The 70295-nt window shown below is 51.5% G+C and overlaps 1 protein-coding gene and 1 pseudogene across 3 annotated transcripts; one reads left to right on the forward strand and one right to left on the reverse strand.

The window, feature by feature from the left end:
• Positions 1–12621: 12621 nt before the first annotated feature.
• Positions 12622–53339, reverse strand: NEURL1B (neuralized E3 ubiquitin protein ligase 1B). 3 transcript variants are annotated; one of them, XR_012377211.1, is made up of 6 exons: positions 53174–53339; positions 34680–35225; positions 22058–22777; positions 19813–19938; positions 16628–19428; positions 12622–12808 (listed from the first exon to the last, which is right to left on the reverse strand). XR_012377211.1 is itself a non-coding variant. In XM_025867527.2 (5 exons), exons 1-5 carry the CDS (start codon positions 53202–53204, stop codon positions 19184–19186), a joined length of 1668 nt encoding a protein of 555 aa, XP_025723312.1. In that variant the 5' UTR covers positions 53205–53339; the 3' UTR covers positions 14364–19183. The 3 variants fall into 3 exon arrangements, 2 of the variants coding, with proteins under 2 accessions (XP_025723312.1, XP_073745979.1); XM_025867527.2 differs by lacking the exon at positions 12622–12808 and having other exon boundaries at positions 14364–19428; XM_073889878.1 differs by lacking the exons at positions 12622–12808; positions 19813–19938 and having other exon boundaries at positions 14364–19428.
• Positions 26824–27894, forward strand: LOC112819836 (cleavage and polyadenylation specificity factor subunit 5 pseudogene; annotated as a pseudogene).
• Positions 53340–70295: the final 16956 nt, after the last annotated feature.

Below are 70295 nucleotides of genomic sequence, written 5' to 3' on the forward strand. Positions count from 1 at the left end.
AGCTGCCTGGACCCAACCTGGGAGATGTGGGGGGCGGGGGGGCGGTGCTGGGAACCTGCATTGTCAGTGATCTCCCCCTACCCCTTCCCTGCCACGAGTTTGAGCACCTCTGCTTCCCAACACTCCGCAGCCACCAGAGCTGTCTGGTGGACTCCCAGTTGTTGTAGAAACTGTAAGACTTCATCCTGTGGGGCTTTTCCAGCCAGTGGGCCCTACCCACCCAGGGTTCTTATCAGCCAGAGCCCGCCTCCCAAGGAACGCCTGACTTCTCGCTCCCCTTCTCCCTCAGGGTCCTGCAGGGACTACTCCAGCTTCCCTCCCCTTTATCTCGCCTTCCCTAGGGGCAGCTACATTTCACAGACCTGAGGAAGGGCTTGACTATGCTCCGCATCCTTCGGAGGGCTCTAGACACAGAAGGCCAGCCCCTCCCGAATCTCTGATTTGGAGGTCCCAGGTGATGCTGCAGCTGCTTCAGGGCCACACTGTGAGAACCACAGGTGTAGAGGATGTGAGATGCATGGGGGGCCAGCCAGCAGGGTGGGGGTGGGGTCACCATTTGCTACCATGTACAGCTGTGCCTCAGTTTCCTCATCAACCAACATGGAGCACAAGAATACCTACTTCTCAGAGTTGTGCTGAGGTTTGAATGGTGCAGGAGAGTAAGGGACGAGTAATTTGCTTTTCTTTCCCACTCAGAAGTCCTTTTCCAGGCTGGTTCCTCCCACAAATGTTTCCGAGCCAATGCATGTTTCTCCCCTGAGCCTCCTGGGCTCCGGTTCCCACAGGGGCAGGGAGGATTTTTGCCATCACTCTGATTTCTGTGGGACTTAAAGCACTAGCTCTGTGGAGCAGGTGCTGGTGGTTCAATAACCCCATTTGACAGATAGGGATACTAGTGGTGGCTGAGCATCCTCTCTGCACAGCTGGGAAATGGCAGGGGAGGGAATCAAACTGGGTCTCAGTGTCTAGTAGCCCTCAGTGCTTCTCAGGAAGACCACCGCGCTCACGCGGAAGAAGGAGACCCCCGGCGCCTCGCTCCATCCTCTGCCTGGGGCTTGGGGTAGACAGGGTGAGCAGGGCGATTTTTCAGGTTATGGCGCCCTCTAGTGGTCAGCGTGCAAAGGCGAGGAAGGCCTAGAGATAAGAGGCTTGAATTCCAGTAACTAAGAGAAGGAGGTGGGTGGGGATGGAGGTGGGTATCTGTCGGAGTTTTAGGCAGCAGGCTCGGCAGGTGCAAAGGTCCTGAGGGCGGACGAAGCCTAGTGAGTGAGTTGGCAGGATCTGGGCTGAGTGGGGCAGGTGGGAGGGGGACAGTGATGGGAGAAAGGGAGTCAGACCCAACCTCACAGGGCCTTCAGAGCCTCCGTGGGAAGTTTGCTTGTCCCCTTGGTGCGCCAGGTTGGTGTCGTGGTCAAGGGGTGGGCTCTGGCCCTAGGCCATGTGGGTTTGAATCCTGTCTCTGTCTTATGCCAGCTGGGTGACCTCTGGCAAGTTGCTGAAGTTCTTTGCGTCTCAGTTTCTTCACTTGGGCCATTGGGATGTTAACAGAGCTCCCCTCATAGAGCCCCTGTGAGGAATGAGTCTGCACAAGTAACACTCCTGGAAGGGGGGGGGAAGCTTGGAAGCGCCCCGTGAGTGCTGGCAGGTGTTATTGTTGCTGTTCTAGTTATTGGAGGGTTCTGGGGCGGGGTGACAGGATCCAAATCCCGGTGGCAGAAGGACTCTGGCGTCTGAGGAGGGTGGCTTGAAAGGGCATGGAACCAGGGAGGGGCCGCTGCAGCCCACCTGAAGCGAGATGGTGGTCACGTGGACTGCAGTGCTGGTGGGGAGGAGACACAGTCCACATGTCATGAGGAGGTAAGATCAATGGGGCTTGGTTGATGGATTAGATATGGTGGGGTCCGGGCGTGAGGGAAGGAGCGGTCCGACATGACTCCCAAGACCCAGGACTGCACAACTGGGCAGAACACGAGCTGGGGACCAGGGGGTTATTGCTGGATGGATTGGTATCAAGTAACTGACGGGGGAGGCGGGTGCTGGCGTCTGCAGGAAGCCCAGGGCTAGTGCGCAGCTGCGGGGCGAGGCCTGGAGGAGGTGTCCGGAAGTGGACGGCTGGGAGGCCCAGTGCTCCAGGTGAGAGGGATTCTGGGTCACCTGCATCGAGGCCGCCACCGCGGAGAGGATGCGGACGTGAAGGAGGCGAGGCCTGGTTCTGAGCACCAAGGAGAGCCCACTGGCAATGGCTGGTTAGGGACAGGTGAGCTGGAAAAGACCCCTGGGGCTAGGGTTTCTGGACCTAGCAGCAGCACCTGGCCCAGGAAGGCGCATTTCTGTCTGCCGGGCCTGAGCCTTCTTCCTCAAACGTCTGTTCAGCTCCATTCACCATGTACATTCTTCTTGTTTCTTGTATTTTTGTTTTGTTTTGTTTTAAGATTTTATTTGTTTATTAGAGAGAGAGTGCAGAAGCAGGGGAAGAGGCAGAGGGAGAGGGAGAAGCAGACTCCCCGCTGAGCAGGGAGCCTGAGATGACTTGATGACTCGGCTTGATCCCAGGACTCTGTTATTTTAAAGATTCACCCTACGGGTGGGAGGAGGGGTTAGCCCCGTGATGGGTATTAAGGAGGCCACGTACTGCATGGAGCACTGGGTGTTATACAAAAACAATGATTCGTGGATCACTACATCAAAAACTAATGATGTATGGTGACTAACATAACACAATAAAATTAAATAAAAAAAAAAGATTCACCACAAAGGCAAAAAACAAGGAAAAGATTGATAGGCTTGGCTACCTGAATTATCATTTTTTCTCTCTACGTATAAAACATCTAAGCAACATTGAAAGTCAAATAAGAAACTAGGTGAAATACTTTCAACATATCTGGCCAACAAAGGATTATTGTTTTTACTAGCATTCTTACTCTTTGGGAATAACACGTAGCCAAAAAACCCGCAAAGGACAAGGAAAAGCAATTCACAATAAGATAGGCAATACTCAAACAATAAAATGCAGTAGTTGCCAATAATAATACACAGTGATTGCAACATCAAGGAGAGGCCATATACTTAAAGTATCTAATTGATTGAGGATGAAAAATAAATCATACCCAGAGTTTATGAGGTTATAGGGAAGTAGGTAGTCCCACGTTGCTGGGGAAGTTGTAAATTGTTTCAGGGTTTTTAGAGAGCGGTTTAGCAGCGGCGGTCTAATGTCTTAGATCTTTGCATATTTTTTGACCTAACACTTCCTCTTCAAGGAATTCCTCCTATAGAAATTCCTATAGAAAATATCCTATAGAAATTGTGAAATGAGCAAAAAGAGCTTCAAGGACCTGCACCATAGGGTTGTTAACAATTGGAAAATGTTGCATACAATTAAAATGTTTATTGGTAGGAGAACGATGAATACATTATGGATCACCCAATCAATGGAATACTGTGCAATTCTTAGGGGGACCTGGATGCTCACAGGAGTGGCCCATCCAGATGCTGAGCTTCATGCCCTCCCACCTCCAGTGACCTTCTCTTCCCCGGCCCCTCAGCACCCTGGCCCCACTGCCCGTCAGTGACCTGTCATCCTCAGAAACTACTATCCTGCAATCCCCCGGTGGCTCTCCAGGTTTCCTGTCCCACTCTGAGAACACAGCTTCCCTCTGGCTGTCTTTTCTCAAGCCCCCTAGTTCTGCCTTACTCACAGCTGATGATCTCAACTTATTCTTCATGGAGTAATAGAGGTCTCCAGGGGCAAAGCTCACATCCCCACCACCAAACCTACCACCTTCCCACATGGTGGACACCTCCTCTCTCCTGCCACACAGTGGATGTCCTTCTCCCCACCACAGCCACCTCGCCTTTTGGGCTCTGGGTCTCCTTGGGCTTTCTCAGGAGCCTTGCTGATTTGATTTTCCCTCCCTTCCACATCACTGATGTCTTCTTTTTTAGCTGATCTCCCTACAGCATCGTCCACAAACAATGACCCGTGGGCCACATCTGGCCTGCTAACCCCCTGAGTGCAGACCACCTCCATCTTTGTCCCGGACCACTGCGGTGGCCCAGCACGTCTGTCTGCTTGGCCTCTCCCAGCCCCCGGTCATTGTCCACAGCTTCTCCAGAGCTCGATTGGGCACCTACCTTGTGCCAGATGCTGGGGGTAAAAAGTGAGTAAGATAGACTTGTCTCTGCTTCCATCCAGCTTCTGATAGGGTGAGAGAGAAAGTAAACCGACAGAATGTGATAAATGCAATGAAGAAAGGACGCCTGGGTGGTTCGGTCAGTTAAGCAGCTGCCTTCGGCTCGGGTCATGATCCCAGGGTCCTGGGATAAAGCCTCACATCAGGCTCCCTGCTCAGTGGAGAGTCTGCTTCTCCCTCTCCCTCTGCCTGCCATTCTCCCTCCTTGTGCTCTCTCTCCCTGACAAATGGATAAATAAAATCTTTTTATTTTATTTTTTAAAAAGATTTTATTTATTTATTTGAGAGAGAGAATGAGATAGAGCACGAGAGGGGGGAGGGTCCGAGGGAGAAGCAGACTCCCTGCCGAGCAGGGAGCCCGATGCGGGACTCGATCCCGGGACTCCAGGATCCTGACCTGAGCCGAAGGCAGTCGCTTAACCAACTGAGCCACCCAGGTGCCCCGATAAATAAAATCTTTTTAAAAAATGCTATGAAGAAAATGGGGTGCGGGAACACACATCTGCATAGTGTGGTCAGGAAGGGTATTTCTGAGTACGTGACATTTCAGCTGAGACTTTAACATGGCAAGACCTTGCAGGCCCTAATGTGGAGCTTTGGGCTGGATGACATAATCTTTGAAGGATTTTAAGCAGAGGAATTATGTAATTTGGTTTACGTTTTGAGAAACTCTCTGCAGCTGCTTGTGTGGCCATCGGATAAGGTGGGGTGAGGTCAGGAGGAGGTGGGAAGCCTGGACCGGCCAGGCCATGTGCACAGCTCTCGGCCGGGGGAATGACACCAGCTGACAGCATCCACATGCATGGGAGCGGGGTGGGATTTGTCTCCTGGTGAAAATTGAGGTGCTGTTTCCCAAAGGAGGGGAATGAAGGCTGGGCAGGAAAAAATAGCTGTCCACGTCAGGGACCAGAATGGAAGGTATCAAAAGGAATATCATGGAGGTGAAGAGCATAAGGAAGGAAAGGGCCGTCTCTACCTGGGATGTGTGGAGGCTCAATGAAAGAAGAGCTAACATAAGTAGAAAATATGGAGGGCTGTGCACTCCGGGAGGAGAGATCTCTCTTCCCTGCTGCTGATTCGGGCAGAGATGGAAGAAGAGTTAGGGACGTTCTATGGTGGTTTCTCAAGGGTGTCCAAGCTTAAAAAGCTGTGGTCCACATTGTCCGGTCCGAGAGAGAAGCCAATTTCAGCAGCTATCAGAAATAACTCCCTCTTGGACACCTTCACCCGCTCCGTCTTCCTCACCTACCAGGTAGTCATTTGTTCAAGTGGAGAGCCATCTGGGGGTGCCTACTAAGAGGTGGGCACTGTTCTGAGCACCAGAGATCCAAAAGTGAACTAGATCTTATCCGTCCTCTTGAGGACAAAAGGTTTACTGAAGGAGACCGAAAAGTAAGCAAGTTAGTACAGATTAACCCAGCCCAGTGGTACAGGGGTGAAGGGTGGCATCTGCCAGGGAAGGCTTTCTGGAAGAGGTCATGTGGAAACTGTGAGGTCTGAATGGAGAGCAGGTGAGTAGGAGTGACCCTGGTAAAATGTGTGTGAGTGTATGCACTTGGAGTGGGGGCAGGGAGGGAAGCATGTGTTCAATTGGTATGAATCTCAATCCACAAACCCAGGCATGCATGAAATGAGCTTATTTTCCTCACAACTTCATTTCTACTTTGAGACCCCATTCCACTGCGTTTCCCTCCCTTTTCCCCAAGGTCATGGCCAAGTTCCAGGGGTTTGTATCAAGCCAAGATGTTAATGGGGAGTGGACGTAGAACTCAGGAGCTGATCCTCAATTCCATCCATACGGTGACCCAGACTGGTCCTAGAGCATCAATTACCTGCTGAGCCCTTGTGCCCTTTTTGCTTTCTGCCCTGTGGAGAAGAGAGATCCCAAGTAAGGGAGGGAAGTGCCAGGGGTCAAGGAGACTCAGTTAATATTTAAAAACTAAGAGCCTTACACTTTCATAAAATTGGCTTCCTCTGGCTAGGGCATAACAAAGTGCAGGGTCAGGGTGATGGGGTGTAGGAACCGTAGGGGAGCAAGAGAGGGCAAGAGTTGGAGTGGACCCCACCCACCCTTGCTCTTTTATCCGTGAAGGAGGGGGTGGCCTGAGCCTGACAGGGTCACTGTTCTCTCCATCAGCAATGGGTGGGCTCTTAAAGGCCATCTGGGGGTCTCACAATTTCACTCTTCCCAGATCCTGCAGTGAGAGGTCTTCTCGGTAGTTTGGGGCTACCACCTACCTCTTGTGTTACTATAGAAACCAAGGGTAACAAACAAGTGCCAATCACTTTGCTGGGGTCATGGAGCTGACAGAGCCTACTTCTCAGCCCCTACCCAGGGCACAACGCCGGTTTCCCTTGCAAAAAAGTGGGGAATGATAAACAGCCCCTGAACACTCATTGCCCTGATTTAATCTGATTTAACTGCTTAGCATTAGCTGGGCAATTTTGCAATTTATCAGGAAAACCACAGCTCTGGGGAGAGGCTTAAAAGGTGAACCAGGGCTTAAGTGTTTTCTATTTTATGTGAAGGAGGAAGGGAAAATAGCAAGGACTATTTACAAGAAATATTCAAAAGCGATCATCAAGGCACAGTATACATCCTCTCCAAATCATCTCCTTCTTATACTTTGGTTGTTGTAACTGGCCTGATAAATCACCCAGGCTGGAATGAAGCTGCCTTGGGACTTTTGCACCCACTGTTCCATCTACCTAAAAAACCCTTCTTCCTTTTCTCCACCTGGAGACCGTCTGCTCCCTCTTCAAGATGCTCCTCAGGAGGTGCCTCCTCCCAGAAGTCTCCCTTGACCCTCTCAGGGTAGATCAGGGCTCTGACATCCTCCTGGGTTTACCCTGGCCGCTCTGCTGTGACATCTGCATCCGTTTCTGTCCCGCCCCCTGGTGGCGAGTTTGGTGAGATCGAGGGCGTGCTGTTAGATTAACCTGCTCCCTGGGCTGGCCTCCCCTTGGCCAGCTCTCTAGACGGCAGCCTCGCTTTGTCAGATCTCTTTTCCCACTGTCCAGACCCTTCTTGCATTAAACAATGATAATGACATTTCCAGGATTCATATGCTGAAACCCTGATCCCTCAGTGTGACTGCCTTTGGAGATGGGACCTTTGGGGAGGTCAGGAGGTCGGAAGGGTGGGCTCGTCCAGTAGGACTGGGGTCCTCATAAGGAGAGGAAGAGACGCCAGAGCTCTCTTGCTGTACATACGCGCAGAGGAAAGGCCAGGCCGGGCCGTGATGACAGGAAGAGAGTCACCAACACACCACCCTGCCAGCACCCTAACCTTGGACTTCCAGCCTCCAGAACGTTTCTGTGGTTTAAACCACCCAGTCTGTGGTATTCTGTTATGGCAGCCCCGGCAAACTGGGACACGAGTGTAGGGGAGCCCCCTGCCCCACCACGGCCAGAGCAGCAGGTTTAGCAGCACTGCCATCCTTCATCTATATTTGAAGAATTCTTTTTCCTTCCAATTTTTTTTCTTTCCAAAATTGTGGTGGGGCGCCTGGGTGGCTAAGATGGTTAAGTGTCTGCCTTCTGCTCAGGTCATGATCTCAGGGGCCTGGGATCGAGTCCCACTGTGGGCTCCGTGCTCAGCAGGGAGTCTGCCGCTCCCTCTCCCTCTGCTTCTCCCCCTGCTTGTGCTCTCTCTCTGTCTCTCTGTCAAATAAAAAAAATAAAATAAAAGCTTAAAATAAATAAATAAATTGTGGTAAAATACCCATAGCATAAAATTTATCATCTTAACCATTTAAAAAATATTTTATTTATTTATTTGAGAGAGAGAGCAAGAGTGAGCAGGAGGGGGTGCAGGGGGAGAAGGGAGAGAGAGAATCTCAAGTAGACTGCACACTGAGCACAGAGCCCAACGTGGGGCTCGATCCCACAACCCTGAGATCATGACCTGAGCCAAAATCAAGTCAGCCGCTTAACTGACTGAGCCCCCCAGGCGCCCCCCATCTTAACCATTTGTAAGCATGCAGCTCAGTGACATTAAGTACATCTTTATTGTCCAGCCATCACTATCATCCATCTCCAGAACATTTTTCATCTTCCCAGACAGAAACTCTGTGCCAGTTAAATCCTAACTCCACAACCCCCCTTCCCCGGTCCATGGTAGCCTCTCTTCTGCCCTCTGTCTCTGTGAATCTGACTACTCTAGAGACTGCATGTAAATGGAATCATACAGTATTTGTCTCTTTGTGACTGGCGTATCTCACTCAGCATCATGTCTTGAAGTTTTCTTTTTATTGCATTTCCCCCTACTTGTTTAATTTTAGTGTTCCTGACACAGGGTTGTATGTGTGGGTTAGACTGAGCCAGTCAGATCAGTGGCCTGAGGTGGGGACCAGAGTTAGGGGCCAGGCAGCATCCTCCTAGTATTGCAGGGTCTGGGGAAGGGACCTGTCCTGGTCCGAGCCCCAGTCCTTCCCCAACAAAGCTGCAGCCCAACCCCAGACTCTGATGTAACCTCAGCCCGGCCCCAGTGTCACCCTAACTTGTCCTCCTTAAGCTTCCCTGGACCCACAAGGCCATTTACAGGAGCCAGGATTCCCAGGATTCCCAGGTCATCTGGTGACATCTCCAGGATCTGCTAGGGGTGGGGTGGGGGCAGTAGATTCGTCCAGCACCTGGACCTTGACTGCCTGTCCAGCAGTTTCTTTCTGCTCGAGTCTTTGCTCACTCTCTCAAGACCACGAGAGGGCGACCGTGCTCCATCTTAGAAACAGCCACTCCCAAGGAGGAGCCAGGAAAACCCTCTTCTCTGGACCCCAGGACTTCCAGGTTCAGGGCCTAGAAAGTGAGAATAAGGAAGAGCTCGTTGTTCCAAGGGGATGGGGCCCTCCCAAGGCCAAGCTGCTTCCTGACCCCTGCGCAGGCTACTCCATTGCCCTGTGCCCTGGCAGGAGCCTTCCTATCCAGAGCTTGGGAAGCCTGGTCTGTGGGAGGAAACCTGCCTAGGAGCCAACTAGCCAGCAGAGTCCTGGGATCCTCTTGGAGGAAAAGAGGCTGGTTGTAGCGGAAGGAAAAGTCTCCTGGGGACCTCTGTCTGGGCCCTGGTCTGTTCTTCCAGCAGGCTGCCCTGCGTCCTCTGTGCTGGGGCAGCTCCCTTCTGCAGAGCGTGCTTGGGCCAGTCTCTGCTGGACGTCTGCTGTCCACCCTCCAAGGCCCAGCTCTTGTGTGACTTGCTCAGGGAAACCTCGCTCCATACCCAGGCCTCTGTTAAGAACAACACCAGCTGAAACCCCCCTCCCCATCCTTTCTCCCGAAAGGGTGGAAAGACAGGAAAACTGGCCCAGGAAGGACAGTCCTGGAGTCAAATCTGGACAGCTCTAGAACTACCTGGAACTACCTCTCAGAGGGGGCAGAGGCTGAAGGGAGACTAGAATTGCTCAGAATAATGGAAAGGGTTCTGGTTTTTTTTTTTGAAGGTGCGGGGTGGTACCAGAAAGGGAGATGAACACTAGCTAGCGAGGGAGACTAGATGGGGAAGGCCAGAGACATCTCACTGGGAAATTTCTTTCACTTCTGTCCTGTGCTGGCAGTGGGCATCTTCTATCTCCGCCCCTACCCTTCTCCCCGCTCTATCCGTCCATGGTAGGGCAGATCTCCCTGGGGGATGTAGAGGTGGGCATGGCCAGTGCTGAGGCTGTGAGCAAGGCCAGGCTGTAGGCAGCTCCCTGCTCAGTTGAGCTAGGGGAAGGCCTGGCCCTTCCCACGCCCCTCCTGGAATGTAGGGCTGCTCCTGGGAGTTGAGCAGAAGTGTGACTTTCCCTCTGGAGTCTGAGGTCAATCAGCCTCCCAGGCCTGGTCTAGCATTCTTGATGGGGAGCCAAAACAAGCAAGGGGCGAGGGACCGGGGCAGACTCAGAGGCCTGGCAAGCCCCCGCCATCTGATTGCCCCTTGCTTTCATTCCTCGTGGGGAGGAAGTGTGTAATGCCAGAAATTCCACCCTGGGGGGAGGGGATGTAAATAGCAAGGCTCTACTGTTTGGTAGACCCTGCGCTGGTCACCTGTAGATGCTGCTAACAGTGTCACAGGGCCAATTCCTGGGGCAGTACAGGGCCTGAGGAAGGCCCAGGGGACCGTGGAAGACAGGCCCAGCTGGGATGGGGGGGTAGTGGGACGAGGGAGGGAAGTGATATAGCACAGCCTATAATACTGGTAAAAAGAATAACCACCGTTACTGAGCACCTCCTGAATGCCAGCCACTTCCTGACTCAGTTGGTTCATCTTGACACAAAAGGGGGCTGAGACCTCAAAGATCCAGAAACTAAGGCTTAAAGAGGGTCAGTAACTTGTCTCAGATCCCAAAGAAGAGGCAGGCCTGGCCCCCAGGCTCATCTGTCTTCTCTGCTATACTCTCATCAGCCCCTCACCTCCGCCACCCGCCTCCCCGCTAGGCACCAACATGCTGGGAACAGCTGCTCCAAGCTGCGAAGCCAGGATGCAGACTCCCCTGGGCGAAGGACCCCAGGAGACATTTTCTTTCGGCTACAATCGGCCTCCCTTCCTCCCCCTCCAGGCTTGAGGGGGTGGTCCTACAGGCCCCACCTAGAGGCAGAGAAGTGAGGCAGAGAGAAGGGGGCTTCCCGTTGTACAACTCCAGAGGCCATATCCATGCAAGCTTCGGATGGACAGCACCCCTGGGGGCCGCTTGGGGGAGGCCTAGTGCCCCCGCTTGTTGGGGAAGAGTGTGGATGTGAACTCAGGTCAGTTCTGCGGACTCCTAAGCAGGCCCTTTGGACTCCTGGGAGGATGGCTCAAGCCTTTCCTGGGCAGCTGGGGGGAGGCAGGTGAGGGCAGGCTGAGGCGCTCTACTCAGGGAGCAAGCTTACACCTGGGCAGGCCAAGCCAGGAGGGGAGGGGGCTGAGGAAAGCGGACTGGCTGCCCCAGGCACTTTGTATTGATGCAGCTGCCCCTGGACTTCTGGAAGCTTCCCCCTGGGTGCATTTAACAGCCAAGGCGGGGGCTCTGATCCCACTGTGGATGCCTGGAATATTCGTGTTTTCCACATCCCTGTGTGGGAGCCAAAACCAGCTTCCAGGAGCCAGGAGAATTGAGCCTGAAGGGAGAGGGGAAGATTCTCTGGCCCTGGAACTGGCCCTTGTGTAAGTAAGGGACCCAGCTAGGCAGCTTTCTCTCTTTGTCCTTCTACGTGCACAGCCTGGTTCCCTCTCCTCCTTGCCCCACATTTCTTCTCTTTTCTCCTCCCCCTCCTCTTGCTCATTCCCCCAACCCCCTTCTGATAATTTACCCACAGACAAACTGTGATGCTGTGGAAAGAGTCAGACCTGGTTCAAATCCCGGCTCCACAGCTCACAGCTGTGTGATTTGGGGCAGGTCATTGCCCTCTCTGAGCCTCTCTTCCCTTGTCTGTAAAATGGGACTATAATATCTATCTGCCAGACTCTTGGTGGGGTCAGTGAAATCACAAGTGCATATGTGCCGGGATCATTTGCCCTTGAAAACCACTGGGTCTAGATCCTGGGAACTACTTTGGTCTTTGAGAGGCCATATGGAATGGCATAAAGTTACTTAATCTGAGTCTTGGTTTTCCCTTGTATAAAATGGAAGTAATGATGGGACCTACTTCAAAGAGCTAGAGTGGGGAGTCAGAGATGTCATGGATGTCCTTAGCACATAGTAAGTGTTCAGTAGATGATTTGTTATTATCTTTGCGGGAGGATTGTTTGTCCTGCAGGAACCCGGAGAATGAGGGAAAGAGAAGTCTCCATAAAGAACTCTTCTGAGGCTAGCTGTGCTTCCGGCAGTGGAATGGTGAGGGTCGGGGCACAGGCTTTGTACATTGAAGCCCTAGAAAAGAAATATGATGTACCAGGAAGCATGACCCAGGCATTAGTGAAAGCCTGAACAGCCCGGAGAAAGAAGGATGTTTAAATTTTATCACCAAATGATCTGTAGTCTTTATGCCTTGAATTCAATCTGTCCTAGCAGCCTCAGGACCACACTGTTTTGAACATGTCTGTTTATGAGTCTGCCTTCCCCTCTAGATTGGTTGGTCCTCAAGGGCAAGGGCCATGTCATCCTTGGTTTCGTGTCAAGTGTGGGTATGTGACAGAAATTGATTTAGAGATTGGGCTTTTGATCCAAGGGGTCAAAAGACAGATGCCCTGGGACTTTTCCTGAAAGGTTTCTAAAGGGTCACGAAGCTGGTATGATATGAGTGAGGAGCCACTGGAGACCATCTTGGTTACCACAAAGGGAGAGCCTGCCTGAGAGTGATGTCAACCCAGAGGAAAGCAGAACTGAAACAGAGGCAGAAGCCTGATGACATCATGTGAGCACCTGGATCCAGCCATTCCTGAAGCAAGGGTTGACCAGTCTAGTTGTGTAAGTTGTTTCTTAAGTTGTTTTTCTTGAGTTGGGTTTCAGTCTCTTAAAACCCAAAGAGTCTAGATTAGTATGGTCTTTCCCCACCTTTATTTAAAAAAGAAAAAGTCTTGATTATCAGAAGATAGCTATGAAAATGTCCCCTGGCCTAGTAGAAATAAGTGATATCTTTCAGAGGCACATTTTGCCTTAGTTCTGAAACAGGCACATCTAGGGTCCAATCCTTCTTCTACCTTGAAGGGACCCTGGTTTCCTCACCTGTAAAATGAGACCAACATTGTTGTGAAGATTCATCCAGAGAAGTAGGAAAATCGTGGTTTCTTCAGCTTCATAAATGCAACTCCATTTCTCTTACCCCGTTGCTCCCCAAACTCAGTGTCACCAAACCAGACTATTTCAGCAAACCAGGAAAAACAGGCCTGAGCAGCTCCACCTTCTCCCTTCCCCACCCCCCTACTCCTGATACCATGCAAGGTTCCACCCCCAGAAATCTGGGTCCTAAAGCCTGGTCTGGAGGAAGCCCAACCAAACTGGTCAGGCGGGCTTGGCCTCCACTGGAAGCTTGTAGGCCTTTATCTCCACGGTGACTAAATTTGGATCTCAAACTCAGACAATCAGCCTGGGAATTCCTGACGAATTCCAGCAAAGGTTAGCTGTTTTCATTGGTTTTTACAGAGACGGTAGATACTTTTTCCAAGTAACAAGTTTAAAAGCAGTAACTTGTCATTAGAGAAAATTTAGAAAACGGGGAAAAGTCCAATAATACCATTATCCTGACACAGGCCCCATGGAGATTTTTGCTTCTTTCCTGTTGGTTATTCCAACAGTCTTGTTTGGAGGCTGTTGTTTGTTCGTTTGCTTGCTTGCTTGTTTTTACATCCACGAGATCAGAGTGTCTGTGTAGTTTTACGTCTTGATTTCCCCACCATGTTTTGACGTAAACATGTTCCCGGGTTACAAACTCTTTGCTGAGTGCCAGACGCGGTGCCTAGCACATCCCCAGCATGATCTCAGTAATGCTCACACCCATCCTAAAATCAAGAAACCTTACGATTCTTTCTCTGCAGATGAGCAAAGTGAGGCACAAAGAGGTTAAGTGTCTCTCCCAATGTCATGGTGAGGACCAGGCTATCTGGCTTCACGGGCCATACTATTAACTAGGTATACATCTGTATCACAGTTCGTTCAACCTTTCTTAGAGAGATAGAGATGCCCACTGCTCCTGCTTGCCCAGCACTAGTTTTTCACTGGAGACTGCGATTTCCTAGTCTCATTTCTAGGAGAGCAGCTATTGGGTGGAGTTGAGCGCCTATGCTGGGTCTGGCCAATCAGAGGCCCATTATCGCCCTGGCCTCTGTGATTGGCTCAGGAAGGGGCACGTGATCCAGGTGGGCCCACAAGGGGAGGCTGTGGGCTGCGCCTGCGTTGTGCTGCGGCCAGTTGTCTTCGGAACCTGCCTGGGAATGGGCCGCAGCAAAGGAGGACAGAGCGAGAAGCGGGGGGAGAACAAGTCCTGTTGCAGCATTTCAGATTCTGGATCCAGTTGCACCTGAAGTGGGTTCTTGGGTTCATGATACTGGACTTTGCAGTTAGCTGAACTTTTTAATTCCCTTAAACCAGTTTGAGTTTGGTTTCTGTCACTTGCAACCGAGAGTTCTGGCAAGTTCACCATTGCTGTTGGACGTTAGGGTGGCTTATACAATTTTTTTTTTTACCATTATAATGCTGCAATGAACATCTTTACATATAGAGCTTATCCTTGATTAGAACTATTTCCTTGTGATACTTTCACAAAAGTTACTTGGCAAGGCTCAAACATTATCAGGATCCTATGGACATTTTGCAGATTGTTCCCTCAAGGTCGGCAGTATTTTGTACCCCTCACCTTCACTCCCCAACAGTATGTGCAACTGCGATTTTTAAAATTGAGTTCTGAAGAAGCTTTCTTTTTTAACAAGCCAAAGTTGTATTTGTTTTTTAAACAGAAAAATTATGTTAATATAAAACAGATAAAAATAGACAAAACCCAAAACACACAACACACAAAAGCACAACACACAGGACCAGTGCAAACCCTTTCCAACCCACTCCCCCCAAGTTTTAAAACCTTTATTACAGATCCCCAAAGATTAGATTGTATTGGAGAAGTCACAGTATTGAATCAGAAAAATAAGAAAAGAGACATTTTTAAAAAAGGTCTGTATACAGGTAGTGGGGGGGATGGGATGAGAGAGTACACTTCATCACTCCTACATCAAAAACATAATGCAGAAGGGTTTCAGTGATGAGCACATATTTCTAGAATACCACTATGTATGCTAGTCCCCTGCCCACTTTTTAAAGTTGCTTTTAAAAAGGATAAAAAGTGCACAGACACTTTCGTAAGGCACAGACAGATTGGTGTACAAGTCATTTCATTAGGGGCTTGGGGAAGACAATTAAATACCAAGAAATGCCACGTGTTCCTGAGCAGGCGTCCCTCTGCCAGAACTGGGGCAGGGATGGGATTGGGCAGGGGGAGGTTACTGCCTCTCGTTCTCCAAGACTTTGCACAAGCCCATTCTCAACTGGAACTGACGGGGCTCCCCGGGGACCTAGGTATTGTTTCCAGCAACCACTCCCAAGCCTGAAAGTAGCAGGTAGCCCTCTCCCCACGGGTCTCCCTGGTGGGACCTGAGGGTAATCATCCAGCGGTGGGGCCTTTGAGGGTTCTGCCCAAGGCCATTTTGGCAGCAGCTCACTGACAAGGTGCCTGGCACTTCTAATGCAGAGGAGGCTTCTCGAAGCACGCAGCAGGCTCTGGGTCAGGAGAGCAGTCATGGGCACTCACCAGAATAGATCCCCAAAGGCAAGAGAATGGCCAAGAAAGCCCAAAGATTCTGTCCCTAGCATCTCATTACCCTCTAATGTCTCTGCCTCTGAAGGCAGAGCTAGGGTTTTGTCCTCTCTGCTCCGCGTTCCCAGCACCCCACACCTAGTAGGCATGCAGCAGATGCTTGTTGAATGACTTTGTGTGCATGTATATGTGGTGTTTTACCAAACCCCTGAGCCCTTGTAACTTGATTTCGGATTTCTTCCGTAAATCTTTAATGAGTACCTACTATACTAGCACAGGACCCAGCGCTGGAGGGAGCAAATAAAAGTTTAAAAATCTGTCCAGCCCTGGACTGTCTGCTCCCTGCGGCTCTGTCTTCAGGCCCAGTTCCCAACACCGTGTCCAGAACACAGGCCATGCTGATGAGTGGGTGTTTAGCAAAGTGTTATCGCATGTAGAGGGGCAGCTGCCCTGAGCAGCTAAAGCCCAGCAGCCTCCCAGTTCTGGGAATGGACTAGGAAAAGGAGCTTGTGTTGACTTGGAAAGAGCCCAGTTTCTCTGGTGGTTCAAAATAACCAGGCACAAGACCACAACAAGAGAGTATCTTCTGGTCTCCCCCTTCTTAGCCCTAGCGTCCCTGCCTGAGGGGGTGGCAGTGTTGAAGCCCAGGAAGGCGGTGGGACAATGCCCTCAGCCCCTCCCCGAAGTTGCCCCATACGTGCACCCCTGTGTCACCAAAGGAGGCCTTCAGGCTGGACTCAGGATCTCACATAGCTCAGCTCTGCCAGGAGAAGGTGGGCAGCAGGAAGGTGAGCCTGAAAGGAAGGACACTTGTCCTTCTAGGGTATGGGTGGCAGAGGGACCACAGCCTGGGGCTGGAAACCTCCATACAGGCACAGGTGCCCAGGCTCTCTCCAGGGGCTGCCCAGAGAAGTTTCAAGAAAGAAAACTCAAGGCCATCTCAAGCTTTCCGGGGCTTGGGGCCAGGCAGCTGAGAGAGTGGAATTCAGCACCAGACGCTCCTGGGTTTGAATCCCAGCCCTACCACCTATTGCATGTGATCTTATCACTTCACTCACAGGACCTCAGTTCTCTTACCTGTCAAATGGGAATAATACCATGGTTTGTCAATTCTAAATAGCACAGCTGGTTTTTTTTCCCCCCACATTTCAAGTCTGATTAGAATGAATCATATAGCTGTGGTATCTTACAGTTATATTTGCATTTTTTCCCTTAGCGGTACATAAAATTGTGTATTTTACCATCGGTGGTGTTTTAGATGTGGCCCAGTGGGGTAAGAAGACCTGCCTCACAGGATCGATGCGTGGAGACGCCTCTCCAGCCCGGCGCCGCAGCGCGTAATGACGGGAAGTGAAAGAGAGGGCTTCCCTTTCCTCTTTCTCCCGCCATGTGAGGGCCACGTGAGCAGCTCCTCTATAGCACTGAATAAATCACTTTAGAGCATCAGGAAATGTCTGGGTTTTAGAAGATAAACACCCCCTTAATTCCTCTTGGAAACAGGGAGGCTATTTATAGCAGCTGCAGAGCAAGTTAAACAGGCCACCAGCTCCTTTTGATCCAGGTAACAGGTCACCAGGAGCATGGCCCGGTCCACGTCGGGTCCAGGCCCTCAGTCACTGGTTTCCTGGTGGTGGCTGTACATGGCCCTGGCTGGAACCCAGGGGTGGGGGCAGTTAGGAAGGGCAAGAGGCAGCGGAGACCAGCTGCCTCCCGCTGGCTTCGAGGACCACCACAGCTTGTGACTGGCTCAATCCGGTCAGCGGGCACTGCTGCCTGGAGAACCAGGTCTGGTGGGGAGGAGGTCACAAGTCCTCTCCCACGTGGTCTGGGCCCATACATGGGGAAAGTGGAAGGCTCCTGCTGGCCAGACGCAGCTGGGCACTGAGTGCTACCCAGCGTCTCTGGCTCTTGTCCTCCCCAAAAACTTCCGTCACAAAATTTAAAGGTGGGCAAGTTTCCCAGATTCACTAGGGGGACAATAACCAATCAGGGGTTCTTGCAGGGGCAAGAGTGGGGGTTTTGAAGTTGAGATCAGGTCAGAACACTATGACCACTCCAGGCAGAGAAGAAGCAGGTGGTCCAAGGCCTAGAACATTACAAAGACCACCTGGTCTTACAGGCTTTGATTTGATGAGGGCCCAACTGGGCTGGGCTCTGGGCCCCCAGACACCCAGCACACATGTGTTCTACGAATGCAGAAACTGAATGTTCTCCTTTCTCTGCCATCATCTGTGCAGCAGAGGAACAGATTAGGAATTGTAGTAAAAATGTTACCTGTTCTTTGTAGGGTGTCTTGGGCTTTTTAGATGTTATGCTGGTTCTCTCATGGGTTCTGGAGTGGGAAGGTACTGGGCCTCACGTTGGACAGATTGAGAACTGAGAATCAGAGAGGCCCAGGGGCTTCCTTAAAAGTACAGCACAAGATAGGGCAGAGGTTAGGCCCTGAACTGGGGGCAGAAGGGAGGAGCCGGCCTGGGCCAGCCTATCAGACCGGGGGTGGTGTGGGAGTCTGCAGACATGGGCCTCCACAGGGGTGAGGAAGTCGGGGACAGGGCCAGGTCCCAGGAAATGCCTGCAAATGGCTCTGGGAAGGGGGAGAGTCCCAAGGTCAGCATTTTAATGTCTCAGCTCTTAACATCTTAATGATCATTTAACATCTTAGTAATCAGCAGCGAAAGGGAAGCTGAGAATCAGAACCAGTTGCAAGGTCTTTTCTTCCTACCGCCTCCCCGGCAGGCTGTCCTGGTGATGCCCACGGCTGCTGGTGAATGCCAGGCCCGGGCTGACAACACGAATTGTGAAGAGCCGTCTGTGTGATGGGGTGGCCTTTCCAACTGCAGGTGGGTCACCTGCCTCCAGGATTCTTTCTCCCCAGGAAAAGAGAACCTGCTGCTTGCCTTCTTCTTGGGGACAGCAAGGGATGGGACAGACGAAAAGCATCTAGAGGGACCGAGTCAAGGTGCACTATGCTTATTATTAGGCTGTCTGGGGTGAAGGGGTGAAGAGGCTTCTGGGGATGACACCACCCAGAGCTCTCGGTGGGCCGCAGCACCCATCAAAACTCCTCTCCAGGACTGAGGAAGAAACTAAAAAAGCAAATTGTTCTTTTCTGTTCTCCACCCACCTTCCCCCCAAGGCGTTGCTGCTTTGGAGCTGTAAACAATGAGCTATTTTTTCCTTCCCTTAGAAAATCTGAGTGTCCCTTTTCTATACCATCCAAGGGAGTTCTGTTTAGGTGCAGGCTTCATACATTCAAAACCAGCTGACGTTACAGCCCCAGAAAGTGAACAATTTCTAGTCACGCTACCGTCTGGGCTCTGGATTGCACATTCCTTAGTGTTAAATAACCTCCCAGAGCCAGGATCCCTGGATAAATACCTATGCGTTCTCTCTCACTCGTTCGCTCACACACCTTCTCTCTCTCTTCTCTGGCCACTCCCTCCCCTCACCCTCTCTCACACACACTCAACCCAACTCCAGCAAAAAGCATTGCACAGGGAATGCTGTTTCCCAGCCGAGAGGTCACCGAGGGACAGGGTGGTCTGCTAGGCAGTTCCTGAGCTTGCTTTTGGGACGGCCTTTTGGGGGCAAAGCACTTTTGAGCCAGAAGCAGCCCTTGCCTGGGCTCAGACCTCCAGGGCCTCATCTCCATGACTGTCACGCCTTGCCCACCATTGGAGAGTGGCAGATGGGATGGCCACTGCCCTTGGACTCCGTGGTGGCCATAGTGGTTGTCTGGCTCAGGGGGCCTTCAGAAAGGTGACCTTGCTCTGGCCAAGGCCCATTGGCAGGCCAGGCTACGGCCTGTAGATCTTAATGACATCCTTGATGGGTCGCCGGCAGATGGGGCAGCAGGCGCGGGCCTGCCTCTTGAGCCGTAGGCCACAGCTGTGGCACAGACACATATGTCCACACGTGTAGATGACTGTGTCCACTTCCCCGTCAAAGCACACCGTGCACTCGCCATTCTTGCTGCCTGCCGGCTCTGGTGGGGAGAACACAGGGGACACTGGGGGGCTCAGCGGGGAGCTGGGTGCGGTCACTGCAGAAAGGGAGAACAAGACAGACCTTAATAATGTGGTTTTCACGTGGGTTCTTTTGGGGCAACCCCGAGAAGGCAGAGCTTCTATGGCCGAACTTGTGGGGAAACAATTTTGAGAGACACCAATTTGGGGTTTTTCTCCTGGGCTTTGCCCCCTTCCCTACCCTCCTTCCCCCAAGCATCAAGCACCAGGATCACCCTTTGGGATACGACATGGAGATTTCTCCTCCCTCTAGACAACTGTACAGCCATGGAAGGAGAGGATGCAAGGGGGGTGGGGGGAAAAGTGGCCATCCTTGCTTAGCCTCAGGAAGGCTCTGGCACAGCTGAAGGAGCCAGGCCAGCCACCAGCCCCTCCCCCCTCTAGGGTTTATACCTCCTTACCCAGGGATGACTCAGATGCTGAGGAGGACTGGTTGACACTGAAGGCCATATCAGAATCGCTATCATCCTGGGAGCCGCTGAGGGACCCTGATGGGGACGTGGTCGCAGGGCTGGACTGCAAGGTGCCTGAGACCAAAGAGACTCCATCAGGGGCGGTGGAAGGTGAGTCCTGTTCTGCTAGTCCCTGGCTCTTCACTCTTTTGCACCTTAGCTTCCCCATCTGTCTAATGGGGGGATAAGAGTTATCTCCCAGGTTTCTACTTAAGGATTGATGGAATTGTACGTGTGCAGTGGACACCTATTCTTTGCCCGCTCAGCCTCCATTCCTGTTTATTTCAGAAACAGTACCAGGATTTTTTGTTGGGGCACTTACTTCACCCTCACTCACATGATCCAGGCCAGGCCAAAAAGAACTTCCACCCCTTGGTCTCCATGATGGTTTAGGTAAGGCTACATAACCCAGTGAAGGTCAAAGAGGTCTTCATGAGAACACTACAACTGTTGGGAAAGAAGGGACGCATCCATTGGGAGGTAGGTCTGGCACTGTAGCGCCTGCCCGAGAGTGAAGCCAACATAGGGGAAAGTGAGCTTTGGGGATGGGATCCTGATGACATGCTTTTAAAACCTCGACCCATCTATTCCTGAATCCATCCAATATACTCCCAGACTTTTGAGGTATGTGTACCCATACATTTCCCTTTCAGTTTAGGGCACTTTGGGGTTTTGTCACTTGCAACTACAAGATTCCTGACTAGTAGTAGTCAACACGAATGAGTTTTCTCCCTTATGTTCACTGCTGGTTCAGATAATAATGGGTTATTTCTTAGGTGAGAGAGATGTTCCTTCCCTTACCCTACTTGAGGATGGATGGACAGATAATGCAGTGTCAGGGTTGCTGTCAGGTAGAAATCAAGAGGGCAAGTCCCTGGCCTCCAAAAGAAGTCACTTCCATTCTACCTTCTCTTCCTGACCACTCAAGGACTCATCCTGGTTCCTCTGGAGGTGCTGGGGAGGAGGGTAAGGAAGACTGATTCTAGGCTTAGTTCTTGCCAAAGCCCCAATGGGAACTTAGGCAACTCATCTCAGGGTAAATGGTGACTATGTCTTGTCATTCCTTAAAAAACAAAAACAAAAACAAAAAAAACCCAACAAATGATACCACTGCTTCCTTGTTCCTCCTCTGCCTGCCAACAGCAGTCATTGTTGTTACTACGCATTAAACATGCTGAAGGTGGCAGGCACCTGCTGAAAGCATTATATGCACCTCATCATTTCATCCTCATGACAATGCCAGGATGCAGTTAATTGCTCCCTCTGTACACAAAAGGAATCCAAGGCTCAGAGAGGGTCTGTGATTTGCCCAACATCTCCATGGCTGACCAGCTATGTGACTGGGACAGTCAGTTAATCTCTATGTACTCCAATTTGCTTATCTGTGGATGGGATAATGATTTTGGTTTCACAGAGGCATCAGGAGTATAAAATTGAATGAGATAACAGGAAATGTTCATCCTTTCTGTTACCATTTGGACTGACTTCTTGAATCATGAAAGTGGAGCTGTGCTCTCTGGGAACCTTCCCTGACCACCACCTCCATTCTACCAAATGGGAGAGAAGCCCCTCTGCAGTGGCCCACATCACACGGTGCGGCTTTCCATTCAGGTGTGTCTGTAAGCTCCTGCGGGGCATGGCCTATGTCCTGTCCTCTGCCGTGCTCCATCCTGGAGCCCAGGGCCTGGCCCACAGCTGGTGGGTGCTCCGTGTCTATTGGTGGCATGAAGGAAGGCAAAATCATGTCAAAATAAGATGATTCAAGCCTCCATCCCATTTTCTGTGGACGCTGTTATTCTGATGTCCTCTTTTAAGTGTAGTTGTGTTTACTTTTTCTCCTACAACTTACATGCCTCATGTATGTAAAAAATAAATGTGTGATATAGGTCATAACAGAAATAAAAATTACACTGACCATTTACCGACTGCATAAAGCCTTCCAGGCCCTGACCCCAGTGGGAACTGAGGTCCGCGTTGGCAAAGTGTGGGCTTAAGAGCAGCAACATGGACATCCCTGGGACACTTGTTAGAACTGTATTTCGGGGCTGCCCCTACTAAATCAGAAACTCTGGGTGGAGGCGGAAGGGTGCTAATACGTGCTCAAGCCTGGGAAGCGCGCCTGGGCCTCAGTGGTGTGGCTCGAGCTACCCAGCGGCGGCCCGGTGCTATGCGCGCGGTCGGTCGGGGAACTCACCGAGGAGGCGCAGCTGGCCGGCGGCGCCGCCGCGCACGGCGAAGAAGGCCCAGAGCGCCTGCGTGGTGTCGACGCACAGCAGGCGGCCGCGCGGGCGCCCGTTGACGCCCAGGAGCACGTCGCCGCCGGGCCGCAGCGTGAAGCTGAGTGCGTCGCCGCCGCTCGGCACGGGCCCGGCACGCGCAACCACCCAGTACTCCTTGCGGTCGAGCAGCGCGTCGGGGTCGGCCGGCAGCTCCGCTGGTCGGAGCCCGCCCGGGTCGCACGACGTGATGCCGAAGGCCAGCGCGCCGGGCGCCGCCAGCCCCGGGCGGCCCACCTCCACGAAGAGGCTTTCGCCGGGTCGCAGCGGGCGTTCGGAGAAGACAAGCGTGCGGCCGCCGTCGGGCCGCGGCGCGCAGGCCACTTTGCGGTCGGCGGACAGGCTCACGTCGGGTCCGCGCGTCGCGTGGAAGCGCAGGTCAGCCTCGAGCAGCGCCGGCGACGATGCGGGCCGCGGGCGCTCGCGAGGCCCGCACGGGATGGCGGCGGCCGAGGCGTCGGCGGGCAGCGGGCCCGGGGCGCGGCCCAGCGCCAGGTGACCCAACTTGGCCACCACCTGGTTGTTCTCGAGCTCGTTGTTGTCGAAGTTGGCGGCGTCGTGGCTGCTGGGCGGCAGGCAGGCGCTGAAGCGGGCCTGGCTGAGGCGCGCGGGCGTCAGCGTGTCGGCGAATGCGCTCTCTGCCCCAGGGCAGAAGGGGGGTGGTGAGGGTGCGGGCCGCCGGTGGGGAGCCCCCGGCCACCCGCAGGCCTCGGTCCCCCCCCTCCCGCCCCCTCCCCACAGCCCCTCACTTCTTTTTCTAGTTCACGTGTATAGTGATTCAAGAACCACAGGTGCACAGAATCTGAGTAAGCACAATCCTGTGTGACTTCTCTTTGGGATGGGCAGATAAGGCCCTTTCTCCGTTTATTCCTTCCTTCGTCCCTCCATCCCTCCTTCCTTCCTTCACTCTTCCTCCCTCCTCCTTCCTTACCCCACTCCAGAGGTTTTCTCATACTTTGGAAGATGTGAAAACCCTTTATTGTTGGCCTCCCCAACTAGAACATAAGCTCCAAGAAGTGAATCCTTCTGCTCTTTGTGGCCTTATATGACAGGCGCTATTTTAAGCTCCCTTCGCGTGTTATCTGAGTCCTCACACAACCTGTGAGGTGTGTTCTGTTACTACCAGCCATTTCACAAAGAAGGGAGGTGAGGCACAGAGGGGTTAAAGAATGCGACTAAGGTCACACAGCAGCTGGCAAAGCCACAACGAGAACCCAGGCTCTTCAACACGTGCTGACTCTGAAAGAAGGCAGCACAGAGCCCAGTGCCTGGGTGCTGCACAAACATTGAATATGTTAGCTTTCTGCAAGAGATGACCTCATTTTATGGGACAGCAAACTAAGAGTTTTAAGTCACCGTCATGAAAATATTTTTGAATAATTTTTAGTGGGATGAAAACATGTTCTTGATACTACATATTATATAGTTAAGTAAAAAAACAAAATAGTGTTTCATTTAGGTAATACAGGTCTTCATACTTTGGTAGGTTACTTGTCGATTGTCTCCCCAACTAAAATGTGAGTCCTTGCCTGTCTGTTCACCACCACCTTCTCAGGGCTTAGCAGGGTTCTGGGCAAAGACCCTTCATTCTTTATTGTATGAATAAATGAATAAATGAATGAACGAGGTTTCTAGAAGACTGTTACTCAGAGTGGCAACTCTGAGTAACAAATCAGGGAAAGAAAGAAACAGTCATTAAGGTATTGTGAAATTTTTTTAGTGATAAAAATATTCTCATTAACCATAATAAGTAAAGCAAGAAAGTGTTTTTCAAACTTCTGTAACTAGACCCCTGTAGCTAAGATTTGTCATTCTGTAATTTATATCATGGAAAAAACCATTTCTTCCTCTTTAGTTTTCCAAATATAAAATTAAGTCATAATAGTGAATATGCTTTTTCAAAAAGCATGCCCTAGGCCCTAGTGAGAGTCTGATAAGTTACTCCCTACCCCACCTGCAGAAATCCACAGGGCAGATTTTGTAAACTGGCCGTCCACGTTCTGACCTGGCTCACAGAACTGTTTGTTTGGCCTACTGGTATATTATCCAGTATTTATATAATAAATATGTATATTACAAGTCTTATCAGAAAACCCCAATATTTTAAAAAATCTTTTTCACTTACTAGTTAATAATGTGGGAAAACACCAATGATATAAATTAAGTGAACAAAAGAAAATACAAAACAATATATTATTTGATTCCAATGGTGTGGGCAATGTATGTATAGGATGCATAGGAAAAATACAGGAAGGATATACATAACAATGTGAGGGTGGTTATCTCTGGATGGAAATTTGCTTCTTTACAGTTTTTAGATTTTCTCACTTTTCTCTAGTGAACATGTATTGGTTTTGTAATCAGAAAAAAAAGGCACATATAAAAGACTAAAACAAGGTTTTCTGTTTTTTTGTTTTTTTTTTAAGACATTTTAGATAAGTGGATGTTTCTGGTATAGCATCCACTTCTGGTGGAGCCTCCTGGTGTGATGCACTCTCCCAGGGCTCTCTGTCCTACGCATCCTGCTGGGCCAAGCCAAAAGGCACTGGCCGTGGCTCGCCCTGGGTCTCTGCCCTTGCCAACGTCTGCTTCTGTCCCCCACCCCAGTGCTCCTCCTCCTTGCCCCACCAGCTCTACATAGGAGTCCATCCTTCAGTGCAGCATTCTAATTAAGAGCATGTCCTGTGGAGACGGTTCAGGTCCTAGGTTCAGCCCTTCCTGGCTTTGTGACTTCAGGTAAGTCAATCTCTCAGAGCCTCAGCTTCCTCAGCTTAAAATGGAACAATCCTGGTCCCCCTCCCTCAGGTTGTTACAGAGATGAAATTAGATGTTTTTATGAATAGTGTAGCACAGAACATGGGACAAAGTAAGTGCTCAAAACATGTTAATTATTATCATTATTCCTTCAATGTTTTTTGAACAAAATGTATAGAGCACTTGCCATGTGCCAAATGCTGTGCTGGGTGCTGGGTGAAGAGAGGTGAACAAGCAAGCACAGCTCCTGTGTCCATGGAACTCCCATCCCAGTGGGAGAGACAGACTTTAATGAAGCATCGGACATAAAACTGTGTAAGTACAAACTGTGATGAGTGCTACTAAGAGCCACCGTCCTGCACGGCTCTTTAAAATGAGCATGTTTCGGGCGCCTGGGTGGCTCAGTCGTTGGGTGTCTGCCTTCGGCTCGGGTCATGATCCCGGGGTCCTGGGATCGAGTCCCGTGTCGGGCTCCCTGCTCAGCGGGAGGCCTGCTTCTCCCTCTCCCACTCCCCCTGCTTGTGTTCCTGCTCTCGCTGTCTCTCTCTGTCCAATGAATAAATAAAGTCTTTAAAAAAAATAAAAAAATAAAATGAGCATGTTTCAGTGGGGGAACTCAGACTCTGAAAGGCATGGTGAGTTACTCCACGTCACGCAACCAGAGAGTGACAGGACTGGAGTTCTGAGTGTAAAAGGGGAACTTGGTCAGAAGTGAGGCCACAACGGGTCTTTGTGACAGTGAAGATGGAGTGAAGACCTGAAGGCCAAGGGGGTAGAGTGGTGCCTGGAAAGTGGGGTATAACCATTCCAGGCAGAAGGAATAGATTGTGTGAAGGAACAGCATTTCTGAAGTGAAAGCTTAATCTGCGAGCCTGGTGTAACAACATATGTGACAGCATTTAGCCTGATACCTGGCACACAGCAGCCCCTCAGAAAAGGTTGGTTCTCCTCACTTATCTCTATGCAAGGAGCTTTGTCCCCATCAGGCATTGTCCCTGAGTGAGACAGGCCCAAGACGGCACAGTGCTGGCCTAGGCCTGACACTTCAGAATCCACCTCTCAAAAGATTCTCTGTGGAGAACCAGAAATCCCACAATACCAAGAGGCCCCCAAGGGAGCTTATCAAGATTTCCTAACTTCTAACCTGTGATTTGCCTCCAAACTCTCTAGACCTGATGAAAGTATATACAGATATTTTTTTGAGACCCTACCTACCAGATGCAGTTCCGTGCATTATCCCTATCAGTCCTCACCACTATCTCATGTAGCTCTGTGGAGTGGGCACTTTTCACAGCGGGAGAGCACCGAGGCTCTGAGAAGTGGAGCGAGTTATTTAAGGTCGCACAGCCAGGGGTGACATTAATGGGATTCCTTCTCAGGCTATAGGACTCTAAAACCAGATCCCCTGACCACTAGCAGTACTGCATCCAAAGTTCACCTTTGTTCCACTCTTAGAGGTGCCAGCACGTGGACTCAGCCTCCAGCCAAGTGGCTCTTGGAGTTGCAGTCCCCACAAGTCTAATATGACCCCTAAGAGAATGAGTCCGACAGGTCTGCCCCCACCCCAAACATCTGAATAGCAGTCCCAGGCCAGGCACAGGGGAGACTGGGGTGGCTAGGATTGGCTCCACAACCTCCCACTCTCCCTGGGCCATGTCCAGAGCCTGGCTCCGGATCTGGGAGAAAGCTGGATTCTTTCCTTTCCCTAGCTCTCTCAGGTCAAATATGTCTGGGACTGGAAGTAGAACAGAATTTATGTCTCAAGAGAAACCGTATTTGTGTGAAGACGAAAGAAGTCTAGAAGAATTAGAGAAAGGGCCATCCATCAGTCACTTCATTATCTCCAAAGGTGATTCAGGATATGCACTAGAGGCAGAAGGGGCAGGGTATGCTCAGAATGGATGTAAGGCAAGGAAAAGAGGAATCAGGAATGACTCCTGAGGTTTTGGACCAGTCAACCAAGTGGGTGGTGCCCTTCAATGACAGTGGGGATGGCTGCCTGAATGTGTTCGGTGTGGAATGCCTTTTGGATGGCAGGAGGAGATGTGAGTAGGTAGAGGGAAGTCTGGACTTCAAGGGAGGCATCAGGGCTGGGAATATGGACTTGGGAGCCAACATCCTAAAAATGGGATTCAAGGCCTGGTGACAGGCTTGGATCATCATCTGGAGAAAGGGTAGATGGGAGAAATGGTCTTGCTTTATGATGGCTTGTTAAACTCCACAGATGTTTTGTACACTTTTCTACATGCATATTGTATTACATGATAGAGAAGAAAGCTGACAATAGAACCCTGGGGTTCTCAGCATATGGAAACAGGCAGGGAAGGAGCCAAAAAAAGAAGCCAAGGAGGAGCAGCCCAGGGAGGCAAGAGGAAAACCAGAGGCTTGTGAAGCCAGGAGGCATGAGCAGGTCAGAGAGGCAGGGAGAGAGCACCTGTGCCAAAAGTGAGAGGCCAGGTAAGAGGAAGAGGCTGAGCTCTGGATCTGGCAGCCTGAAGTCTGGTGAGATAATGAGGACAGCTTGGGAGCAGCCAGACTTCAGTGCATGAGGCAGGAATTGGATAAAATCATTGTGAGGAGGTGCATGAGTTCCAGCTACCCCATGTGTCACTGCTGCAGTTGGGAACAATTTTCTTCAAAGTACCTGGTGGTGAACTTAACCCAGGAGAAGATGAAATTGAAGGACTAAAATGCTGACAGAGATACTGGTCATCAAGATCAAGTCCTGCCAGACTGGGTCATTGCTAATTGCATTGGTAACTGGTAGAGACCAAATTTAAACCTCCTCAGTATCCAGTTTTTCCTGTACATATTACAAAGCCTAAGGAACATAAGTTGTTTTTGGTTCAACTTCAAGAGGAAGCCTTGTTTATAGTCCCTAAAAATTACAAGCTGGTAGTTATATCATTGTTTGAATTGTATGACAATGCACCAGGCTTATGGATCCATCATTTCTTGTCTCCTTCAACTTCTGAACAGGTTCAGTTTTATATATAGCTGAATTCTGTGCAGTGGTGAAACAAGCACACAGCCATACACAGTGTAGAATAAACATGGTAGAAAAGTCTTTGGGGGGGTTATTTCTTTCCCACTCCCCAAATTGCTATCCACTTTCTACTGTTTGAATAGTAGAGTTAATGTGGAGAACCATATTCTACATGGCCACGTATCCATATATATATAAATGGTATAAACAAATGTGATATATAATTTACTACTGTTTCTGCTCGTACTTCTTTGTACATTAAAGAAAGTGGACTTCTTTATTTTAAATTTCACATTAAACTTTTAAAATTAAAAAATACATATTACTGGGATGAGCTAAAGAGGATTGGGATGAGGGAGGTGGAGAGGGTGGCAAAGATGTTTTTGAGAAACTTTTGCTCTGAAGAAAGCAGGGAAATGAGAAAGTAGCTGGTGGAGGAGATTGCCAACGGCATTTACAAATATATATATATTTACTTATTTGAGAAAGCACGAGCCAGAGGGATGGAGGGAGAATCTCAAGCAGACTCCATGCTGAGCACAGAGCCCAACATGGGGCTCAGTCACATGACCCTGAGATCATGATTTGAACCGAGATCAAAAGTCAGAAGCTTGACCAAATGAGCCACGCAGGTGCCCTAAGGAGATATATATATATATATTTTTTTTTTTTAATGGAAACCAGACCTCTTGTGTGTGCTCATGGGAATGATTTTGTGGGGAGGGAGAAAGGGAGGGTGGAGAAAGGGACAAATGATAAATGATAGGAGCAATGTCTCCAAAGAGGCAGGAGGTACAGGAGCAGAGCTCCTTCAGCCCTGGCCACAGGAGGGCTTACAGCAGGGCAGGGGTATTGGGGCTTTAGAAGGAAAGATGCAGATGCCAGGTCTGTGGGCCACTGAGCCCATGCTTTTCCAACGGAAGAAGACTGGACCAGGGGAGACAGGCCTCCATTGGACCCTGTCTGGTCCTGGATGTGACTTCAGTTTCCTTCTGTAATGTGAGGACCTTCACCCCTGTCTCATAGGTCCATGGGAAAGGTTAATGACAGATCTGTGGAATAACAATGTACTTGGCCCTGTGCCTGGCACAGAGTAGGCCCTCAGGAGCCTGGGAAACCACATTCCTTCAGGCCACCCTGCCAGGCAAATACCTTACTATCAGGCAGGGAGTTGGATGCTGGCCTAGACTGGAGAGAATACATAAACTGCAAAAGCCAGTTTCCCTGTGCTGCTCCCCACTGAGGCTCTGGATGAAGCCACCTGCAGCCATTCCTTCTGTGTGATGTGGGGTGTTCACAGGTCCCATGCTGAGGCACCCCCCCAGGGTCCTGGGCCCAACCCCCTCCCTTATCATGACCACTTATCAGCTGGGTGACCTTGGGCAAGTCCCTGCCTCTCTCTAGGGCTCAGTTTACTCATTTGAAGCATGGGGTGGCACATTTGACCTCTAGGCCCTGCATCTGGATCCATAAGTTCAAGTCTTTGTCAAACGCTTTATTCATAACGCTAATAAAAAACAAACATGAACTCTAGCACCACCAACTGATAGGTAACCTTGGCCAAATTATCCATCCATGCAGGGTCTGCAATGGGGATGATGCTATTTCCTGCCTCAGAGTGTTCTAGTGAGGACTGGAAAACATCACTCAGGTAAAGTTCCTGGCATAGTTCCTGGTGCATAGTAGGTAACTAAATTAATGAAGGGGCTCAAGGCTTTCAAAAAGGGTAAATGACTCCCTTACAAGGCCTATATAGAGCTACTGTTCTGGGTGTATGACATCTTCTCCCCCTTCTTCAGGTCCCGGCACCCGGCTTTTCTTCTAAGAGAACTGCCCCCACACCCACCTCCCAATTCCACTGATTACCTTGAGGAGGAGGCCTTAACTTGGCCAGTCACTGTATCACATCCTCCTGGCAATGGAGAGCAATGAGGCTAAACCTTGAACTTTAGCTAGACCTTGTAGGAAAGCAGCTGTCCTGCTAGATATGTTAAATCTGGTGGGATGAGGACATGGGAATGGAGCTGCTGGTGCCCCCCCCCACCGCCCTCCACCTCCAAAAGGCATTCCAGCTGAGGATGATGCTAATAAAGATGACAGCAGGGCAAGAAATAAAGGCAGGCCAATTTCAGGTGCTGTTCATTGGACCCCTGCATCAAGCCAGCCTTACAGGCAGTCGTTCCCCTGAATTTTCAGTCACATGAGACATTAATTTTTTTTCCTTGCTTAAGCAAGATTGAACTGGTTTTTGACACTTAAAACCAAAGATTTCTGACAACATAGCCCACAATGCCATGGCCTTGGACTGGTGTTGCTTATTTGATCTGACCAGCCTTCCACCACTGGACAGAGGAAGGACAAAGGGGCTATATGACAGTGACCACTACTGAGTTGTCCGTAAGAGGGACAGAGGTGCCTCAGGACATGTGGCCTGAACTCCAGAGCTCCAGGAAAGAGCTTCTCGGAGGAGCCAGGGAGAGGAGGGGGAAACCTGGCCATACCTGCCTCTCCTAACTAGTAATTCAACAGAATGTCATTTGCCTGGGCTCAGCCCCTTCTCTTTGGCCCAGAGGAGCATCTAGAGAAATCATAGGTTCTCAAGATGGCCCACTCCGGGATCCAGCAAGGCCATCCTGGTCTGTGCCCCAGAGAATGGGAAACCCCAGAAGCCACAGTACAGCCTCGTGGGAGAGTGTGCCCTGCAATGTAGTTTGCTTGGGTGGGGGGACTGGTGGCGCCCTAGTCCATCAGTGCAGGAGCTGCTAGGAAACAAGAAACCAGACAGATCTAAAAATGGGGCAAGTGAAAAAAGAACAATGGAGTGATTCTTTGCCCAGTCCCAGGCATGTAAAACTCTACTTTTTTTTTTTTAAATACTAAACACTTTTTTAATACTAAACACTATCTGGGCAGGGGAAGGGGTGAATGGGAATTTAGAGTAGGGGCTGGGGGTGAAGTAGAAAAGTCAAACAAGAGAAGGGGCTTTTGTGGTCCAGGGATGACCCCCATGCCTTGATCTGACATGTCTGAAGAACTCAGCTCGGCACCCAGCAGGGAGGAGAAAGAGGCACTTGTGCAAAGGCGACTGTTGTGGTCACAAGCCTGGCTACGTCCTGGGATCACCTGAAGAGCCTTAAGAGATCTAGATGCCTGGGGGCCACTCCCCGAAGCTCTGATCGAATTGGTCTGGATGCAGCCACAGCTGAGAACCACTGAACTAACGACAGACGGGTGCATCGGGGTTCTAATCCTGGCTCTGCCACTCACAAACTTGGTGGTTTTAGGCAAGTCACTTCCCTTCTCTGAGTCCTGAAGTCTTTATCTAAAGGGGCTAAATCCCCTGTCTTGAGGAGAGAATGAGCAGGTCACAAGAGAAGGCACACCAGACACCGGGGTCTGCAGATGGACCCCCTTGCAGGAGGATGCTGGGCTAGGAACATAAATCCATCAAGTGAAAGAAATACATGAGGCCTATGAACGTTTTTCTTTCTGAGACTTAACTTTAGCTCAAGTTCCAGGACAAATAAAGGGTCCCCCTGTCCCACAAGACGGGGGGATGTTTCTCAGATAAGGGGTGCCAGATAAAATCCGGGATGCCCAGTGACATTCGAATTTCAGAAAAACAAATGCTTTTATAAGTATGGCCCAAATAGTATATGGGACATACTTGCACTAAAAAATTATTTTTCTGAAATTCACATGTAACGAGGTGTCCTGTATTTTTATTTGTTCAATTTGACAAGCTTACTTAGATGACACTTGAGCTTGTCGGTTTTCAGTCTTTATCTGCTGGTCTGAGAGAAGTGAGGGATGGGTGAGGGGTCTCTATTCTGGAGTTTTCCATGCTGGAGTTTCACAGCTGACAATCTCTAAAGGAACTATGTCACCTCCTTGTTCCTTGTGAGGAAAAGGAGATCAGAGGGCTCTGGATTGCACAAACACTGGCTGCCTGGTATTTAGCCACTTCGTACCTTAGATACCATCATTAGAAAGCCCAGTTCTAAGAATTGGGAGAGGGAGATCCCACTTAGGGTGGGATTTCTGTGGTTCTCATGTTGCCTCACCCCTGTTGCCAGCAGCAGTAGGGTATCTGTTGCCTGAACTCAAGCCATAAAAATCATAAAAACTTAGCTTTCTTATTTTTATTATAAGTTTTTTTTTTCCTGATCATGAGTCATTAGTAACTTTGGTGGTAGTGGTGGGGATCACCCATAATCCCTTTACCCAGATGTCCCCAATGTCAATTTACTCTTCCCCTGGGAAGGAAACATTAAGCTTTGATCACATGCCAGAAACTTCCCCATTATCTCATGTAACCTTCAGAAAGAAAAATAACTTTATTGCCCTTTCTCATTGTAAAAGCACTATAAGCTCTTCACACATTTTTTTTTGTAAAGTAACTCATAGATGTATAAAGAAATGAAATTCACCTAGAATCCTATCACTCAGAAATGGAATTCCTTTGAATCTCACCTGGAAACCTGGTCCTGCAGCACAGGGCTTCCTATCAACCAGCACATCTCCGGCACTACCCGAAGATAAGGAAACGGAGGATCACGTCAACCACGTTACATCAGTATTCCAGGGGGTTCTCTCCCTTTCCTCCAAGGGGCTTGGGGCATTAAAGGGGGCTCAATAAAAGTTTGCTAAGTGAACAAATGAATGGGGGAAGAGTCCATGACTCCTCACAGGTTTATTCAGATTAAGTCATCAAAGGCTCCTTCCAGTTTGTATTTTCAGAAAACCCTAACCCACTTGTGCAAGATTATGGGGTGTATATGATTTCTTGGTGGTTACCCCAACACATGGGCTATATGAGGGAGCAGGTGAATGAGGTGTGGTTGTTTCCCTGCTCTGAACAGAGAGCTCCAAAAAAGAGTGACAGGAGATCTAGGAGGCTTTAGAAACCTACATCTCCTGGAGGTGAAATGCAAAACCTATGGAAAATTCGAGTGTGGGGCAACGTGGTTAAAATGCCCAAGTAAGGCCCCAGCATAACAGGGTGGGTAGCTCTTCATAGTCTGGTCTGCCTCAGCCTGGAATTCAGACATGTGCTTAGCCCCACATGCAGATGGGCAGAGATTCTGATTTCTTAGCTGTTATTTCTTGAGTACTTTCTATGTGCCAGGTACTGTGCTGTGGCTCTTTCATATACCCTCATGTCACCCAACAATGCCAGGAGGTAAGTGCTACTGTGAACCCATTTTACAGATGAAGAAACTGAGATGCATAGAGGTTTAGTCACCTGGCCAACCCCACACAGCTGGCAAGTCGAGAGCCAGGTGTGGAACAGAGGTCTGTGTGACTCCCAATCTTCTACTCTTAACCACTCAGAAGTTCTGCCTTCCTTCTTCTGGGGAAGGAGGGCACAGCTGGGATGCGTGTCTTTTCCCTCCTTGCCCAATGGTGGTGTGGGTAGTAGTGGAGAGCAAGGAGCCTGGGCCAGAGATTTCCCTCAAGGTGCAAGGCAGAAAAACCAGAAACAGCCCAGACATTCAGATACACTAGCTATGGTACATCTACATCATGGAATACTACTCGGCAATTAAAAAGGAACAAACCACTGATTCACACAGCAACAACACGGATGAATCTCAAAATTAATGTGCTGCGATAAAGCAGCCAGACAGAAATGCATGTATACTGTATGATTCCATTTCCATGAAGTTCAAGAATAGGTGCAGCTAGTCTATGGTGAAAAATCAGAACACGGGCTGCCTCCAAGAAAGAGGGGAGCTTTCTTGGGTTATGGCTGGTGTATAAATCCGTCCAAACTCAAACTTAAAAAACAAAAACTTTAAATCTGTGTATTTACTGAAGGTAAGTGACAGGTAGGGCTGTGTCCAGATCCCCTGAGAAACCTGATCTCTCTTCACTTCCTCAGAAATCAAGGTTGGGCTGGCTCACATGTAACCTGTGAGTTCAAGAGCTAAGGTCACAAATACAAAGGTCAGTGGTTGCCAGGGGCTGGAGGTAGGGGAGAATGGGGAATGACAGCTGAGGGTATGGGTTTCCCCTTTGGGGAGATGAAAATGTTTTGGAACTAGAGGTGATTGTTTCCAACTGAATGCGACTTAATTGTACACTTTAAAATGGTTGCTTTGATGTTATGTGAATTTTAAATCATTTAAAAAAGTAATAAAAGAGGGGAAAAAAGGTCTCAAGGGCTTCTTCCCAAAGGATTCTCGCCACCAGGATTTTAACATTAGCGGCTGCCTCCTCCGTTAGAGCCAGGGCTAGCCAGGCTTGTCTGCCTGCCTCCCCAGTGGACCTTGAGCCCTTAACGGTGGCCACTGTAGAAACTCGAGGACTGGGGCATAAATTTGATTGCTGAGTAAGCGGATGTGTGAGTGACTGAATGAGCAAATGAGTAAGTACCTGTGTGAATGAACACACGAATGAGTGAGCAAACACATGCGTGAGTGAGTGAATGAGTAAGCAAATGAACAAGAGAGTGAAGGAATTAGCCAAGGAATGGACAAAAGACTGAGTGAGTGAATGAGTAAGTACCCGAGGTATGAATGACCCTGAGCCTGGGCCTGGACTCTGGACCCAACCCTTGTGGGTTCCAGCCCTGACCTTGCAACACAAGTTATTTAACCTCTCCGTGCCTCAGTTTTCTCACCTGTAAAATGAGTATGGCGGGTTGTAGTAAAAAAAAAAAAAAAAAAAAAAAAAAAAAAATGTGTAAACTGCTTAGAACAAGGCTTGGCAAAGTGAGCCCTTAGTGTTTGCGAATATTAAAAAGCATACACATCCATGCGCACAGAGACCCAGTGCCTGGACGGAGCACGACCTACCGAGGAGCTGCACCTCGTCGGTGATGCCGTAGACGTCGATGAGCGCCCAGAGCGGGCCGCCCACGGCCACACCGCAGTGGAAGAGCACGGGCTCGCCGTCGTTGACGCTGTAGAACACGCGGCCGTGGCGGTCCGCCCAGTAGGCCAGCACGGTGTCGCGCAGCGCCAGGTTCTCGGGCAGCGCCTTGGCCCAGTAGCCAGGCCGCGTGACAAGGTCGGGGCAGGCGTACTTGGGGATGTCCTGGGCGCTCATGAGCGATGGGTCGTGCGCCGTGAAGCCGAAGCGCAGCGCGCCGCTCCAGCCCGGGCGCACGGCCACCAGGCGCAGCCGTACCTGCTCGTACAGCCGGATGGGCCGCTGCGTGAACGTGACGCCGTTGCAGAAGCTGTTGCGTCGAGTGGCCCGGCGTGAGTGGCCATCCAGCCTCACGTTCTTGCCTTTGGCCTGTGCGTGGAAGCGCGGCGCTTCGCCCAGGACTGGGCGCCGCTCGGGGCCGGGGCCACAGCACGGCCGGGTGGCCAGGAGGCGAGCCGGCGGGCTCGGGTCTGCGGGAAGAGACAGGCAGGAGGGTTAGAGCCCCCTCAGAACTCCGCGAACAGGTTCGTCTTTTCATAGTCATTTGCATTTTAAATTCCATCTTAATTAGACCCGTAATAAACTTTGAGAGGTTTCCAGCTACCGCCAGCCTGCCCAAGGCTATCACAACAAAGTCACTATGATCTGTGACTTCCCCTCCCATTTACCCATAGAAGATGAAGGCATTCTTTATAAGCAATGTTGGCTTTTCTAGAACATGCCCCTTGGAGGGTTCGTTTCTAAGGGAATTTTGCACCGAAGGACCTGGAGAATCTTGGGAGGGTCTCTTTTCAAAGGAGCTGGCTGCTGGCCACAAACTCAGGTGGCTGAGTGTTGAGGTGGGGGCTTCATCATTACCACCTGTCCTCCTCCATCCCAGGGGCAGTTACTGGCTCTGGCAGCCTGGGAGATGGCAGGGTGGGTCATTACTGCACGAGGCTCTGCTGCTCATTCACAACAGCAGCCGAGTACTATTTTCATGGCAAGTGCTTATAAATCGCAGGCAACTCCTGGCATACAGTGGTCTGTATTCGTGGCAGAAGAATAGCCACCTCAGGGAATGAGAGGCCGCCGCCGGGACCACTCCTCCCACACCCAACCATGGGGTTCACTGTGCTCTGGGCACGTTGCTGGGCTTCCATTAAGACTGAGACTAATGGGAGCGAGGACAGGGGAAAATGAAGAGAGATGTGACGATGAGGCAAGCAAGCCATGGCTCCCCTCCCCAAGCCCGTGGGGGAGGATGCCCCAGTTAGGAGGTAGAAAGCCATGCTGCCAAGCTGGAGGCCCCTCTCTAAACAGAAGCCAGTGATCCACAGAAGACAAAATACAAGGACTGAAGCCAAGGTCCTGCATAAGAAAAACAAACCAACTTAAGGGACTTTAATCATTCATTCATTTAACAAATGTCTAGTGAGTACCTAGTGTGTGCCAGGCACCATGCTAGGCACTGTCACCAAGAGGGATAAGGTTCCCACTCTGACAGAGTGGGCATTCTGGGGCAGGGGGCAAAGTCAGAAACAAAGTAAAACATACTCTACCTGGTGGGAGGCACTACAGAGAAACATGCAGTCAGGAGGTGGGGGAGAGAGAAGTATTAGGACTCTCACAGAGGGCCTCTCTAAGCGGTGACTTTTGAGCAGAGGTGAAGGGAGTGAGCCATGAGGGTAGCTGGAGGAAGAGCTTTGCGGGCACGGGAACAACACGTGCAAAGACCCTGAGGCGGGAATTAGCTGGTGTGGCTGCGAAACAGCAAGGCAGCCAGCTGGGGTGGTGTGAGCAGGTGGGGGAGGTGGAGGCAAATGAGAGCAGGGCCCGAGCAGTGAGGGGTGGCAGGCAGGGAGGGGGTGCCATGGTCGCTGCTTGTTTCTTCTTGAGCCAGTTTATCCTATGTGAGAGGGACATTACTGGGGGTTTCGGGCCGAGAAGTGGTGAGTCTGCTCAGGCTGCTGTGCGGAGAGGGGACTGTTGGCAGGGGCGTGGCCGAGGAAGCTGGGGGCTAGGGCAAGGCCACTGGATTATCCCAGGCACAGGTGATGAAGGCTGAGATTGGGGGCTGGGGAGGTACCTGTAAAGGTGGTGAGAGGGGGTCAGATTCTGGGTGTGTTTCGAGGGTAGTAGAGATTTGGAGTTTTGAGGTTTTAATGAGAGACGAAACATTCCGTGTACTTGCTTCGGATGGTTAAAATATAGTGAATAAATAAGACAAATAATGGATACTTGACGGGGAAGCAGAGAGGTGGTGAGGAGGGATCGGGTGATACTAGGGTGGGATCCTGGAGGGCAGGGGCTTTTCCTTTTCATCTTTGATTCTCCCATGCTCAGCAGAGCCCAGGCACACACCAGGCACTTGATAAAAGCCCCCTGCCGCCTCTGTTATGTTAGAATTAGAGCAGACCTCGGAAGTCATCTCTGATAAGCCCATTTTATAGGTGGGGAAATGGGCCCAAAGAGGGACGGGGGCCTGCCAATTTCAAAGTCAGTGGGCATCTGGGCAGGCCGCCTCTGAGGCAGGAGGCAGAAGGGCAGAGGTTACTTTCACCCAAGGAGGATAAGGAGAGCACTCTTTGGCTTATAAGCCAGGTTGAGCTAGGTGTCTGATTTTTGCAGCCCAAACTGCCTTGATTGGTAGGAACCTTGTACGGGACAGGAGGGAGAAGGGACCACGAAGGGCTTTCCGCAGAGCAGGCCCAGCGCCGCCTGCTAGGGAGGGGCCCCCAGGCAGTGCAGAGGGTGGACCCAGAGCCACACGGCGGGTCATCTCCAGAAGCAAAAGATAAGAGCAAGGGCCCACTGGAGAGCTATTTCGGAGGACAAAAATCAAACAAGTCGGGGAAATATGACCTGGTGTAACCCATCAGGAGAGGCCGCCCAGGGACCACAGGGCCCGCCCAGGGACCACAGAGCCCACGTTCTCCATGAACGCTGTAGCCTTGTGCAAGCCACCCAGCTTCTCTGGGCTGCAGCTTCCTCCTCTGTCCACAGGCCAAATCCTCCCCAAGGTCCCCACAGCTGACACACTCTCCAGGGAACATTAAATATGACCACAGATCAAAAGTCCTTCTGAGCACCAAAGCCCACAAGCCACGGTTATGTGATTACTTTCCTCTCCCCCTGACATCACTGCTGTTTCCCCATCCTCTCTCAACTGGAGAATTTCTTTACCGAACAGCTTGGGAATCCTAAGTAGATGTCCTTTCAGAGCGACCTGGTGGTTGAAATGAACGCTGGCTGGGGAGACACACTGCTTTGTTTCTACAAGGGGAAGGTTCCTGTAAAACCAGCGATATGTTAGGACAAAACACAGCCAAGTGACCTGCGAAGTTTACATGTTGAATCTTGATTGTACGATCCAACTTCCTTCAGGGAGTGAGGGATAAGCACTCTTTCTACCCCATCAGAGGCCAGTGCCCTGACATGAGGTAAAAAGACCAGAGTGAGTGTCTGAGGATGTGTTATTTATACAAATTGAAAATGCTTAAGATGAAAGAACAGTAATAAGCAATCTCCAAATTGTACACCACCAACTGCTTTTAGCTCGGCTCAGGGAAAGTGGCTTCCATAAGAAACAGAGAAATGCAAATGCGGGCTCCAGGGGCCCCGCAGAACATCCTAGTTCAGAGATGTTAACGGAAAACCTGACGTTTAAACACCACAGCCACGTGATAGAAAGTTCTGTGAGGAAGAGGAAACTACCTCCTTTCTCCCTACCTTCACAGCCTAACTCACATGGCATTTCCCATGGTCTCTGCACGGCCCTTATCCACGGAAGAGCCCCTGGCTGTGCCCTCCCTGTGTGCTATGCCTCAGGCCAGAGGTCTTCTGGGACATGGGATCGTAACTACTTCTCAAAATCCTTCACCGGCAGGATTTTCTAGGCGAGAAACAAAACTCCAGGCAGCAGAGACACTTCCCCCTCAGCTTCAAGAAGCAGTGTAGAGATGTCAACCCAGCAATGTCTGATCCCAAACCAGCGTTCTCTCCTCCAGTCCCAGCCTGTTTCCACAAGCGGTGCGGAAGTACTGAGTAATAAGTAGTCCTGAGCACCTTTTCCAACTTCACTGCAGTCAGAGCCCGCATCCAGGTTTGCTTCCTGCCTTTTTGTTTTCTAACTCAGCATTACATAAAAAGCATTTTCCCCACATGGCTCCTGAACACTCACAGTGCTTAGGTTTCGTGGCTGCAGAATATTCCATCAAGGGCCACAGTGTCCCCCACCGTTCCCCTCCTGGGGATCACTTCAGCTGTTCCCCCCCAAATGGCCAAGTCTGTAGGCACAGAGGTTCCTAGCTGCTGGCACCAGCACCAGATTCAAACGGGCACGCTGTCACTGGTGAGAAAACCTTCTGCCAGGAAGAGGCCCCCACACCATGCCAGGGAACAGGCCCCAGGCCCCTTCCTTCCACCAAAGGCTCAGCACCCGCTGGCCTTGTGAGGTGCCGCCTATGGCCAGGGAGCCCCCTCCTCTTCTGGCTAGGAATCAGACCTGGGCACTCTAAGGACAAGGCAGGGCGGAGGGGGTCTTGTGAGGTGGGAGCCCAGGAGACCTCTGCAGTAGCTTAGCAGGGAGCAGGAGACATTCCAGGCCCAATGTCACAGTTGACCAAAGGCTGCTCCAGCCCCGCCAAGACCAGAGGGGAGGGTCTTCCTGGCGTTTCGTCACGGAAGCAATGCCTGGACTCTAAATGTAGGGGCAGAGATTGAGGGGGGTGGCACTGAGTGGCTGTGGACAGTTAGGGAGGACGGGACTCTATTCTGACTGTTGTCACTGCCCAGCCTTGGACAAGTCCTTTGGTTAGACAGGTAGACATGAGAGCAGCTCGGGTGGTGGCTAATGCGCTTTTCCTGCATCTGTGCTTTAGAACACCCCTCATGGGCTCTGGGTTCGAGCCTGTGCTTTGCTGCTCATTTGCCTGGGGGCCCTGGGCAGTCACGTCACTTCCCAGCACTGCAGTTTTTCATCTGGAATGGCACGTGACCTTAGACCCCTGTCTCGGGCTGCTGAGAGGCTGGAAGAGCGCAGAGAGATCGGGCAGAAATCCTGGCACATAGTAGATGATCACTAAATGTTCATTTCCTTCCCCGTGGGGACAGCAGATCCAACTCCTGGGTGAGCCCTTCACCTCCATCCCTCCCAGAGTTTCATTTCCTGAATCTCAGTGTGAGAGGCCGTTAAAGAGAACATAGGCTTGCAGTCAGACAGATCTGGGTTTAAATTCTGTTTTGTCATTTCATAGCGGTGTGATATTAAGGTCCATGCTTAACTTCTCTGGGTCTCCCCATCCAGCACTACAAAACTGGCAGGAGTCCTCACTACCCTGCAAGACCGCTGTGAGGAGTTTTGAATTTGCGAGGTAAATCCATCAGACACGATGCATGGCACGTAGTAGGTATTCACTAAACACATGGTCTCTCCTATTAGTCACCTTACTTTGTTCCTTTGACAAGAAGGTTTCTGATGTCCTTTGACATCAGAGACGTGTCTACTTGTAGGTCTGGGGAAATACATCTGGACATGTTTCTCCGTGGAGGGCTGGTGACCTTGGCCAGGAAAATCCTCTCGAAAACCCTAGGGTGGCCTTCCCTTAGTGTCTGAGGACAGAAGTCCATTTTTAAGCTGTTGCAGCAGTGTCCCAAATGTGCCTCGCTCATTGCCCCAGCCCGGCCTCTCCATTGATATAAAAAGAGCCTGAGCAAATGGCATTTACGGCCAAGAGGATGGCAGGAAGCAGCACTCCAGCTTCTCTGGCCGCTGAGATGACAGCCTCCAGCGTGCTGGCATTCAGCAGATGGCATCCTGGCTGAAATCTGCAGCAGGTTCCGCTCCACAGGGAAAGGGACTTGCCAGCCGGGAGAACGGTCTATTCTGTACCCTCCTTTCACACACAGCCTATTATTACTGAGCCCCTCTTATGGGCTGGTGAGTGTCTCTGTTCGATTTAGTCTTTGGTCCCAAAGACTAATGGGTAGGTTTTACCACCTTCGTTTGCCAGAGGGGGAAACCAAGGTCGCAGAGCTGGGCGGTGGCAGCAGAGGGCCAGGCCTGGGCCCTTCCTCCCACACCCCACCCCTTCTCCAAGGCAGCCCTCTGTAACCACTGGGAGCAGGGGTCGTGGCCCTTGTTAAGGGCTATGAAAGCTGTATAAGCCTCTCTCCCCTAAAAAATACCCGCACTCCGTGCACACAGTTTGGCATACAATTTCAGGGGCTTCCTGGACTCACATACCCTCTAACCTCAGATAGTGCACCTCTGGTGAGAAGTCGCTGGTTCAAGTGACATTTGCCCAGGTCCACAATTCAAATCAATGCTGTCGGCAGTAGGAAGCAACATGGTGTGTGCGTGTGTGCGTGTGTGTGTGTGTGTGTGTGTGTGCGCGCGCGCACGTGTGAGCGTATCCTTTAGAGAGGAAAATGCGAGGCTGGTATTGGCAAGGCTTCCCTCCACCCAAAGCAGGACAAGAATATTAGTCTTCTCTGGCAACAGGAAGTACCTTTGCCATTGGTGGGTTCGCAAGTGGGCTAGAAAAAAAAGAACCACCCTTCCCTCACCTCTGCCAAATGGGGCAGTGACAGGCACCCGGGAGACAGACGCCAGGGTAATGGGACTTTGTTCTCTGCTTCAGAGGCCTGGTAGGCCAGCACCCAGGACGGAAAGGGGCCAGCCCACATTGGAAACCGCCACCCTGCTCCTCCCCTCCCCTTTTCTTTGCAAACAAAACCCAGTCACCCCAGCGCGGCCGGGAAGGCCCTGCACTCCTGTCAACAGCCACGAGGAGCCGAGGAGGGAGGCCGGAGGTCACGCGACACTGCTTATTGGGAGCAAGGCCCACTCCTTCCAGGCCCAAGTGGCCGCCCTCTTGGCTCAAGTGGGCTCTGATGCGCCGAGTTCCCAGGGGGTGAGGTCATCCCAACGCCCCCTCGAAATGTGCTTAGCAGAGTCAAGATTTCCTAGCCCTTTCTGACCCTCTGCTGGGCCCCCTCACTGAAGTCTCTTCCTGATAAACTGCCCCAGGAAACTCCAAGCCCCAGGAAATTCCCAGGTGCCAGCGCCCACAGTTAGGATCCCACTGCCATAGTGGGGCAGGGTGGGGGGAAATGTGCCCTCATTCTTTCTCGAGCACATCACTTCCTCCTTCATCTGACATTTAGGGAGCGTGCACTCCATGTCAGGGCCTGCACTGCTGCAGGGACACATACGCTGACAGGCCACACACAGTCCCTGCCCTGTGAGCTGAGACCAGCAGGGGGGCGGACGCGGACACCAGGACTGAGCAGGGAGGGTGGTGGGGAGGGCCCGGGCTATGGGGACACGTCTCAGGGCGGCCACTCTACAGGACTGAGGCAGAAGTGGCTGGGAGGATGATAGGGGTGGAGAAGTGTGTTTGATGCAGAGGGAATAGCACTTAAGGAACTAGAAGGAGTATTGGGCAGAAGGGAGAGGGGAAGCTGGAGCCAGTCGGGGGCTGCATCACAAAGGGTCTTAAAGGCCGTGCAAAGGGGGTTAAGTTCCTCAAGAAGGTTCTGGGGACCACTGAAGTGTTTGGAGCAGGGAGGAACCCCTGCGGATCCACCTCTCCAAAGAATGAGAGTCAAGCCCAGTTTCTTCCCATACAAACTGTCCCTCTCTCTCTTCTTGGCCTATCAGAATGACCCAGCATAGCGGGAGTAAGAAAAACAGTTCAGGTTTTTTGTTTTGTTTTAAAGATTTTATTCGTTTATTCGACAGAGAGAGACACAGCGAGAGAGGGGACACAAGCAAGGGGAGTGGGAGAGGGAGAATCGGACTCCCCACTGAGCAAGGAGCCCGATGCGGGGCTCGATCCCAGGACCCCGGGATCGTGACCTGAGCACAAGGCAGACGCTTAACGACTGAGCCAGCCAGGCGCCCAACGGTTCAGGTTTTGAATGTTGCTTCCAACTGCTGGTCCAGTCCTGCCCTTTGGCACCTGCTTCTCCTCCAGGCAGCCCCTGGCAGCCGCCTGGTGATAAGCTGGCTGAGCCTGCCCCCTTTCCCCTTCTCTTCACCTTGAGTGTAGCCTCTCCCCTGGCCTGGGTGGGGCCCAGCAGCCTGACTGCTCACTAACCTGCAGGGCTCCATCCCGACTCTTTGGAACAGTAGATCCACTGGTCCTGCTTCTCAGGGCCAAAGCAATGCTGGACGAGGAAGCTCTCCTTGAACTCTGCTGTTCTGGCTCCTGGAGCCAAGGTAGTGTTCTTCGCAAGCCCCACTGCCGGGCAACGTTTGCTGGCTCGAGGGGTGGGGAGCCCGAGTCTGCGGCACACCATGTGTGCACCATGTGCCTGCCATGTGGCCCGTTCGCCCCTCACCACCCGCTGCTGGCTGGCTTCCAGATGGCGACACTGAGGCCCCTCTCTGCACACCCTTACAGAGGCCCCCTGTGTGTGTGAGGGCAGCGTCTGCATTCACATCTGGTCCTGACTCCAAAGGCTGCGCCTTTCCTGTTTTATGCCTCACTCCACCCCAAGGTCTCTTGCTCGCCTCCTGACCTGCAAGAAAAAAGCTAGACTATGTCCAGGTAGCTTAAGCCACCTTCTGGTGGAAGAGGTGGAGGGATGCCCTGGCTTGATCTCGGGGGGGGGGGGGGGGGGGTGGATGTCATCAGTCAGCTTGTTTTGAGCTGCTCAAAGGCCAGTTTGGTGGAACTTGAGATGAACAATAAGCAGCATCTATAAAAGGAAAGCGGGTGACTGATTACAGCAGGGCAGGGATGGAGCCCCCGTGCCTCACGTCCCTAAGGCCCAGAAAAGGAATTGGGGGTGGGGCTCGGTCAGAGAGACAGACCTTCCGGGGGGCAGTGCAGAGACTACAACTGGCCCTGCGCTCACCAGACCTCCTGTGGTCCTCCCGGGGGAGGTGACTGCCACCAGACCCATTGCCGGTGAGACAGGGAGGCTCTGAGAGGTTGGCAGAGCTGCCAAAGGCCACACAGCCAGGACGCGGTGGAGTTAGCGTTTGAACCCAGACCAGCCTGGTTCACAGGACTAGGGAGAAGAATGCTCTGGCTGCTTCAGGCAAAGTGTAGAAGTCATCCCTGCACGGAAGGATCAGAGCACAGTGCCCGGCACACAGTAGGTCCTCGACTAATGTTTCCTTCCCTGCCACGTTTGGCTCTGAGGCCTGCAAAGAAGTGACTCCGAAGGGGGCCTCTCCCACTCCACTTCCTTCTCTGAAGACCCAGCTTTCTCGTTTCCCTCCACCTCCTCCATCATGCTGACCATCCTCTAAGAGAGTGAGGATTGAGGGTGCTGCAGGAAGCCTGTGTGGTTCAGGTAAACCGCTGGGTCAGGATTGCACTCTGATGTGAATCCGAAATCCATGCATGCTCTTGAGCATTCTTCAAAATTGCTTCTCTAGCCGACCAGCAGGTCCTTTAGATCTCTCACAGAGACCTGAGGGGAACAGGACTACCAATCCTATTGTTGCTCCCACCTCCACCCCAGCCCCCCCGCCCATTGCAGGAGCACAGGCTCCTTGCCTTCAAGGGGACTTCTGGAGTCCTCGTCTTGTGTTGGGCTTAGACTTCTCATGGAGTTCCCTATTTATACCTCACCGCCTCCCTGTAAAGGACGTACCATCATTATCCCCATTTTAAAGATGAGGAAGTAGAGGCTCAGAGAGGGACATGCCTTGCCCAGGGTGACCCAGGTTCGATATAGTAGAACTACTTGAACTCAAGGCTGCCTCCAAAACCAGTGCTCTTTCCATCACCTCTCTCGGGAGTCCAGCCAAAGACCTCATCTATAATTGCTCTGGGAACCGGCACAAAGCTCTGGTCCCCAGTGTCCCATCTGCCAGATAGGAGGTAGGTTCTGAGCACTCTCTGGTCCTAGGAACAGAGCCCCTGGGGGACTTGTCTGCAGGGATGAAGGCCTAGGCCATCCTCAGAGTGAGGGAAATTCCGCTGTCCCATCTCCTGACCTTGAATTGCCCTGAACCTTGAGGGGAAGGGAAGCTCTTCTGTGGAGTGGAAAGTTACCGAGCAGACCCGGCTTGGGAGACGCAGGGTATGCATGTGCCCACCCATCTCTTAAATCCATCATCCTTGGGGGGAAAAAGGAAAGAAAACACGTGGCCAAGGGATAGAATTATAATATAAACAATGTGTAATGTTGAGGATATAAACAGAATACACTTGTGAATAGCTATGGGCACCCTGCCGAGTGCCAGGACTGCCCCGGACACCCCCATCCCACCCATTTCCCCAAATGGCTTACTCATAAAAGCACTTTCTCTCCACTGCCCAGAGGTGAGGCAAGAGGCCAGCTGAGCCCCAGTAATAAGAATGAAGAGAGAGGGGCGCCTGGGTGCCTGTCGTTGGGCGTCTGCCTTCGGCTCGGGTCATGATCCCAGGGTCCTGGGATCGAGCCCCTCATCGGACTCCCTGCTCTGCAGGGAGCCTGCTTCTCCCTCTCCCACTCCCCCTGCTTGTGTTCCCTCTCTCAGTGTCTCTCTCTCTCTCTGTCAAATAAATAAATAAAATCTTTAAAAAAAAATGAAGGGAAAAAGGGACAAGGGTGAGCTGGGACTGATGTCCAAGGATGACTGTGCCGGACCCCGGGGAGGGCAGGTGGCTGCATCTTTCTGTGCCTCAGTGCCTGAGCTCTAAAATGGTCCGAAGAGCTCCCAACTTGAAGAACTGGCGGGAGGATGTTATAAATGAAAGACTATGAAGGGGCCTGTAGGTGTTCAGCAGATGAACACGGGAGAGCACTCCCTTAAGACCCCAGGGTCAAAAGGCACTTTAATGAACAATTCATCCTGGACCCATCTGATCCTCAGTTGCCGCTATGATGTCCATATCAAGTCCCAGCCGGGCTAAACACCAGCGCCACTCCAGCAAAGGGCACTTCTCCCTCACGCCCTTGTTCCACCTGCAGCCTGCTTCCACAGTTAGAAAGTTCTTCCTTTGACTGAGCTGAAATCTGCCTCCACATGATGGCCCTGCACTGGTCATGTCTGTGTTTGGTCCATGGTGCCCTTCCCCTATCAGGTCTGCTCTCTGACCGCCAGGATCTGCAGAGAGCTCTCAGGTCATGTTGCTAGGGATTCTCTGCTCCCCTGGGGATGACATGGGCCTCGCTTTGCTGTCTAGAAAGCCCTCAAGACATCAGCTGTCCCCTGAGCTGCTTTGAAAGAAACATCTACACATCAGGCTTCGGGGACTATCAGCTCGGGTCCCCTCAGTGAGCCCACAGGCCGCTTGGAGACCGTCTCCACCCTGCCAGGCCCAGACGCAGGATGTGAGACAGACACCCAAACAAGTAGGTGAACAACCAAAACCAAATCTGCCAGGACACTTACAGATTTCTGCTTAATACCACGAAGGCTTCCAGTGCCAATGTGAAACAGTGCCCACCTGACCTCCCACCCTGACTTGGCAGGCATCCTCCCCAGACCGACATACTCTCCTTCTAGCAGCAATGGTGTTGCACTACCTGAGCTGTGTGCCCTTAGGCAAGTTATTTTCCCTCTCTGTGCCTTTCTGTTCTCTCAGCAGTCAGAAGGGAGTAACAACAGTAGCTGTGTCCTGAGGCTTGTCCTGAGGGTCAAATGCGGGGACCTGCTCAGAAGAGTGGCTGGCACAGATCAGCTGCGGGACACAAGTTAGTGGTTCTTCTCTGGGTCTGTCTCCCTCAGGAGCACAGGGCTCAGCGCAGAGCAGGGGCCCTTACTATCTGTCAGACGCTGCACATGCCTGTGAAGTAACATCATCATCCTCTTTCTGCAGAAGAGAAAACTGAAGCACAGAGAGGTCGAGTTGCTTGTCCGGCTACTAAGGGGCAGGACCAAGACCCAGCCATGAAGGGCCACGGCCCGTGCTATTCCCAGCTCTGCTGACAATGACAGTACAGCAGGGGGACAGGACACTCCTCAGCTGCGGGAAAGCCTGGGTAGGGACGACAGAGGGCTCTCACCCGAGCCCCATGCCCTTGCTGACGGATGGGTGGCTGCTGGCTGGCCCTCTGTGCGCCCAGGGCCACGTGAGTAGCTGGGCTCAGGGGAGAGGGTGTGGGTGCACCGTGACACCTGCAGATGGCAGGTAGGGGTGGCCAACCACAGGCCAGTGTTCACCAGGCAGAAACATCAGGAGCCTGAGCCCGAGAGAGGCAGGAGGAAGGGGTACAGAGTTCACGTTCACCCTTCTCCAGGGCAGGATTCCCAGAGGCCACCTCTACCTTTTGAGTTTCAGAGTCTATAGGCCTGGGGTGAGGTCGGGAAGGGTGAGGGGTGAACCTTTCCTATGGGCAGCTTCATTCTGGCTGCTGTGGACAGAAGTAATTCATCTTCTCAGGACAGAGAAGGAGGGAAGATGCACCTGCAGGCAGGCCATGTTGAGAGCACTGGGGCTCAGGATAAGGACAAGGGGCAGTAGCCCCAAGGGGCCGCAGGGCGCCGTGCCCTTTGGCGATGGAGGAGAAGGAGCTTTGGAGCTGCCTACACCTGGGGTCAGATTCCACTCTGCCATTTCCTGGCTGCCTGTCTCAGGGCACGTCTCCTTTCCCCTGTGAGCTCAGTTTCCTTATCTGTGGAATGGGAGACTACTTCTGGAAGGCTGATCCTGACAGTTTAAAGAGGACGAACTAGATAAAGGGCCCGGCATGCGGCAAGCATGCAGAAGCTCTGAGCGCTCTGCTATAGGCCAGGTGAGCGCCTACTACCTACAGGGCTGTACCCAGGCCTCCTTCCTTTTCCCTCCCCGCTTGAAGCGCACACCTGGCTTCTGGGCTTCTATTTTAAGCCCTCATAGAGCACCGCGAAGTACAGAAAGCCCTTTGGTCCAAAAGAGGGCAGAGCTGACTCTTCTTGTCAGTGGGGAAGATTAAACCGGGGAAGATTAAACCGTGCTTATGGCCAAGCCCAGTGAAAATGCTATGCCCCTGCTGACAACCTCAGCACATCAGCCCAGCAGGGAGCGCGGCAGCTAAGAAATCTAAGCCTCCTGACTGCGGGCTGGCCTGCAAGAAACCATCCCCTCCTCTGACATGGCCTCTGCCCACCGCTCGAACCCCCCAGATCACCTCCACTTGCACTGGGACCCCCAGAACGCCACAGCTCCCCACGTATGCCCTGTTCTCCCTCCACTCAGGCCTCTGCACATCTAGCCCCTCTGTCTTGAACAGCTTTTCTCGTTTCCTTCTCTTGGCTAACTGATCTGCTTTCTGGTCTCACCAGACAGCGCCTCCTCCAGGAAGCCTTCCTGCGTCCTTTTCTGGGCTCTCAAGGGCCCCCACTTACGGTAACTGCCCTGTCCTTGTTGGTCTTTCCCACTAGACCTTGAGTCCCTAAACCCAGGCTGTGACCCCAGGCTCAGCACAGAGCGCAGCCTGGAGGTCTGGTGAACAAATGGAAATGGCAAAATGCAACGTGCTAAGAAGAGTCTTCTCACCAGAAATCTGGTGTCCCAGACAAAGCTGGAGAAGACTTGGGAATTGCAGCTGTTGGTACACATGAAAGGGATGCCTCCCAATCCAGCCCTGGGTTCAAGGCTCATGATCACCTGGGACTGGGCTTTCAAGGCAGGAAGTGAAGGGCACCTGTCATCCATCCGCATCAAGGGACCCCAGGGGCAGGTTCAAGTCCTCTCTTTCCACAGCAGCAACAATAGCCATGACCATGAAAGCCCCAGGCATTGTGCTAAGTTTACCTGCCCTATTCCATTTAATTCTTGCCACCCCAACCACCAGGGAGCTCCCCCTATCATTCCCACTTCACAGTGAGGAAACTGAGGCACACAGAGGGAAGTACCTTGCCCAGAGTCACTCTACTGAGCAATGGCTGCGCTGAGATTTGAAGCCGGGCAACTGGACTCCAGGATCCGTGTTCTAGACCCAAACACCAGACCTCCCACTGCTGTGGACCAGCGAGTGGTCTCACCACAACTCTTCGTTGCCGAGGCCCACAGAGTCCAACATACACACATGCACACACAACCAAAACAAAGTCTATGAAGCAAAAATTCTCCTTACTACCCCAATGCACTTTATATTTTTTTATCCTATTCTATATCATTAAAGATTTTTTTAAAAAGTTGGTCATGCATGACCCACAGTAGACAGACCAGTTGGTCTGGTGGCCAGGCCTTGTTTGGGGCCCTGGGCGCCTACCCCTCCCTCTCTGAAGCACAGGGCAGCTGCACCTAACCACCTAACCAGCTACATGTCCGATTCTTTTCCCGCAACCTATTCCTCTTCCACTAGAGGCCAGCTCCACGGGGGCCTCCAGTGGCTTCCATCCCATTCACAGCTGAACCCCCAGGGCCTGGCACACGACAGGTGCCCAAAAGATGTCCGTTAAATGAATGAAGGTGCACACTCAGGAAAACGTAGGGCAGGGCAGACCCCGGAGTCACTCCAGCCTGGGCACACGGCCCCTAAGGACAGATGTTGCCTGCCTGGAAAATGGGACTAAATATAGCCCCTCTAAAGGGTTGTTACAAGGATTTAAAATAGATAATGTGGGCAAAGCCCCTGACTCAGAGCTTGGCACAGACCAAGGTCAACATACTTCCCTCGCTCCAAGCTCCAGGATGCCTGACTATTGAACTAACACTAAAAAGGGCCATTGACTTGGTCAAGCACGGACCAACTTGATGATGAAACCCAACTGGCAGTTTGAATTCTGTCTCTTCTCCAACCAGAACTGTGGGTGAGCCCCAGAGGCGCGCTGAGGGAAGGGTGGCCATGTGCTGGTGAGAGAAGAAGGGGCAAGAGCCCCGCTGCCCTGGAATTCCAACCTCTCCCAGCCCCACTTGTTTATTTTTTTTATTTTTTTTTAATATTTTATTTATTTATTTGAGACAGAATGAGAGAGAGAGAGAGAGAGAGAGAGAGAGCACGTGCACATGAGAGGGGGGAGGGTCAGAGGGAGAAGCAGACTCCCTACCGAGCAGGGAGCCCGATGCGGGGCTCGATCCCGGGACTCCAGGATCACGACCTGAGCCGAAGGCAGTCGCTTAACCAACGGAGCCACCCAGGCGCCCCGCCCCACTTGTTTACACTTTTATTTTTTTCCTTACAAACCCCAGGTTAAGGGAAACGGGGCCCAGAGAAAAGGACCATGGGGTACTAGGAATCAGACAGACCAGGGTCTTCTAAACCCAGCTCTGCCACTGCCTACCTGTGTGAGTTGGGCCAAGTGCTTTAACCTCTCTGCACCTCATGCTCCTCATCCATAAAATGGAGAAGAATGGCACCTTACTTTGCAGTATTGAACCGCAACTAGAAAGAGAATGGGTAACGCACACAGCAGGAGCTTGGCAAATGTGTTTCCTTGCTGGCTCCTGGGCACTTCTCTTTACAGGGCATTCGTCTGAATTTGCTGATGCCCTTTGTGAAGACTGCCAAGGGGCTTCCCACATCAGTCATTAAGGAACCCCCCTTTCTCTGACATGTCATTATTGCACACGATAACATGACATACTTGCTTTGGGGCACCCAACACATGTTGTCTGAACCATGGATTGGGAGGATACTGCATGTCGGAGGACGAATGTAGAACTTTGGAGCTAAATCAACCTGGATTCCAATCCTGGTTCTACCAACTGGATGAGCCACGTGAGCTGGGATGAGTCATTTTATCTCTCTGAGCCTTGGTTTCCTTATCTGTAAATGGAGATGATGATTCCTACCTTGCAGGGCTATTGCGAGCATTAAATTCATTCATTCATTCAACAAATATTTACTGAACATCCGTGTACTAGCCACTGCTCCAGGTGCTGAATATACAGCAGTGAATAAAAAGACAAAATCCTCCCTGGGGAGACAGGTGATTAAACAGCTAACTACACATGCCGTGTGGCACATGGTGATCATGCTAAGGAGAAACACCAAGTGGGGGAGAGCAAGTGGGGCATGCCGGGGGCAGGGGTGATGGCAGGACCCGCACCGGAGCAGAGAGCTAAAGGAAGCGAGGGGGAAACCATGTGGAGGTCTGGGGGAAGAATGCTCCAGGCAGAAGAATCAGCAAGTGCAGGAGCCTTAAGGAGAAGCATGCTTGGCATGTAAATGAAGCCACATATGCAGGAAGCCTGGCATGGAATCCAGGTGCTCAGCAAATGCCAGCTCTCTATTTCAAGTCCCATAGAAGGAACCCCACGCATGTGTCCTTTTCCTGAGAACGAAAGCACAAGGATTTCTACAGGGCAAGACTGAGCCAAGTGTTCTTTCAGCCTAAGATGCAGGCAACATGTGAGCTCTACCACTGGTTTTTGAGCCCCTGCCAGCCACTAGGCTCTGGGTTGGGCAACCTGGGATACAAGATAATCAAGACACGGTTTCTGTCCTCAGGCAGCCCTGAGGCAAGTTCTGGAGAGGGGTGACGACAATGCAATGTGGTCTGATGAACAAGCCGAGCCTTAGGAAGGTATCTAGGTAGCAGAGCAAAGGGTGGGATTGGTGTGGGTGGTCAAGGAAGGCTTCCTGGAGGAGGTGACAACTAAGCTGACTTTTAAGAAATGGACTAGACAAGGATATTTCAAGTGTGGGGAGCATCACATACTGATCACAGAGTTGTCAGAAACAGCATAGTGTGTGAGAGAAACTAATTACACACAGGTGGGAAAACAATAAATGGCCCTTCATATTCTCAGCACAGCAAGCTGATGTGTCTCAGGAACTCCAGCTCTGTCCCCTTCCTCAAACTCGGGGCAAGCTTCAGCTCCAGTGGAGAATTTTAATTTTTCACACTTAGTTACTGCAGTGGGTAACAACCTTAACCCTTGGCTCCTAGCCCTGGTGGCCCAGTCCACAGAGCAAGAGCCCTGTGGGATGGACAATATATAAATCTCCAGCTATTTTTAGCCTGCCTGGCTCTGTCTGTCCCTTCACCTACCCTAAGGCTGACCCACAGGTGGCAGAATGGCTTTTTTACTAGAACAGCATAAATATTTTTAATTAAGAAATCCTACAAAGGGGCCCATGCTGCAGCCAGGTGTCTGTGGCTGGGAGAGCATCTGCTGCCATATTTGCCAACAGCCCTGGACACCTCTGGACCGGGTGGGTACGTCCCTCCATCCCCATCCAGCCAATATCCCTGCTCATAAGAGGTGGAGGCCACTGGCCCATAAGTGGACCTGGGTTCAGATGCCACCTCTGCCTCCGACTAGCTGATGACCCTCTGCTGGTGACTTTACCTGTCTGAGAATATGGGGGTTTTGAATGCAGTGGCCCTAAAGCTGCCCAGAAGCTTATAAACTAGGAGTTGGCTCCTCTTGCGTAGGCCAGCCTTGGGAATCCCGGGCACAGCATCATCCATTTTAAGACCCTCCAGAGGAAGAAACAATGATTTTTTGATATAAAGCCTAGAAGGGGGGCTACATGGGGGTGTTAGAGCCAGGCCAGGGATGTCTCTCTCCTAAAACCTCACACTAAATTTGCACTGCAGCCGATACACACATCTTTCACTTTCTGCCCAAAAGATGCTACCAATGCCTCGCCTGAAGCCAAGATAAAGACTTTTTCTAAAGACTTGGGGTGTGGGGGACGGCTGGGCAGGCAGACAGGGGGCCCATCCCAGACTCACCTCCTATTAGCAGTATGACCTTAGGTGAGTCATTTCTTCTCCTCTGAGCCTCAATTTCTTTAATTGTAAAATTGGGATAAACATCTTTACAACGAAAAGCTGCTTTGCATGCCGCCCTGGCCCTGGGGTATGCAAAATGCCCTACACAGAGCCCCCAGTGCAGTGATCTGTCACCCAAATAACCAGGTATTCTCTAGTAAGTCCTCCTCTGCCCCCCATTCCCACCTTCCCACTTCACCCCCATCCCCTTACTCTAGCCCCGGAAATTCTAAGGTGATGTTAACTAGGGGGCGATGCGTTCTGCAGCGGTGACTCCGAGGGGCTGGAAAGCCCCCAGTTGAGCGGACACCAGAGGGGGGCGCAGCCGGGGTGCGCGTGGGAACATGGCCAAACCAAGGCAGCATGTGCCGCGGGGGCGCTGGCGGCTGGAGATTGGGGTACCCCTGCAAGCGCCCCCCACTTCAGCAGCTGCAGTCTCGGCACAACGGGTGGTTCTGGCCGTCGGAAGCCCTAGGGAGCCCGGCTCCTGTCACCCCCCAGGGCGCCCCGGGCTCCCTCCTCAGCGCCCTAGGGCTGAAACAAAGGCGAGGGGGCGAGCGGCATCGCCCCAGCGGCCCCTTCGCGCATCTGGCCAAGCAGGGAGAACGAGGACTGGGGTCCCCAAGGTAACCAGGACGCGGTAGCCGTCCTCCCGGAGCGCAAAGCCCAGCCAAGGGGCGCGCGCGGAGCCGGGGTCCAGGAGGCACCGAAGACTCCAGCCCGCTGCGCGCCGAGGGCTCCAAGGGGGTGGAGTGGCTCTCCGGAAGTCACCCAGCGGGTCCCCTGGGGAGAGGAGAACCCCAGCGCCCGCCTCCCGGGCAGGGCTCGCCGGCGTACCTGGCAGGGTCCTGTGCACGGTGTTGCCCATCGCTGCGTCGGGGCGCGGCGTTGGCGGCGGCGCGCTCCGGGTGCACGGAGGCTAATAACGCGGTGGGCCGGGGACCCGGGCCAGGGTCGGGCTCCGGGGCATCGCGGCTGCACGGGCGAGCCGGCGGGCGGCAGCTGGGGCGGGCGCCTGGAGGGAGGCGGTGGCAGCCGGAGGAGGAGGCGGAGCCAACCGGCCCGAGCCCGCGGGCTCCGCCTCCGCCTCCCGCCGCCTCCAACCGTGCTGGGAGAGGCGGGGCGGCGGCCGCCGCATCTTTTGAAAGTTTGGACCGGGCGGCGGGAGCGGAACCGCCGAGCCTCCCGCTCTTGCCGCTCCCGCGCCCGGGGCAGGAAGACGCGCCGCCGGTTGGGTGTCCTCGGGGTGCCAGGCCTTTCATTCATTCCTTCCAACTCTTCGCCAAGGCCTAGTGTGTGCCAGGCCCTCTTCCAGGCGCTGGGCCACAGGGGTCCAAGCCCTCACCCTGACGGTGCACTAATGAGGGGTGCGGGGGTGGGGTGGGGTGGGGATGTACACGCCGGCAGAAGGTCGCCTACGGCAGTGTAAAGGGCGGGGTGACCGTGGGGGGGGGTGTGTGCTCACGGACCTACAAATAGAAACCTAGGCAGTATCCAAAGGTTGGGAGGAGGGAACATATTAGAATATTTATTAAGCGCATGCCAGGCACTGTGCTGGACACTGTAGGTAGAGACAAGGCATGTAAGGGGTGAAAACAGAAATAACAAGCACTTTATTATTTTTATTTTTAATTTTATTTTTATTTATTTTTAGAGTTTTGGGTTTTTTTAAGGTTTATTATTTTGAGAGAGAGGGAGAGTGAGCAGGGAGAAGGTGAGCAGGGGGAGGGGCAGAGGGACAGGGTGAGAATCTCAAGTGGACTCCCCGCTTAGCGGGAGCCCAAATGGGGGCTCCATCTCAGAACCCAGAGATCATGACCTGAGGCGAAATCAAGAGTCAGAAGCTCAACCGACCGAGCCACCGAGGCGCCCCAAAATAACAAGCAATTTAGATCACACAATATAATGATCAAAGTCAACAAGAAAATAAGATAACTGTGCTATAGTAACTTTGGGGGGCTCAGGGAGAACCTGGGGGCATGCCAGCTCCATCTGGAGAAACAACAAGGAATCAGCCATGGGAAGAGCTGGGGAGCATATGCCTGGCAGAGGGAGTAACAGGTATTCCTCATTCACCCCACAGGTACTCTGAGCAGCTCTTTCCTGTACAAGAACCCAGACCAAACTCAATGGGAAGTGAAGCCTGCTAGTTCCTGCCTTCACTGGGCTCTATTTTGCAGATTGGAACACTGAGGCTCAGAAGGTGCAAAGACTTACCCGAGAAGACCCAATTCTCAACCGTTTTTTTTTTTTTCCAACTCTACTTTCCATGCTCTTGTATCCTTTATGAAATAGGTGTTATTACCCCCACTTCACAAATAGGGAAACTGAGGGTCAGGGAATGGAAAAGAGGTGCCCAAGATGTCCCAGCTGGTAAGGGGCAAAGCTGGCCTGGAGCTATGTGAACGAAAGACGGGTATCTAGGACAGAACCGCCAGCTGTGTTTCTCCAGGGCCCTCTGCCTAGGATTCCTGATGCATCCCAGAGGGTTCTCATTCTTCAAGGTTAGCTCAGAGCCTCCACCTCTGGGAAGGCTTCTCTATACCCCACCCACCCTGACTCATGTATGTCTGCACATAAGGTTGCCTTGTATTTGAGTTACTAATTTCTCATTATTACAGGTGCTCTCTCAGCTACTTAATTTTTAAACACAAGTCCTGTTCGGGAAAGGTACATTGGTTCAAAACACCTTCAATCCATATGAGTTTGGGATGCATATGCAGGTCAGAATAATTACCTAAGAAGCCAAGGAAATTTTCCTCATGCAAAGCAATGTGGTGCAAATGGAACTTTGTGACTACAAGGGTCACAAAGAGAGGGTCACAAAGGGTGACTGCAAGGGAGGTTGGTATAAACAGACCGCTTAAAGGTCACTTTCAGAGCGTCCAAGTAAGCGGCTGTGCTGTGCAGACCACGATGCACATCTGCAGCAAATAAAGCCTCAACTGCCCCAGTGTTACGCAGATGGTGCCTGTGGAGGGGACACTGTCAGTGGCCAACTGACATGTATATCTAAAAGGGCCGTGTTTTAGCATCTTGGTCCCTGTGAATAACATCTGATGTGGAGGGGCGCCTGGGGTGGCTCAGTCGGTTAAGCGTCTGCCTTCGGCTCAGATCATGATCCCGGGGTCCTGGGATTGAGCCCTGCAAAGGGCTCCCTGCTCAGCAGGCAGCCTGCTTCTCCCTCCCCCCTGCTCATGCGCTCCCTCTCTGTCTCTCTCTCAAATAAATAAATAAAATCTTAAAAAGAAAAAAAGATTCTGCTGTGGAAACTGAAAAAGCACCCTCCAACACACACCAGATGATGGGGACACTGGCGTCAAAGCCACACATGAAGAGTTTGAACCAAACAGTTTCTTGAAATTTGAGCGTGGACAGAGGCAGTCTTTCCAAATTAATATTTTATGTAAAAATTATTTAAAATCTGTATGTCTTGCTAAAGAAATAAATATTGTAAGTAGATGTCTATTTTATCACCACCCGTTAAAGTTGATATTATTCAACTTTATTGTGCACCTTCCCATTGGAAGAAAAGGGATTGCTCTTAACCTTTACTTGGGCTGCCTTATATTTGTGCATATATGGTCATTGCTCACCCCTCTGAGGTACATCTGCACTTTGTCCTGTCCCTTAGTTATACCCTCAGGGCAGGTGCCATAGCTGTTACCCCTCCATTCACTCCACTGGCAGATGGTAAGCCTCCTGTGGGCAGGACCCGGGTCGTATTCATTTATAAATCTCCAGTGCTCAGAGCAGGACTGGTGTACACAGATGGTCAGAACACCTTTGAATAAACTGACTGCAGAGATGCATTGCTCTGAACTGGAAAAAGAAATGGAAGAAGAGAAGGGAAGGAGGGAGGATGGGTAGGAAAGAGCTGTGAAGGAATGAGAATTAGTTGATAGTAGCCCTGGATTCCGGTGTGATCACTAGTGATATGGGTGGGGAGAAACAAACAAACAGAATAGGGGTCACATTCCCAGAAGTATAGTCTCTAAAACAAAGCAGGTGCTTGCTGCTTCAGCCATTCAAGGAGATGATGCTTTGGGCACCATACCTGAGAAGCAAGGCAAAGCTGGCCCACAAAGGTGGGGAAGGAGTCTTTGGGAGAGAGAGATCCCTGTCACAGGTGGTGTGCAAACAGAAGCAGGGGACAGGGGAAGCATCCTCGGACCTGGGCAGCAGCCTCCGGTCATAACCTCTCCCGGCTTTGAATTCCATGCCCCCCAACCTTTCCCTTAACCACACCCAGAACCCCACAGACCGTGCTGCCCTCTTTTAGTGCCAGGGCCGGTGCTTAGGTTGCAGAGGCCCCTGGGTGGGGCCGACTCTCTTGGTTGTGCAGTGTTGGCACAGCCTCCCAGGGCGGTGGGTATAGAGGGGAGGCCTTGGCCAGGTTTGCTGGCATTACTCCCGCAGAGCATGCCCTGGCATGCGCTGCCCCATGCAATAGCAGGCAGTCAGGTGCACCTCATAAAAAGGGCACACACTGAGCTCGGGGGGAGGATGTGTGAAAAGACCCCTTCTTCCAGGGAACCGAAGGGTATTTGCCTACACTCCTCCCCACAACTCACTCAAGAACACAGAGTCCAGGTTGCAACCAACCACAAAGCTGGGTGTTTTAAATTGCTACAGGAAGGCTCTACCTTTCAGTAAACTCCACCTATCAAACCCTCAATTCCCGGCCCCAGCAGGTCTTCACCTACAACAGCAACATTTTTTAGTTCCTGGTTACAAAGCGCCAACCGGGGAGCGGGCACCAGGCTGTGCTCTGGGAGTGAGCCTCCTCGAAATCTAACAGTGTGGTCATTGACACAGTTCCCACCTTGCAGGAGAGGAAATTGGAAGCAAGAAGAGAGGAAGGAACTGCCCAGTTCATACAACCAGGAGGAGGCAGAACTCAGAGGGTTCTCTGTCCTCTCTTTTTACAGAGGAGGAAACAGGCTCAGATCGGTGAAGCCAATCGGTGAACCAATCATGCTTGTGTGGAACGGAATTGACTGCACATTACCCGGCAGCCAAGGCAAAAAGGGAAAGAGGCTCATCCCATGCTTTACTTGTCCTGTTCACTCGCAGACGCACACTTGGTGCTGGAGCAGGTGCCAAAGGGGAGCTCTTCCCTGGCGTTGTGGGAAGGCTGATGGGCAGAACCTTCCTCCTGACTTTGCCTGAAGACACATCAGCAATGTTCTGATGGATGGCTCCCATGCTGGCCGTCAGAAAAGATCAAGGGCTGGCCGTTTCCTGGAATCCGGCAGAGGCAGCTCTGTGAGAGGCTGGGGGCATAGGTGCCTGGAACTCAGCTTTCTCATGACACAGGGACAGGGCTCAGATATTCCGAAACAGATGATCATTTTGGGTAGGTCACACGAGCAAGGCAGTGGCTGAAGGGAAATTAATTTATGATTCCAATAGCTTGCACTTACTGCGCAGTTACAGTGCTAATTATGACACAGGCATAGCTAACATTCATTGAGTGCCAGATGCTGTCCTAGGTCCTTTAGATGTATTAAGCTCACAATAGGCCTAGGCAGTAGTACTATTAATAGGCCCATTTTATGGAGAGGGGGAGCCGAAGCCCATAGAATGTAGGTAGCTTAACCACCAGCACACAGGCATAGAGCAGTCTGAACATATTGGGCTGATTTATGTAATCCTCACGGCAACCCTATGAGCTAGGAAGGGAGATAAGGGGTAAGGTGTTGCACCCCAGCATTCGTATTGGTCGCTTTTTAAAATCTTCATCTCCATTCTATGGGGCCTGCTGGCAAGCTCAGAGAGGTGAAGTGATTTGCCCAGCCCTCACACCCAGGATGGGGACCCAGCCCGCTCTGACCTCCGAGACTATGCACCCCTCTTCTTGGCCCCTTAGGTAGCCAAGAGTTTGCAGAGCCCAGCCCATCCTAAGAAGAGCAATCTGCAGGCTGGCCTGTGCTGACCCATTTTCAGAGTCCAGTGCCCAGCCCTGGTCTGACCCTGGGAGAGCTCACCACTCCCTGCTGACTTCCTGGGGCTCTGGAGAACCCACCCAGGGGAATGTGGACTTTCAAAGAAAAACTAGAATAATGGATCGTAAAGGGCTTAAGAGTCTAGGTTCAGATCCTAGCTTGGCTACTTACTGCCTGGGCAACCTTGGACAGGCTACATCTCCTGTCTGTGCCTCAGGTTCTACATCTGTAAAATGGAGCTGCTAGGAGCCCATGTTTCATAGGATATTTAGAAGAGTAGATGTGTCCGTCAAAATGGCCTGGCATATAGTAAATGGTCAGGATAGGTAAGCTTGGGAAGGGCTCGTCTGTCTCTCTGCTCTCCCACTCCTGGACTCACCCCTGCAGGCCCACAAGCTGGTTGCAGCCCTTCTCTGCCCCAAACCCTTTCCACTGCAGAGAGGGTCCAGATGGGGCCAGAGTGGGCTGGGTTCCAGTCCTGGTTCTGTTTCTTCCTGGCTGGGTAACTCTAGGCAGGTCATTTCATCCCTCTGAAGTTTTACCTCCTTCTCTGTAAAATGGAGAGAGCATCTGCAAGCCGGCCCCGCCTGTCCGGGCACCCGAGGCCCGCTGCCTCCTGCCTAAGGATCCTCTAGTTTCACTGATCCTCCCATCTTGTTGGCTGTGTGTCTTTGTTTTTTGTTTTTGTTTTTTTAAGATTTTCTTTATTTATTTTAGAGAGAGAGAGAGAGCACAAGCAGGGAAGAGGGTCAGAAGGAGAAGCAGACTGCCCGCCGAGCAGGGAGCCCGATGCGGGACTCGATCCCAGGACCCCGGGATCACGACCTGAGCCAAAGGCAGTCGCTTAACCGACTGAGCCACCCAGGCGCCTGGCTTTGTGTCTTTGTAGTTACTGAACCTCTCTGAACATCCGTTGCCTGATCTCTAAAGTGGGGATGGTAATAATGCCAACCTAATAGGTGATATAAACTTTCGGTGAGATTGTCTTTGGAATGTCCTTAGCACAGAACAGGTGCTCAATAAATGTTTAATGAATGAATGGACGGACGATCCCAGGGGCAGGAACTGGGTCTCACTTACAGATCATGAGGTGTTGGCCAAGGGTTCAGGCCCTGGAATCAGGGTGCTGGGTTCATTGTCTGGCTTCCCTCTTATCTAGTTGTGTGACCTTGAGCATCTTACTCAACTTGTCTGTGCCTCCATTTACCCGTGCATAAAATGGGCTAATAGTACTAGCCTTATAAGATTGTTTTGAGGATTAAATCCTTACATATCAAAGCTTAGAACAGTGCCTGGCATGTGGTAAATACTCAATAAAAGTAAGCCCTCATTATTATTCATTATTGATTTTTGTTATTCCTGAGGTCAGTTGATCAGCAAAGAGGCACATTTTCCTAGAGGAGGGGAATAGAGTAGGGTACTCAGGTGGGCCTAGTGGGGGAAGCCGCCCCTCTTGGCCCTGAACACTGCAGTGTCTCCATGTCTTGGGGCAGCTCCTCTGGGCCAGGCCGGGGCCAGGGGGTTGTGCCAACCTGGGGTTGATACGAGGAACGGGTCCCACCTAGTGCACCGGGACGCTTGGATGCGTATTGTCCTGTGGTCTTTCTGGCAGTCTCTGTTGCCCTCAGCCAGCCCTGCACTGGCCCAAAGCATCAAAGGAGTCACAGAGGCCCCAGGGCTGTGTGAGCGGCAGCAGGAACCTGAGCTGGGGAGCTCAGGTTGGCAAGGATTTGTAGTAGAGTGAGGTCGTGGGCAGCTGGGACATGCGTGTCCTCCTAAACCACACCTTAATGTGCTGGGTCCTGTTTGTTCAGAGGACAGGGCACCCTGCACCACTGACGGGTTCAGCTAGGCTTTGGGGGTGGGGCAGACACAGGGCTTCCTCCAGTTCCGGCAGGGGATGCTGCAGAGGAGAGACTCCCGCTCTGGGCCCCAGCTTAGGTGCCTACCCAGCCTGCTACTGCCCAGCTAGGGGTCCCTCAGCATATCATGTGCCCACTCTGAGCCTCAGGTTCCTCATCTCCCAGCTGCCTGAGGTTAGAAAAGGCTCATGGGTAGAATAAGTTCCAGTGTAAAGCACACCCTTCCTCCCAAATGCTTGTGTGGCATAAAGCAAGATTCAGCGGCATTTCTCAGGGCATTGCCAGGAGCTTGGTGACGCCATTACAAGGCCGGAGAACAGAGTCAGACCTCAGTGGGACAAGATGAGTCGGGGGGAGAATGTAAGCCAGGGGGCCACAGCAGGTGCAGCAGGCTATGGTTTTGGGCCCTGGGGCTAGCTGGCTTGGGTTCAAAACCTCCTCTCTGCCCTTCCTCGGCCATGTGGCCTCTGGCAAGAGATTTCCTTCACTGAGCTTCTGTTTCTCCCCCCCTGAAAAACGAGAAGGGTGGCAGGGTCTGTGTCCCTGGTTAATAGGAAAAGTAAATGAGGCCAAGTGGCCCTTCTGTTGCCTCAGCGCCTGGCAGGGAGCCTGGCACAGAGTGGCTCTTTAGCTTCAGGAACCACCACTACTGTCCCAGGAGAAGGGCTGGGGCCTCTGTCTGCTTTCTGTGCTGAGGGACTATGCTTCTATTTAGGGATCCACAAACCACCCCTGCCCATGCTGGAACCTTCTCACTGTGGCCTGGCTTATGCTCCGAGGTTTCTGTCCTTCATCACTGCCTGTGCAGCTCGAGGGGAGATGCCTGTGTTCTGTGGCCAGAGGAGCTCAGGCACTGACTGGGACTTGAAAAGCCCAGGATCAGCTCGGGGCTGCAGGGGCCTCAGGCAGGCCTCAGGCTCCTCATCTGTAAAATGGCCAAGAAAAATAAATCAGAGTTGCAGGCTTGTTGTGGGGATCAGATGAGATTCGAATGGGACTGTGATATCCAAGCAATGGGTATCTCAACCCCACAGTCGGATACACGGGGCCCGGCTGGCAGCCTGGGTTTGGTCACATAGACCTGGGTTCAAATCCTGATTTTCCTTCTTACTTGCCCTGTGACTTATGTCTTACTTGCCTTTATGTCTCAGAGAAATGCGGACTCAATGACAGGGCAAACTCTGGGGAAACAAGGACCCCGTATGAGTGAAGGCCGTCAGTATCCACAGAGGTGTAGAAAGAGCAATGTCCTCTTCTCTCCCACCTCTCCCAGACAATTCCTAGTCCCTGCTTGCTCTGCCACCCCTGGAGGACATCTCGGGAGAGCTCTTGAAAATTCCATCCCACGAGCATTGTGGGGGTACCTGTTCTGTGCCAGGCCTAGTGTCAGACACTGGGGACCCCGGGATGAGCAGCCACTCCCGCTGAGCCACCAGCAAGGATTGCCCATTGCACCCCAGCTGGTTCCAGAGAATTGGTCAGTCAAGGTGAGGTGGCAAGAGCTGGGTCCTGGGCCCGTGGAGGTGGTGACTGGGAGGGAGCCTCCTTTCTCCTCCAGCCCCCAGGGTTCATGCAGATGAACCTTCTGTAGATACCCAACACTGAGGGCACTTTCCAGGTTACAGAGCCATTTCCCTGTCATGGCCTTTTTGCCCATTTCACGACGAAGAAATGGAAGCTCAGAGGAGTGAAAGATTTGTGGAGGTCACATAGCTGGATATGAGGGACTTGGGCCCATCCTGGGGACCTTGCGGCTGGGTCCCTCCATCACACTGACCCCTCACTTGCAGAAAGAAGAGGCTCCTTCAATTAAAAGGAAGGAGCCAGTGAGAGGAGGCGTGAGTGTCTCCAAGAGCCAACAGTATCCCCCAGCTTGGGCACTCGCTGGCTGGGACCTTGGGCTGGTCACGTGACCTCTCTATGCCTCAGGTTCTATATCTGTAAAATGAGGTAAATAATACAAACTCCCTAAGAGGGTTGTGTGGATAAATGAGCTAACAGGCCTGAGGCATTTACACTAGCTAATAAATGCCCAGAGATAGTCACTACACACTATGTATACCAGCATAAAGTCACAAATCTCTCCTACCATAGCGGAGTGTTTCATAACTAGGTGTCACTAACAGAACCTTACTGAGCTCCTGGCTGTGATGTTTCCAAAGAGCTTATAGAGTCACAGGAGAGCAGGCTGGTGTTTTAATGTTGAGTAAGAAAGGCTGATCACAGAATGATAAACTCAGAATGATGTCAATCTTGTAAAAACAAAATAAGCAAATACAAAATGTGTATAGAAACAAGATGAAAGGAAATGCATCAAAATATGACCAGCGATTATCTTTGAGTAATAGGAATACAGGTGGTGTTTTTTCCTTTTGTCGACCTGCTGGCGATTTCTAAATGTTCTCTAACGAACATGTATAAAACTTCTTTAAGGGGAGAGCATTCAATAAATTACTTTTTAAGAACAGAGTTTTATCTGGGAGCTGAAACCCTGCCTGATCTGTTCTTGGCATGTTGGCATGGATTGGATTATCAATTTTCTAGCAATGAGTTGAACACTGTGGGATGGGAGTGTGACAGGTAGATTTCAGTCCATCCATATTCACTAGGCCTTGGTGCTGGGCCCGCTTCGGAGTGTGCACAGGCCTTGGGTATGGGGGCAGGGCCCAGAGACCGGCACATCTTGAAGTACTTTGGATACCAGGCTGGCTGGGGGTACAAAGAAAACATTCTGGGAACATTGCTGTCTTCATGATTTTGCCATATCCAAATGTTGTCTGCACTTCCACTCCCTTCCTAGTTTTTAAAAAATTGGTTCACCTAAAAATACTCAGAAAACTATAAAACATTATTGAGAGGAATCCAAGAAGGCCAAACTAAATGGAGGGACATATATTTATGGACAGGACTCAATATGTTACAGAATTCCATTCTCTGCAAACTGATTTATAGATTCAGTGCATACAATCCAAATCACAATCTTCACAGGTGTGTGTGTGTGTGTGTGTGTGTGTGTGTTTGTGTATGATTGAGTGATTGATTATAACTTGAAAAACAGATTGTAAAATCTATGTGCAAACACAAAGGGTGAAGGATAGCTATTTTTTGAAAAAGGAGAGCAAAGTGGGAGGATTTGCTTTCCTGGATAACAATGCCTATTATAAAGCTAGGTAGGCATAGCAGGAGGGGAAGAATGAAGGGGAGTAAGTCGGAGGGGGAGACGAACCATGAGAGACGATGGACTCTGAAAAACAAACTGAGGGTTCTAGAGGGGAGGGGGTTGGGGGGATGGGTTAGCCTGGTGATGGGTATTAAAGAGGGCACGTTCTGCGTGGAGCACTGGGTGTTATGCACAAACAATGAATCATGGAACACTACATCAAAAACCAATGATGTAATGTATGGTGATTAACATAACAATAAAAAATTTTTTTAAAAAAGCTAGGTAGGCAAAGTCAGTGTGGTATTTTTTTCAAGGATAGATGAATAGACCAAGGGACTAGAAGAGAGATGCCAGATATATATGGACACACATTTTATGACAAATGTGACATTGCTAAGCAGTGGGGGAAGGATGATCTTTTCAATGACTCTTGCTGGGTCAATTGGAAATTTATATAGAGCAGAAATAAAACTTGATTCCTACCTCCCACCATTCACAGCATCAATTTTAGGGGGACTGTGGATCTAAATGTTAAAAGGCAAAATATTAAACTTCTGGAAAGTAACATAAGAGAATATCTTCATGACCTCAGAGTGGTAGAAAGATTCTTAAACAAGACACACAAAGTGCTGACCATAAAAAAGGATTGATAAAATAACTACATTATAAGTTTTTCGAAAGACAGTAAGAGGACAATAAAAAAGGAAGATACAAAGTGGGAAAAGTTATATTGCCCACATATACCAACAAAGGACTTCCTTGTTTCCAGAATAAACACAACTACAAATTGATATGAAAAAAGACTAACAACTCAATATAAAAATGAGGAAGAACAGGCACTTCCCAACAAGAATGTTCCAATGACTGGAGCGTCTGGGTGGCTCAGTCGATTAAGCGTCTGCCTTCGGCTCAGGTCTCAGTTTGGTGCTATGCTGAAGTCCTGTATCAGGCTCCCTGCTCAGCGGGGGGGCCTGCTTCTCCCTTTCCCTCTGTGGCATCCCCTGCTCATGCTCTCTTTCTCTCTCTGTCAAATAAATAAATAAAATCTTAAAAAAAAAGAATGTTCCATTGACCAATGCATTTATAAAATGGCACTGAATCTCATCAACCAACAAAGAAATGAAAAATTAAAATCACAATGAGACAACATGGCACCCCAGCCAGATTAGCTACCATTAAAAATTTTGACAATACCAAGAAATAGCAAGGATGTAGAGCAGGCAATGCTATGGGAATATGGTGTGCTACACCACTTTGAAAAAGGATTTGGCAGTATCTTCCATAGTTCAACATGTATCTATTCCCATGATCCAGCCAAACCTCTCCTAGATAAACATCCAAAGAAATGCATGTTTATGTAAACCTAGAGACTGTGATTGCTCAGAGCAGTTTTCTTCAACATAGCACCAAACTGAGAACCCTCCACATGTCCACCAACAGTAGGATGGATCAGTACACTGGGATATACTCATACAATGGAACACCGTACAGTAATGAGAATGGACAAAGCAGAGCTGCACACACCGACCTGGGTGACTCACCAATGTAATGTTCTGCGAGAGTACCTACTATATGACTCCATTCATATGATGTCCCAACACAGTGATAAAACTGTGGAGAAAAGCAAGGAATGACCATCCTACAATTCAGGAGAGTGGTCACCTTTGCACGGGTGGGAGGGGTACCGAGTAGGGTGGGCCCAGGGCTTCTGAGGGGCTAGAAATGTTCTATTTCCTGCCGTAGATGTTTGCTTTTTGATAAATTATTGAACTGCACATTTTAGTTTTGATGTGAGCTTTAACCACACACCATGTGTTCTCTCCCCGTGTTATATTTCAAAAAAAAAAGGTTGGGCAAAAAAAAAAAAAAAAAAAAAAAAAGCCTTGCAGGGCACCGAAGGGAAGGCAGTTTGCAAGAGTCTAGCTCCTGAGGGAGCACCCTTAGGGCAGGGAAGCAAGGTAGTGGTAGTCAGACACAGAAGTCACCAAAGCCTCTCTCCATCCAGAAGTCACCGGCCTTATCCATCTTAGAATAGAAATAGCATTGAAAAGAGAGGGTTCACGTGTCCATTAGCACATTTCCTAATTGAAAAATAAACTCAGATAGTCTTCTGACTAGAAGTCAGGCCGACCTGGCTTCACGGTTTGGCCGAGAGGGTTGGCTTTGCCATTGGGTTTGCATGATGGAGTTTTCTGGAAGATGAAGAAGCTGAATCTACAGCTCCAAGGTTTTGATGAGATTTTATTTAGAGCCCTTGTTCAGTGTACAGCGTGCTAGAAATTATATCCTTTGCAGCTGTTTACGTTTGCAATAAAAACATTTAGATGCCAATTAAAAATGTTTGTGCATTGTATGTAGTTTTCAAAATTCTTGTAAGAGCCACATGAGCCCCAAATTTGAAGACCCCTGTTTTCGTAGGTGTTCTGAGGGGACTGTCGGGTGGAGAGAGGCGGGAAGGGCCCTCTGGGGGAGGAAGAGCTCAGGCAAGTCCTGGAAGCCAATCTATGCTGGGAAGGCTAGGGGGAAGAAAGGAGAGTGGGTATCTGGCCTGCCAGGGAGCCCTGAAGAGTTTCCCGGGAGGCCTGGAAAGGGGAGCCGGAGCAGGAAGAGGCCCAGGGACTGGGGAGGCAGAGCCCAGTGGGGCTGGCAGGAAGAAAAGGCGAAGGGCTGGGAGCCTTCTGAGGAACAGGTGGTAGAGCAGGTGTAAAAGAAGAAAGCAAAGAAAAGGGGCATCCCCGCCCCCCTTGTGTGTGGCCACAGCTCCTGAAAAGACCCAACAAAGCAGGCCCCTTACTCTGGCAGCTGCCTTGAAAAGGCCTTGTGCCCACCCATCTGCCACCAGCTCCCATCCCCCACCATTGCCAGGGTCTCCCAGCAACATTGGCCCCATCCTCGCCAGATGGGGGGCAGGGAGGGAGGTGGAAGGCCATCCTGCCACCTAGCCCTCTGCTTGGGGACAGAGACTGCTGGGGGCCACCCTGTCCTTTACATCTCTCTTTGGGACCTTGTCAATACAAAAGATAGTAGCTATAATAAAGATAAAAGTTTCAAACAGTGCCAAAGTGGCAGAAAGATCAGAGTGAAATTGTTCTCTCTGTAAGTCTCCACCGTAGGCAGCTGGCCATGTATTCTGGTCATCTTGTTACCTCTTGTCAAATACTCCCCAAGAGAAAATAACCAGGGCTTCAGAGTCAGCCAGCTTGGGTGTGCATCCTAGATCCATCACTGCCATGTGACCTCAGAGAAGTTCTTTACTTCTCCGAGCCTATTTCTTCATCTGCTAAATAGGACTAGGAATGGCACCAATCTCAGAATATTGATGCCAGGACGCGGGGTCCTCCACAGAGTGAATTCCCTTCCCCGATCCCTCCTCCACCAAAAGTGAAGGTGATGGGTAGGTTCCCAGCTCGGGGAGGAGAGTAGGACACTCTTCGCACTGTCCTCCCACCTCACTGCCCCCCCAACACCCACGTACACACTCAGAGGGAGCTGAGGGCCCTGCCCTAAGGAAGGTCCAGTCTGGTGGGCGAGACAGACAAGAAACCAGCTGTCTCGTATAATGTCAGGGTGATGCGTGGAATGAGGGAAAACAAATGAGCAGGGTGTGTGGGTGAGGGTAGCCTCTCCAGCCAGGCGGTCAGGGAAGGCCTTTCTGAGGAGGGATCTGTGAGGGGGGCAGGAAGGAAGCCAGGTGGCTGGTGGCGGCAGGGCGCACCAGGCAAAGGGACTGCATGGCTTGAGCTGAGAGGCAGCCCAGTGTCCTGCAGATGACAAAGGTCTTACCCGAGGAAAGGGCAGCTCAGAGGAATAAAACCAAGACACTCATTCAAGACTACCTAGTTAGTGAGTGGCGGCGGAGCTGAGAGATTTCAACCCCTGTCTTTCTAACCCCAAAGTTCTTGACCCTGAGGTTTCCATAGCTGAATACGGCTGCCTGGTACTCCCCGTGGTAATAAGGTAAGAGTGCTCCTCTCCTCCCTGGAAGCCTGGGGACACCGTGCAGGAAGTTAGTGCAGCAGGACTTCTGCTCAGCCTGCCCTGGCAGGGACCATGGAGCCTCCCCCGCCTCCAGACTCCTGTCTGTCCAGTCTCTGGCTGCCCCTGAGCGGCACCCCAGAGGAGGGGCTCCGGGACCAGACACCCCTCTGACCTATCCCAGCCACCCTGGGCCACTCTGTCAGAGAGTGAGGTTCCCACCCAGCCCAGCTGGAGTCCTTGCCCGTCCTAGGACTCAGACAGCTTGCGGGGCAGGTGGTGAAGCCCTCCCCGGCCTGGGCCTCCTGCCCGTGCAGGCCACTCTCTGGCCTCAGGCGCCACAGTTAAGGACTTGAACCAGGGCCTGACATGGTCCAAGAGCAGTTGCTGAGCACTAATGAGTGAAGGACTGAATGAACGCATGCATGAATGAATGAGTGAATGAATGAATGAAAGAGGGAGTGGCTGACTGAATGAAAGGGATGCCCAAGCAGACAGGTGGCATGGAGATTGTGGGCTGCCAGGGCCTGGGAGGAGGTCAGAGGGAGATGCCGTGAAGGGCCGGACTCAGGTGGGAATCCTTTACCCCTGCCTCTCAGGCTGATGCGCCCTCTGTGAAATGGACCCATTATGGACTCTGCGGTCTGTGGACGCCTCTCCCTCCCTGTGGTTCAGTTCCGGCCTCTGGCCAAAGGCAGTCAGGCTCAGAGAGCCCCCCACCTGAACCCCTGCACACACAAGAGGGGAGCCTCCGGATGAGCAGCTCCTGCTTTACAGTACAGAGCCTGGCCCCATGCGCCTGCTTCACCAGGCTTTCACCAGGCCCCTCAGTGGCCGTCACTGTCCCTGTCTTTCAGGGGCAGGCAGAAGCAGCCACTTGGACCTGGCTCCCAGCACAAGGTTGCACAGGGGCCCGGAACCAGAGTCAAGTCCAGAATTTGGACTCCGGAGACCCTAGGCATGCACTTGTCCCCTGCGGCAGGGCCTGTGCGGCAGGAGTTCCTTTCCCAGGCAAAGCCCACCCATGGCCAGGTCTCTGAGAGTCTGCTCTGATCCTCAGCCTGAGGTGGGGGTGGGAAAGGCAGTGGGGTGGGGACAATATTTCAGGACCTATCATATGAAAACAGGCTGAGGATCCCCCTATTTTTAGCAACCAAGCCTCATGTACCTGTTCCCCCCTCCCCACTGGGAAAAGAATCTCAGATAAACATCCTTTTACACCAGCCAAATAATTCCTTAAATAAAATAGCTACAGTTTGGCATCCCCTGAGCTCGAAGTATATGCTCCTTGGATTTTTAATATCGCATGTGGTCTGCATAATTTTAACCCAAGTGCATCAGCTGTTGACTGCCTTAGTACAGGAGTCACTGTTTGGGGTGTCAGGATAACAAGAGAAGACTGGCAGGCTCCGCAGGTGTGGGGGCTCCCGGTGCTCGATCCTGGTGGTCTGTGTGAGGAATCTGGGTTCTCCTGATCCTGCAGGGAAAGGCCAATAATCATAGTGAGGTCTACCAGCTACTGAGCTGGGCTTCCTATATCCATTCTGCTCACAGCAGCCAGAGTCCTCCTCCGTGACATGACCCTGGCTGAACCCCTCTAGTGGTGTCCCTTCCCGGTGGCCCCTTGGACATTGGGAAGTCTAAGCTCACTTCCCGATGCCCACAAGGCCTACCTTGATGTGGCTCTTATGGACCTTTCCCACCTACCTTCCCACCAGTCACCTGTGCTTACTCTGGTTCCCGCCACGCTAGACTTCTATTTTTTAGGTACACTGAGCTTCATCTAGCCTCAGGGCCTTTGCACCTTCTGTTCACCCCGCCTGGAATGTTTTTTCCTTTAGGTCTCCCAAGTGGCTCCATCCCATCACTCAGGTCTCAGCTCAAGTGTGATCTCCTCAGAGAGACCCCCTCGATTCTGCCCACCCTGACTGTTGGACTTAACTTTCCTGCTCCTCCTCCCTCGGGGATGGGTTATCTTAGCATTCTGTTTTATTTTCTTCAAAGACTTTATTTCTTTTTTTAAATTTATTTGACAGAGAGAGAGAGACACACAGCGAGAGAGGGAACACAAGCAGGGGGAGTGGGAGAGGGAGAAGCAGGCTTCCCGCGGAGCAGGGAGCCCGATATGGGGCTCGATCCCAGGACCCTGGGATCACGGCCTGAGCTGAAGGCAGACACTTAACGACTGAGCCACCCAGGCGCCCCTCTTCAAAGGCTTTCTGAAAGTATCATGACAGGATTACTCATTAATTATCTTCCTTCCCACTAGAAGGCCTGCAACATGAGAGCAAGAATCTCATCTGCCTTGTTCACTGCTGTATCTTCAGAGTCTATGTGCATATAGTAGGTGCTCAAGAAACATCTGGTAAATGAATGAATGAATGACTTCTCACCCCAACCCCCAGCAACGCTACTGCTCTTTCTCCAATTTTCCAGGTGAGAAAACTGAGACCCACAGCGGTTAGGTGACTTGCCCAAGGTCACACAACCTATATGTGGGGAATCTTCCTAGTGGGTCTGGGGTTGGGAACCCAGCACTGAGCCCGAACTTGCCTTCACTCCTCAGGGGCATGTGGTGAAAGGCTGGCAACACCTGCCTAACTTAACCAGTGCCAGGCTGCCATGCAGAGAGGACAGGCCTTTGATCACAGCCCACGGGTGATAGGACAGGGCCTGCACCCACAAGATGGTTGTGTCCCTCAGGCTAGCGCCTCTGACAAGCAGCTCCCCTGGGCTTGTCATCGAGTCAGGTCATTAAAGGACATTACTGTCGCCATAAAGGGCCTTGGGATGAAGGTGAGAGGCGAGGTACCTTTTTAGAAACTTCCATGCCAACTCCCCAAATCACCCGGGTGTTCAGAGAGAAGGGAACTCACACTTACCGGGCTCTTGGTGTGTGTCAAGCACACACTCGGTGCTTTCCTTACACTCCTGCATCCAATCCCCCCGGCGACTGTGGGAGGCAGGGGCTGTTGTTGCATCTGTCAAACCTAGGATGCCAACCAGCATAA

The sequence above is a fragment of the Callorhinus ursinus genome, unplaced genomic scaffold (genome assembly GCF_003265705.2).
Source record: "Callorhinus ursinus isolate GAN/ISIS: 27379988/994484 unplaced genomic scaffold, GSC_fseal_2.0 scaffold3, whole genome shotgun sequence".
Classification (NCBI taxonomy): domain Eukaryota; kingdom Metazoa; phylum Chordata; class Mammalia; order Carnivora; family Otariidae; genus Callorhinus; species Callorhinus ursinus.

What these genes read in the sequence shown, in the direction of transcription:
- NEURL1B (XM_025867527.2), bottom strand. Translation starts at nt 53,204, where the DNA reads ATGGGCAACACCGTGCACAGGACCCTGCCAG. An exon ending in CGACGAGGTGCAGCTCCTCG is followed by an intron (nt 22,778 to 34,679) that starts GTAGGTCGTGCT and finishes GCCCTGGGGCAG; the next exon opens with AGAGCGCATTCGCCGACACG. An exon ending in CGGCCAGCTGCGCCTCCTCG is followed by an intron (nt 19,939 to 22,057) that starts GTGAGTTCCCCG and finishes CTTTGGTCTCAG; the next exon opens with GCACCTTGCAGTCCAGCCCT.